The sequence below is a fragment of the Chenopodium album genome, chromosome 14, assembly GCF_948465745.1.
Source record: "Chenopodium album chromosome 14, dcCheAlbu1.1, whole genome shotgun sequence".
In the NCBI taxonomy this organism is placed as follows: domain Eukaryota; kingdom Viridiplantae; phylum Streptophyta; class Magnoliopsida; order Caryophyllales; family Amaranthaceae; genus Chenopodium; species Chenopodium album.
In genome coordinates, this window is record NC_137847.1 from 11,295,481 (window position 1) to 11,367,569 (window position 72,089).

The 72,089-nt window shown below is 33.6% G+C and overlaps 4 protein-coding genes across 6 annotated transcripts; 1 reads left to right on the forward strand and 3 right to left on the reverse strand.

Annotated features, from left to right (window-relative positions):
- Nucleotides 1-13,304: 13,304 nt before the first annotated feature.
- LOC145578905 (uncharacterized) lies at nt 13,305-14,271 on the reverse strand. Its single transcript, XM_081636200.1, has one exon. It carries the CDS (start codon nt 14,213-14,215, stop codon nt 13,427-13,429), a length of 789 nt encoding a protein of 262 aa, XP_081492326.1. The 5' UTR covers nt 14,216-14,271; the 3' UTR covers nt 13,305-13,426.
- An 11,806-nt stretch (nt 14,272-26,077) lies between these two features.
- Nucleotides 26,078-36,689, reverse strand: LOC145578906 (protein FAR1-RELATED SEQUENCE 5-like). 2 transcript variants are annotated; one of them, XM_081636201.1, is made up of 7 exons: nt 36,507-36,689; nt 34,460-34,549; nt 33,447-33,560; nt 33,140-33,247; nt 28,800-29,824; nt 27,476-28,274; nt 26,078-27,206 (listed from the first exon to the last, which is right to left on the reverse strand). In XM_081636201.1, exons 2-7 carry the CDS (start codon nt 34,533-34,535, stop codon nt 27,028-27,030), a joined length of 2,301 nt encoding a protein of 766 aa, XP_081492327.1. In that variant the 5' UTR covers nt 34,536-34,549; nt 36,507-36,689; the 3' UTR covers nt 26,078-27,027. The 2 variants fall into 2 exon arrangements, with proteins under 2 accessions (XP_081492327.1, XP_081492328.1); XM_081636202.1 differs by lacking the exon at nt 36,507-36,689 and adding an exon at nt 36,366-36,397.
- Nucleotides 36,690-37,562: 873 nt separating this feature from the next.
- On the forward strand, nt 37,563-50,788 carry LOC145578907 (zinc finger CCCH domain-containing protein 64-like). 2 transcript variants are annotated; one of them, XM_081636203.1, is made up of 11 exons: nt 37,566-37,722; nt 37,802-38,075; nt 44,367-44,494; nt 44,641-44,762; nt 44,919-45,036; nt 46,832-47,274; nt 47,474-47,759; nt 48,364-48,457; nt 49,818-49,963; nt 50,119-50,362; nt 50,443-50,788. In XM_081636203.1, exons 1-10 carry the CDS (start codon nt 37,645-37,647, stop codon nt 50,251-50,253), a joined length of 1,824 nt encoding a protein of 607 aa, XP_081492329.1. In that variant the 5' UTR covers nt 37,566-37,644; the 3' UTR covers nt 50,254-50,362; nt 50,443-50,788. The 2 variants fall into 2 exon arrangements, with proteins under 2 accessions (XP_081492330.1, XP_081492329.1); XM_081636204.1 differs by lacking the exons at nt 50,119-50,362; nt 50,443-50,788 and having other exon boundaries at nt 37,563-37,722; nt 48,368-48,457; nt 49,818-49,955.
- Nucleotides 50,789-66,171: 15,383 nt separating this feature from the next.
- Nucleotides 66,172-70,012, reverse strand: LOC145577777 (uncharacterized). The gene is made up of 4 exons (XM_081635227.1): nt 68,318-70,012; nt 67,462-67,750; nt 67,198-67,359; nt 66,172-67,073 (listed from the first exon to the last, which is right to left on the reverse strand). Exons 1-4 carry the CDS (start codon nt 70,010-70,012, stop codon nt 66,172-66,174), a joined length of 3,048 nt encoding a protein of 1,015 aa, XP_081491353.1.
- Between the last annotated feature and the right edge of the window lie 2,077 nt (nt 70,013-72,089).

Sequence of the window (72,089 nt, forward strand, 5' to 3'; positions counted from 1 at the left end):
TATTATTGTTTCATGTGCAAACTATGCCCACAAACTTGCATGGCAATCAATGAAAATTATATGAGCATATTGACATGAGAAATTGGTATAAATGAGGTGGAAGAAATAAAAATTAATTAAAAAATTGATGACCACCATTGCTTTGGGCAATTGATGGCTTTACTACCACCCTTAATTAACATGATAAGGGTCACCGTCGCCTTGAACCATTCACTATCACTATCAAGATAAAGGTCACTGTCGCCTTGAACCCTTCATTATCACTATCAGCGATAAGGTTCAAGACGCCACTTGTTTCATATTACATCTATGTCTATGTCTCTATCCGTTCGTTATAATGTAACTAGTCTACACATTATTTCAGTCTGAGTGCCTAATTTTTATGAAGTTATTTATGTGTACCTTATTAGGGTTTTTTTTTCCCCTTTTCAAGTGCTTCATTTAAATTTGTAAATTAAAATATTTGCATTCAACCATAGTCTTAGTTGGAATTATAATTTGAGATCATCAAACTTTTCTAGAATTTCTTTTTTAAAAAAAAAAATCATTTCTAACATGTTGTTTTGGAAAAGAATTGGACTTTAATTATGTGAACTTTTCAATTTTGTATGCAATTATTTATTTAGTTAATCAATAATGGACAAAGTAATTATAGAAAACAAACAAAAATATCATCTAATGACATCAACATACTGAGGAAATTAAGGTAACCGAATCCCCAAAGTTTTTAAAAATACTCCCGAATTTCAACAACTCAACCATTTGCTTTGAAATTTTTTCTATGGAGGCGGATAAACGATGTTCCGTGCATCCGTTTCTTTTAAAAAAGGCGGAATGAACATTTAGTTGTTCAGTAAAGAACATATAGTTGTTTTGTAAAGAATATATAGCTATTTTATAAAGAACATCACATATACGTGTACTGTAATGAACACATAGTTGTTTTGTAAAAAACATATAGCAAAAAAAAAAAAAAAATCCAACTTTAAGTTCTTTATATATCTAAAGAACATCCGTAATTATTAATAAAGAACATGATAATTAGAAGTGATCAATTTTGGCCCAACCTGATCCGACCCGAAAATAGGGCAAGTTTGGGCAGACCATATTATTAAAGAACATGATAATTAGAAGTGATCAACTTCGGCCCGGCCCGATCCGACCCGAAAATAGGGCGGGTTTAGGCAAACCTAAAAATGCATTTTTAGTTAAAAATCCAAACTCGACCCGAAAAAGCCCGCTACATTTTCCGGGATTGGGCACGAGATATTATGTTAAGCCTCGGCCCGACTCGAATTTTTTATCACCTCTAATGATAGGAAAATTTGCAAATTGCATCCATTTAAAGTTTGTATTTTGCAAATTGCAACCATTTAAAAAAAAATTGCAAATTGCAGCCCAAAAGTTCGTATAAATTGTAAATTACAGCCCGATTCAACTTTTTCATCGGTTTTACATGTCGAAAAATTTTCAATAAATATTTTAGGGGCCATTTTAGTTCTTAAGGGATCGAATTGAGCTCGGAATTAGCAAAAAATTAACCTAAGTGTCTCATTTTTACAGTTTTTCATAGATCGATTCATTTTTGTTACGCAAAACAAGGCACTAATATTATTTTTTTGCTAATTCCGAGCTCAATTGGGCCCCCTAAGAACTAAAATGACCGCTAAAACCTTTACCGAAATTTTTTTGACATGTAAACTGATGAAAAAGTTGAATCGGGCTGCAATTTACAATTTATACAAACTTTTGGGCTGCAATTTGCAATTTTTTTTTTAAATGGCTGCAATTTGCAAAATACGAACTTTAAATGGCTGCAATTTGCAAATTTTCCCTAATGATAATATAATGTAATGAACATTATTTTTATTCAACCACCATGATCTAAGGACAAAATTCAAAGAATATTTCAAAATAAACAATTAACATTATGTCACAAATAAAATTACATTATACTGACAATCAAAGAATATGAAGATAAAGAATACTATTTAACAGCATGTTATGTTCTTTACAATTCGATAAGTTGTTCTTTTCACTTTAACTAAATGTTCTTTACATTTTATACAATGTTTTTTACAATTATATAATATGTTCTTTTCACTTTAACTAAATATTCTTTATATCTCTAAACAATATTCTTTCCGCATTTTTTTTTAGGGATACACCATGCGAATCGTGCATCCGCCTGCAGGAACCACGCATTGTTTTTGCTCTTTCCTAGAGTTTAGTTCTCGTCACCTCAATTGGGCTTATTTTTGTAAAAAGTAAAGATTTTAGCCAAATTCAAGTTTGCCCAACATAATTTTGTCCGGCCTGTTTGGCAACGACCCAATGAATAGTTGTTTGTATGAATTGATTTAACCAATCGTTTATATGTATGAGCTAGTTTGACTTTGTTTGTTTATTTTAATAATCTCTTCGTTTTTAAATACTTACTTCATTTTTATTTTTTTACACTATTTATTTATCCTACTTTTGACTCATATTCGTTATTTATACATAAGAAAAAATATAGTCTTGTCATTACTTGTTGGAATCGTCTCAATAAATAGATTATTAATTTTTTTTCTATTTTTTACACTATTCATTTGTCCTACTTTTGACTCATGTTTGTTATTTATACAAAAGAAAAAATATAGTCTTGTGAGTACTTGTTGGAATCGTCTCAATAAATGGATTATTAATTTTCAATTGTTAGAATTTATATTTATTGATCATTAAAGATATTATTGATAAAAAAAATTATCATCAGCATACGTGCCCAAAGGAAATGGACAAAGTATTTAAAAACGGAGGGAGTACTAGGTTAGAACTCGTGCGATGTACGGTTTATATATAACCTATATAAGAATTATGCATCTTGTACCAAAAAAAAAATAAAAATAAAAATAAAAGAGTAATTTTAAATTTTCATTAAAATTATGAAATAGTATCGGCTCAACTTCACCTAATATATATTTTAATGTAAGAGGTCATTTGGCCTCAAAAAAAAATGTAGGAGGTTTTAGTTGATAGGTTAATGTGGAAGCTTCCAACACTTAAATTTCAAAATTGTTAAGTATGATTAAAGCTGGGCGTGGGCCGGGTCAGCACGCGGGCGGCCCGGGCACGGCACGAGGATGGCCCGGCACGGCACGGCCCGCCGGCAGGCCCGGCCCGGCACGATGGCACGCCCCTCGTGCCTCGTGCGGGCTGCGGTTAAAAAAAACCAAAAAACAGCCCGGCACGGCACGAGCCCGGCCAATAGCCCGCAGGCACGGCCCGCAGGCACGGCCCGCAGGCACGGCCCGCAGGCACGGCCCGCAGGCACGGCCCGCAGGCACGGCCCGCGGGCTAACGGCTATAAGGCTGGTTGTGTTTTCCCTCCAACGGCCATAAACGGCCATAAACGGCTATAAACGGCTATATTTTCACCTATAAATACCACCCTAAACTTCCAATTCTTTCCACAACTCAACTTCTCATCTCATTCTCTTACTCTCTTATTCTCATAATCTCATTATTCTCATATATTATAATTTATAAATTATAATCTCTTAATATTTCTTAATCTCTTATTCTCTTATAAATTTTACATTTTTAATATTATTAGTCTACTACCAAAAAAAAAAAAAAATACTTTGTTATATTTACATTCGGGAAATTATAATTTCGGGAAATTATAAATTCGAGAAATTATAAATTTGGGAAAGCGTTGAAGCGTCGTTGTAAGATCTAACTCAACTTTATTTTAATTTGTTATTGTTATTGTTATTATTATTGTTGTTATTATTATTATTATTATTATTATTATTATTATTATTATTATTATTATTATTATTATTATTGTATACTTGGAACTACTTAATTACATAAAAACTAATTTCTATTTTAATTGTGGGTTATTTGGATTGTTGAAATCTGTCTAAGGCGGGATTTGGGCTCTGGACAACGTCGATCCTAACCATAACCTACCTGGGATCTCATTGATTTAGATAATCTACTATTATTATAATTATTTTTGAAAATTTATTAACTTACTAATTAAGTAATAATTAAGAAAAAAAACTTACTTATACTTGTTAATTGTTATAATTTGTTACTTTGTTAGTGTTATAAACTTATAATTGTTAATTTGTTATAATTGTTAATATTGTTGTTAATTATTATTTATTAGTTAATAATCTTAATTAATCATGGCATCAAACCCGAACCAATCCTCCTCTAAAAAAGCCAAATCTAAACGACCATTGGAAGGCTCTTCTATGCCCCCCCCTACAATGCAAATCCCTACTATGCAAATCCCTACAATGGCCACCACCCACCCCGGGTTTTCTACCGGTTTTCCCACCGGATTAGATCAACAAGGGACATTCCAACCATGGCAAAGCACCCAATCTCCACCTTATTATGCCTCCGCACATGATATGCCTTTTGAATTTAACTATCAAACAACTCAAGCAAGCAACACACAACCTGCCGGCTCTAGTGACCCATCCGTCCAAAATACTATTCCCCCATCTGATAACCCATTCATTGAATGGTACACCGAAGAAGAAATGACCCTTTTGAAAAACCGAAAGAGTAAATGTTGGCAATATTTCTTGTTAAGTAGAGATGGTGAAAAAGCCAAGTGTAAAACTTGTGGTAATATTTATTCGGCTCCAGCCAAAGGCGGTACGGGGCACCTAAACCGACACAGTGAAAAATGTGGTGCCCCAAGTACTGACCCAACTCCACCAAAAATTTCTCAATTCCATCCTTATGGCTTCACTTACAATTATGAGAGAGATAGGGATGAACTTGGGAGAATGATAGTCCAAGCCGAACAACCTTTTCTTTTTGCTGAAAGTGATCCGTTTAACAATTACATTAAACGAGCACTACAACCCCAACACAAAAAAATCTCCCGAAAAACCGTTAAAACAGCTGCCATGAAAACTTACTTAGAATACAAAATGAAATTAATTGAAGAACTTAAAACTCTTACTTCAAGAGTTTCTATAACTTCTGATGCATGGGATGGTGGTTATGGTTTACATTATTTGTGTGTTACTTGTCATTGGGTTGATAGTGAATGGTTATTGCAAAAACGTATTATTTATTTCAAATTGCTTGAATACCCCCATACGGCCTTTAATATTTCTAATTGTATTATGAGTGCTCTTGATGAATATTGTCTTAGGGACAAAATCATGTCCATGACGTTTGATAATGCAACATCCATGACAGCTAGTGCTAATCTAATTAAACCAAACTTGCATAATGTCATAATGGATGGAGATGCATTACATATTAGATGCATTTGTCATGTTTTAAACTTGTGTGTTAAGGATGGACAAGAAGCAATTGGTCCATACTATTCCAAAATTCGAAATGCTGTTTTGTCTATTATGTCTTCTAGCAGTAGGTATCAGGAATGGAGGCGATATCTTAAGCAAAATAAGATAAAGCCTATTAGAATTAAAACGGATTGTCCAACTAGGTGGAACTCCACCTATGACATGTTGAGTCAGGCACTTTCGTATAGAGTTCCATTTTCATTGTTTTACAATAATAAGTATCCACAATTCATGATAGCAGACTCCGATTGGGATAATTGTGAAAAATATATGCAATTTTTACAATTATTATATAGTATGACTCACTGTTTTTCTTCTGTTTATGTTCCTTGCATTCATTCTTTCCTTCAAAATGCATGTTTATTTGCTCAACTTCTTTATGAACATCGATCACAACAAGATTACAATGATTATGTTCCACAAATGGAGGCTAAATGGCGTAAATATTACACTAAGCTTCCTATGGTTTATATGTTTGCTTCTATTTTAGATCCTAGATCAAAGTATGATGGCACATTTATGCTAATTGATATTTACTATGAATGCATGCAACTCGGTGATGGTGTCGAACAATATAAAAATCATGTGAAAGATAAATTTTTTGAGTTATATAGAGTTTATGAATCTAAATATGGAACCGTCACTCATTTTGCCCCTTCTCAAACATCCAAAAGCGTAAGTAAAACGGGCAAAAGTTTGGCGGCCCAAGCTGCTAACATGTTATCTAAGTTTTCAGGTAGTGGATCATCATCAAGGCGAACACAAAGCGATGTTTCGGAGTTGCAAATGTACTTAAACTACGACTTCATGAAAGGCTTGGACGAAGATTCGAGGTTGGGGATGGACATCCTAGATTGGTGGAAATCCCAAAGCACAAAGCATCCAATTTTGGCGGCAATGGCACGTGATATTTTCAGCATCCAAGCCTCCTCCGTTGCCTCGGAACGAGCTTTTAGTGCTTCGGGAAGGGTTCTAGACGATAGAAGAACAAGTTTGAAGCCCGAAACACTAGAAATGTGTGTTTGCTTGAAGGATTGGATGGATGCCCAAGAACGCATCCAAGATCGTACTTTTACGGCCAACGACAACATCGATGGTTCCGATCGTTCTGGTTCAACTAGCTCCTCCGCATTAGCTAGTGAACATGAAGCCGAAGATGAAGACGAAGAAGATAATGAAGACCTTGATTGAAGATTACCAACAACTCGAGAATTAATATTAATTAGCGAAAATTCTAGTATTTCCTATGTACTCTATTAATTAGTGAAAATGTTAGTATATCCTATGTTGGCTATGTACTCTATTAACATTAGCCGTATAATAAAATAACAAAATAAGTTATTCATCAATTATTGTTAGTTGTACACTTGTACTTCATATTATCTTTTACTTAATAAATTTTTATGAATGAATTTTTTCAACTTTTAATTTTATGGAATATGTTATATTGTTATTTAATTTTTGTCTAATACTTATATAGTTATATGAATAATATGATATATAGTAAATTATGAATGAACAATAAATATTAATATAATTTAAACAATATTTAATATAACTTAACTCCATAAAAAATTTAATAATTATTATATTCAAATATTAAATTGTATAATTATTCAATTCAATTTTTTCTTTCATAAAAAAAATTCAAGTTTTTTTAAAGTTTTTTTTAATTTTTTTTTTTAAAAAAAAAAAAGAAAAAAGGGTAAGCCGTGGCCCGTGGGCCGGCACGGCCCGCCTCCACCGTGGGCCGGCACGGTGGCCGGCACGACGGGCGGCCCGGCACGGCACGACCGGCACGGTGGGCCGTGCCGTGCCGTGGACAGGGATGCTTGAAGGCAGGCCCGGCACGGCACGGCCCGCCTCCACCGTGGGCCGTGCCAGGCCCGGCACGACACTGTACCAGGCCCGCCTAGGCACGGCCCACGGCAGGCCCGGCACGGCACGTGCCCAGCACTAAGTATGATAGCTCCACCAAAAAAAAAAAAAAAAAAAAAAAAAAAAAAAAAAATCCTTGCATTTAGGCGGGAAATTTTTTATTAAAGAAGCGACATGTAGACAATGGTGACATCAGCATACTCTATTTTAGTAATAGTTAATAGATATTTGGTTAAAGCAAAATTTATTGTGGATTACTCCGTATTAGTTAAGCATTTAGGTTACCAATGAGGATATTGCCTAATTTGATCAACTTTACAATAGAAGAGCCATTTCCACTCAACTAGATCAAACCTCTCGTGTCTATCACTATATTTTCAAAAGTAATTTTTTGGACTAAAAACTCACTTTGAATTCCCTCTGAATGCAATTATGTAACCAAATACTCAAAACTCACTTTGAATTCCCTCTCAATGTTAAGTATGTAACCTCTTTCACCTCCAAATTTCACTTTTTACCCTAAACGTCTCCTAACTAACTAGGCATTCTCGTGTCTACTACATACTATAAAATGTATTACCTCTATTTTAAATTGTTGTAAATAAGTTGAAACGAAAGTACTAGTAAATTTACATCGAGAATTATAAATTTGCTTTAAAACTACGGAGTACTTCCTATATTGATACGTGCCATGATTTTACATAGGGGAATTGTGTAACTTTCGAAGATAAGTGGAAGAAAGCAAGAGCTTATCTTAAAAATAAAAGTCACGTGGTTCTCATGCCGAGGTTCGAACTAGTGTTTAAAGAAACAGAAATTCTTTTGAGTCATAACTTTGAAATTTTGGGAAATGTTTGGTCAAGTGTTCCCATCTTCGATCAACTACTTCTTTACAAAAGTTTTTTTTTATACATTCTCGTCAACTCTAGATCTCACTCGAAACTTCACCTTTGAAATTGAAATTAAAATTTAATTTACAAACTGATATTTGGTCTTTAGCGAACGTGAAACGCCGCAATATCATGTGTGATGCACATTACTTCACTCTCATTTGTAATTCTAGTATTCTACATACATGACTCGGTTCATTTTACTAATACTTACGTTAGTAAGTTTACTCGTATTGTTGTTAAAGTTGATGTTTGAATTGCTACTTTTTTATGTTATTACTCTAACACAATCAATGGCTACTTTTTATATTGTTACTCTAACAAGAGAACATAAAATTAAAATACAACTTGAAAGTTGTGTTTTACTTCTTTTTTATGAGTTATAATCAATTCTTGTAGCTACCAGAAAAATCAAGGAAAAGTTGAAATGAGATCCATGCACTGATACATCATACATGCAACTATTTTGCTTTGAAAATGAGAAAAATAAAGAACGGTAAGGAGAAGGACCCTGATCGAACCTTAACTCTCACGATTTTTTTGGTTCGATATTTACAAGTCAGACACTTTGAGAATGAGGGGAAGGGTAAGGGATCCTCACCCTCAGGGGCGAAGTCAGGATTTTCAAGTCCCGAAAGCCAAACTTATTAGACAACAAATTGATGGAAAAAATTAAAGTGTACTAATATTTTATTGTCACCAAAAAAAACATTAGTTAAATCGTACTCGATGATTTTTCATAGTAGCAAAATCATCAATCAAAGATTAAACACTAAAATCTACGACAATCTATTTTTCTATGTATACAACCAAAACACCTCTAAAAAAATCATCCTCTATTTTACTCCTTAGCTGAGTTTTGACGATATTCATTGCAGAAAGACCTTTTTGTTGATTATTAACTTTTTGTAAAAATAATTTGCCTTTGAAGTGGAACCTTCTTGTTGTTGATTATTAACTTTTTTGTAAAAATAATAAAAATCTAGTGTTTTTTATTTCATGATTTAACCTATATCAATATAAAAACTACAATTCTCAAATTAAGTAGGCATATAACCCTAAAATTTGGTCCTAAAGGTCCATTCAATAAATTAAAAATTACCCAAAATTATTAAGTAAATAAACATATTAAGCAAGTAAACAATTAATAAACTTTGGAAAAAAAAAAGTAAACAATTAATCACAATGATGTAAATAGCACAAAGAAATTTATTAATTGAATGATATTACATAATTTTAATAAATTAATCAAAAAGAAGAATTTTAAAAAATACCTGATTTGGTTTGCTAGAAACCCACGTTAAATAAGAAGTTTTAATTAAAAAAATTTGTAGGAGATGGGAGTTGAACCCAGCCCCCTTGGAAAAATAAAATACTACCCAACCAACATGACAAGGTATATTTATTATAATATATGTTTCTTGAATACTATATATACTAATTTTAAGGGGGCCATAAGGTATAATATATAAGTAGCAAATCTGGGCCGGGGAGGCCGGGCCTCCACCAGCCCCCTCCCGTCCCTTCACCCTTGCCCACCCTCAAAGTATATTTAGTGAGGATTAAACCCCTAACCTCGAGATTGGAAGGTGTAATATTTCCCATTAAACTAAGCTTACCTTGATGAAGTGAGGTTGTAGTTACATTGTAAAAGGTTATCATAAAAAGAATAACGTAAAAATAAGTAGAAATTTAAAAAAGGTATCAATAATTTAAAAAACTCAATTTTGCTGACAAGCTAAGGGCGTTGATAAATCATTCAAGTGCATTATTTGTTTTTTTTCATTAATGTAGAGTAAGGATCTGTTCTCTTCACCTTAATTTCAGAGTTAGATAATGTACGAGTAGGACCAATTAGACAATTAATTTCAGAGTTAGATAACTAGATATATGAATGATTAACAAAGTTATATACTCAATTAGACAATTAAGAAGATTTTTTTTGGGGCCGGCCAACAACATTTTGTCTAGTTTACACTAATAAGTGTAATGTTTATTTTTTTAGTACGTGTAGGACCATATCAAAAAGTTTACTATTTCTAAAAATAAAGCTCAATAAATCCCAAGATTCCCAACACTATGAACGAGTTCCTTCCATAGTCCATACTACGACCATACCTAAAATATTGCTACAGAATAAAGATACTCCTCACCAAGAACTACATATAGCATTCAAATTACTTCGTATAAAAAATTATTAATGTAAATTTAAATTAAAGTTATACGGAGTATGTATTTTTTACGTGTTCAACCCATGGACTTGATAGTATCATTGATCAATCTTTCATCATTGTTTAGGCCTATATCATGTTCTAAACCCAATATACCTGGAAGACGAAAATACCACTCCATAATCTAGCTCATCATTCGTCATTATAATGTACGAATTTATCTTAATTTGTCAAGTAAAGTACAACTTTGTCACCTGAAAAATACATCTACAATGTACAAATTTATCCTAATCTCTCTCTACTTTTTCTCTCTAGAAAATACTCTCTCTACTGTCTCTCTCTGAAAGTGCGATTCGCTGACTTAAGCATTGGGAGGCTTTTCCAGGTCATACCCCCAAGGCAGCTAATAAACTTCTCTTTCTTGCAAGCCGAGCCCTCGGATGTCAAGACGGACCCCTCGGACATACCTTTTCAAGGTGGAGCTAAGGAACTTTTGGACTATCGGACATTGACTCTAGGACATTTTGATATACCCGAAATATCCTAACATGCTTAGGAGGAGTCTGTTTCCAAAAACAATCATCATTATTTAAACATCAAGTCTTTCGCAAATAAACAAACTTTGAATCTGATGACAGAGTGATGAATAATGGGCTTAGCTAATAAATGTTGGAAGTTCTTGATATAAAACAAGAGAGTTATGAAAAAACAAAGAAAGAGAGAAAAACTAATGAAAGGATAAAGTCCCACATTGGTTGGGAAAGAGTATTTTGCCTTGTTTTTATATTGTAGTGCTTTAGCACTACTTAGTTGAGTGAGTGGGGGGTGGGTGTTATACCACACACACGCACGCGCGCTGAGCCGGGTTGGGCTCGGGCCTCGGGTCTTGGGGAATGCGATGCGCGAGCGTGGGTCCCGCTTAATTTTTTGGATAAATTTTATTTCCTTTCTTTGTTGACAGAATATTCTTTTTTGACTGTTGGGATTTTCTGACAGTTACGGAATTTAATTAGCCATTAATCCCTTGATTATAGCTGACTGTTCCGAGTTCATCTGGACATTTTTTTGGCTAGGTTCTTCCCTCGTTTTATGCTAGCCGTTTTCATTTGTTGGCTATATATACTCGGTTTTTCCTTCACCAAAAATACACAACAATTCCAATCTTCTCTCTTCTCTAAAATCATCTAAACACGATTTCTGTTCTTCTATTTTCTGGGCAAGTGTTCTGAATTCTAGTCGGGTTTGTGAGTGTACATAAACTCCGGCGCCGTGCTTATCATGGAGGGCGACCGCTTCTAGTCTACTGCACTGGGAGGTAGCGCGAAATCGTCTTTTAGGTCATTGGTTCTCCACGACACGGCTACTGTCAGTTTAGTTCACGTATCATGAGATAAGTAATTTATGTTTTAATGCTTATTAGAATAACAATAAATCATTAAAATTTAGTTTATTATTGCATAGACATACAATGCAACTCTTAGTCTCTTACTAGTTACGTTGATAAACATAATTTGGTAAAGTAGGCATAAAAGACAACATTGACACAATCTAATCTCAATTTTTTTTATCACAAACTCTTTAGGAATCTTCGTTCCAACATGCCAACACTTGAATGTTGAATCAACTTATTCAAGTACTCCTTTTGTAGTACTTAAAAGCTTTTCTAGTCTTATTTTCTCACTTTATTTAAAAATACGAATTAATTTAGTCAGTAGATTGGTTCATTAGGTTGTAGTCAAATAGGATTCACATGAACTATATTAACAAAAGGAAAAAAAAAAAAAAAAATAGTCCAAAATAAAACAAATATTAAAGGACAAAACGATCACTTAATTTACATTTTTGTACTATCAAGATCGATCCATAAGCAGTACAGAACACATACAAGATAACATATACGAGTACATGTACAACCTCGACTTTTGATTTCTCTAATACCTTATTAAATCTACATTAGATTAGATTAGATTCTCAATTAGCATGCTAAATTGGATAAGTAGATTAGATTGACTACTTTAGAAAATCAACTTGTTACCATGCCATACAAAATTACAGACTAGTACTTGACTTATTATATTGTTATTATTGTCTTATTCACATTACGAGTGGCCATAAAGAAATTACTTTTACTCTGAAGTCTGAACATAACCTGAATTGGACCATATATAAAGCACACCTACACAATAACCCATGTAATGTCTCATGTGCCCAATAGACAATATTTAAAAAAGGTAAAAAAAAAAATAAAAAAAATAAAAAACCTGATTAACGCAGTAACTAGTAAAAAAATACAACACCAAAGTAAAATTCCTTAAAAACCTAATAATAGTACAACAACAATAATACAGTTACAAAAAAATGATAGTTTTCAAATGGCTACAATAATATTGTAGCCATTATACTAGATTAAATCTCAGCCATTTATTAGATTTTGACTAATCCAAACCTTTTATTAGGATGACTTTGTAATTTACAAAATAATTCCAAAAAAAAAAAAAAAAAAACTGCAATACACGTTCATTCAGTTTCTATCCTTCAATGTCCTCAAAAAGAAAAAAAAAATATTCTATCCTTCAATTACTGTACTTTAATTTGCTTTGCTCCATTATTTCATTCATTTGCGATTACTATATTATGAAAATAAATTTATAAATCACAAATCCTCGCACATGGGATGACCGCATCGGATGATGGAAGTTGGGTGATTTATTTTAAAGTATGACCAAGGGCAGTGAGGGCGATCGAAGTGAGAAAAGATGGCATATTTCTGAAACCAGGAGTTAATTTGGGTGATGAATTGATGATGACGAATGTTTAATTTGGGTGGGGGAAAATCCAATTACCCTTTGTTAATTCTTAATTACATAATCAGATCACCATGTTTACAACATGCTTATATGGCTCATGGTTGTATGCATATTTGATGGAGATGTAAAACCATAAATGGCGACAAAACATTTTTTGAAGGAGGAAATACAGTTTTTTATTTTTTATTTTTTTAAAATAAATAAAAATTTTAATGTCAAAACACTACATGGACGGACTAGATTGATTCATAAAATTTAAACGGTCAAGATTGAAAACAATTTCAATGGCTACAATTTTATTGTAGCCATTGAAAAGTCATCCTACAAAAAAAACACCCTAAAAGTAAAAATAATGTTTAAGCAGCTGTTGGAGTAGGATTATTCCGGTAACGTAACAGTGATTCTAACCGCTGTAACTTTAGCTGTTGTTTGAATTTATGAATAAAATCATCCGCTTTCGAATCAACTTCTTCTTCCTCAACCCGCTTCGACGACGTCGTTTCCTTCGCCACCTCTTTTTTTACCGCAGTACTTTCATTTTTAACCGCAGTAGCTTCTTTTTTCTCCTCAGTAATAGCTTCTTTTTTCGCCTTCTTTTTCTTAACCTTTACCTCTTTGTCTTTTTCCTTTTCTACTACCTCCTTTTGATTCTCTCTCATCACGTGATCCTGACTCTGGTCACGTGCCTCCTCCACCACCGCCTTCTGCGGGGCAGGAGAGCGAGAAAAGTTAAATGACGTCACACGGTAGAGCAGTGACGGCGCACGTGTCATCGTCACGGTCTGATCCGCCGCATCGGACGACGGAGGTTGCGCTTCGGAGTAAAAATTGGAGAAATTAAACGACGCAACACGGGAGAATAGCGACGGCGCGCGGACAAGCTGCGGCGGTGGCGGAACAAGCGACGCACCTTCGTAGTCGTATCGCTGATTATTCTGGTAATAATCGTACTGATTATGATGATAATCATGTTCACAAGGTTTATTATTGATGTTGCGGTCGTCGGAATCGGAGTCGTGTTTGGTTTGGGAGTGGTGCTTGTTGTTGGCTAAGAAGATGGTGGCGAGGACGATGTTGAGGAGGACGAAGAGAGAGGTTGGGGTTAGCCATGGTGCGATGAGTGCAGGTACTTCAGTTTCCACCATTTTTGTGGGTTTTTTAGAGAGAGAAAGAGGGGGGTTTGAGGAGAGAGAAAGTGGAAATGAGTTGGGGAGATACTGTAATTTGAAAGGGGGTGTTGCATCTATATACTCCGTCTGTAGGGTAGAGTATAGAGACTCGAGAGTGGACTTGTGGAGTGTATATTTGTGGACCATATAAAAAGATATACTTCTTCCGTTTTTAAATATTTATTCAATTTTTCGTAGAGTTTTAGGAAAAATTGGAAAAAGTAATAAAATATGGAGGTAGTGGAATAGGTGGATAAATAAGAAATTGTAAAAACCAAAAGTAATGAGAAAAATTAGAGGAGTGATAACATGAAATTAATAAAATATGATTTATATTGGGTCTATTAGGTGAGAGAAATTAATTAAATATTATAAAAGCTTTCCAAATAAAGAAATAAAGCAAGCATTTGAAAACGACCGAAAATAGAAAGTGAAGCAGGTGTTTAAAAATGAAGAAAATAATAAAATACTTGTATTTATTTTATACAAAGTGTTAGATTATATCTTTTGGTTTATTTTAAACCTAAAGTTGTTTTTTTTTTTACTGATTTAGTTTGATTTTATTTTCTAAATTGAAATTTCAAAGTATCTTCCTTTTTTTTTTTTTTTTTGGTGTGCGCTAAATTGAAGTTTCAAAGTACCTCTTCCATTTGTATTTTGGTTTTTTATTTAGTTGACACCATTTGATTTTTACACTCTTCACAAATTATGCTTTGACATGTAACATCTTGTCATTTGATTTTTACACTCTTCACAAATTATGCTTTGACATGTAACATCTTGTTTGAATTATTTCACAAATTAATTAATTAATTAATTAAAACTTTGATATATACATTTTTCATAATTAAGATAAAGATTTGAAAAAAGTGATTAATTAATTAATTAAAACTTTGATATATACATCTTTATAATACTTGCTCCTTTTTAGTTTTTACTAAATTAAAAGCATATGTTACTTCATAAACCTTACAAACGGATTCCTCTAATATTTCACAAACATATGTGCATATATATACTTCCTCTGTTCTATAAATATTGCAACAATGGACTTTTTGTACTATTCATCATTCTTGTTTGACCATATAATATGATTTATACGTTAAGCAAAATATAGTCATGTGGGATCTAGTTGGATTCGTCTCATAAAATACTTTCACAATATCAACTTTCTATGATTTTTACTCTTACACAATTATAGATATTTAGCATATTAAATGTGCTTTGGGACGCATAATTTCATCCTTGTTACAATATTAATAGAATGGAGGAAGTATATATGCACATATGTTTGTGAAATATTAGAGGAATCCATATCATTTTACAATCAACATAATAAACCCATATGAAATCGATACAAAAGGCATAATAATATTCATTCACCATTTTTCCACACATTTGTAAAACTATGGGAAAACGTATATTTTACATTTGCCACTAAAACCCAAAATTCGATACAAAAAGCTTTTTTTACACTAGATTTCAAAAAAAAAAAAAAATTGACAAAGAGAATATAAAATATGTCATAGCTTAATAATTAATATTTAATAATAATAATAATAATAATAATAAATATTTAATAATAAATAATAGTAATAGTAATAATAATAATAATAATAATAATAATAAATAAGGTCTAATTAGTTTCAATATGATCTTACACTACTAAAATTCGGTCAAATTGCGACCGGTTTTCTACGACCGTCATTAAAACGGTCGCAAAATATGAAATTTGCGACCGTTTTAAACGCGGTCGCTGATTTGCGACCGTTTTAAACGCGGTCGCTGATTTGCGACCGTTTTCATAGCGGTCGCAGATTTGCGACCGTTCTGCGACCGACATTTAGCTACAAAACCGTCGCAATAGTATTTTAACTTTTTTTAAAAATAAAAAAAGCGTGTAAAATAATTCAAAATATAAATAACCCAGTTGCGACCGCTTTTAACGGTCGCAAAAGTCAATAATTGCGACCGATTATGTGCCGGTCGCAAATTTGCGACCGCTTAAGGCGGTCGTAAAAAGATTTTTTTTTTTTTTAATTAAATAGGGGTATAAAAGGATGGTCAGCTAACTTAACCCTAATTCTTTCTTCTCACGCCGCTTCTCTCTTTTCTCTCTCCTCTTTCTCTGCTCTCTATTCAATTCTCACGCTCTACTCTCTGCTTCTCCTCTTTCCTTTCTCTCTTCTCCTCTTTCCTTCTCTCTTCTGCTAGCCCGTCTATCCTCCTCACCCTAATTTTCTTCTTTGCTTGTGTTCTTCATCGATGAGCAACAAACGAATTTTGCGTTATTCATTGAGCTACAAACAATTTATGGTGTTAATGGTCAAATTCGACCATAAAAATTCCAGATCTGGAGTTTTCATGGTCAAATTTGACCATATAAACCCAAAGAGGAAGAAATATTGTAAAAGGTATGTTGTTTTATCTTGAAATTTTGTTTGTTTTTATTTATCTTCGATTTTTGTGGGTTTAATTCGTTTTTTGTTCGTGTTTTTGGTCGAATTCGGTGTAATTTATGTCCATTTAATTTTCTTTGCGATTTAATTTATGTGGGTTTTATTTCATTCGATTTTTTTTATGTGGTTTTGATACTTGTTCGAATTTGAATGTGGGTATAATATTTGTTCGATATTATTTATGTGGGTTTAATTTTTTGTTTGTTTTTGGTTTTTTTCAATTAATGTGGGTTTTAATTCTTTTTTTGTTCGATTTCTTGGCCGAATTTCTTGGAGTTGATTTTTGGTCGATTTTTTGGTTGAATTGTCTTCATTCTGGGTTTGGTGCTTAATGTATGTTGATGTTTTAGGTCGAATTGTTCTTCATTTTTTATCGATTTGGGTTTTGTTAATTTTCATTTTGAATTTGTGTATGATTTTTGGTAATTTTTTTGATTTTTTGTTTCATATTTGCGGTTTTTTGCTTGTAAATTTGATTTATTTTCTGCTGGATTTCATTTTATTAATTGATTTTTGTGGTTTCTGCTTGTAATTTGGATTTTGTGGTTTGTTTTTGCTTGAATTTGATTTATTTTTATTTTTTGTTTGCATTGCTTTATGGATTTTGGTTTCGTTTGTTTCAGATTTTTTTTTTTATTTTTTTTTAAATTTTAGCGACCGCCTTAGGCCGTCGCAAATGACCATTTTTGCGACCGTCACTATACCAGTCGCAAATATTATAAATTACGACCGTTAATGTAACGGTCGTTGAAAATAACGGAAACGGTCGCAAATAAATTGCGACCGTCAACCAGTCGCAATTTTGACTTTTTGCGACCACGTGAATAACGACTATCACATTACGACCGCTGACGGTCGCAATCACTTTTTGCGACCGTTTTTGCTATTTTTACGACCGTTAGAGACGGTCGCAATTTAGCCGAATTTTAGTAGTGTTATAAATTTTAATAAATTCAATATAGTTTAATAACTTTAAGTTTAATAAGATAAAGAGAACACACCCTTGTAAAATTATACTTCCTTCGTTTATTTTTAAAGTGTATCACTTTCCTTTTATAGGTATTTCTTTTATAAATGCATCACTTATATATTTGATAATAACTTTATACTATATTTTATTGGTTATCTCTCTTACTTTAAACCCTACTCAAATTATTTTATCAAATCTTCCTTCAATGGTCCATAGTCTCCATACTTAAAAAATAAAAATATTTACTCTCTGACATACTTTCTCTTTCATGATCCTCATCTTACTCTTATTATAATAAATTATTCATGCACTCACAATATTATAATACTCTCCTAAAAATCCGCGTATCACCAAGTGATGCATTTAAAGAAAATAAAGGGAGTAATACGAAGTAGTGTCTGTTCTGATTTACTGAAAACAACTGAACCAAGCTGAACTGAATTGATTGAAGTTGAACTGAATTGAATAGAGTTGAAATGAATTGTTTATGAGAGAAAGAAATTGAGAACTGAACTGAATTGAATTGATTGGAGCTGAACTGAAAGGAACAGAATTGAACTGGACTAAAAAATTGAATTGATTAGAGCTGAATTAGACTGAATTGAACTGAAATTAAACTAAACAGAACAGACATGTAGTCTAAGTAGATCAAGACGGTAAAGTTCGGACAAGACTAACAAAATAACAAGAGTACTTATAGTATAGTAGTCGTTGGAGAAAGTGGGATAATTTGGGGGTTTTTTTTTTCCTGAAAAAAGTGGTTGGATAGTTACGTTATTGGATTCCCTTTCTTTCTTTGGTTATTTTTGTCATAGTTTTATCCTTAAGCATTAATATATGCGGAGAAGTATATACAAACTTACGAAGGACGGTGAATTTATATGGGTATTTAAAGTTTGTTGGAAATGTCGACTTCAAATCTGAATAGAAAAAGAACGTCGTTTTACACATGTACAAAATTTACCTTTATGCATTTTTGTAGGCCATCATTTTATTACTCGTTTTAGGCGTTATTCTCGTCAGATTATTTTCAATTCAGTTCAGTTTAAGCTCTTAATTTTCTTCTCTTATAAAATATTCATTTCAGTTTAGTTCAGTTCACCGACCTCTAATAAGTTCAGGTCAGTTTAGTCAATGAGAACAGACCTTTTAAACTTAAGTGGGCAAATAAATTATTCTCCTATAACAAACCTCTCGATCTACACGTAACCATTTCAAGTTTTTTTTTCTTCCCTGTTTTAATGGTTCAAATTTTAAAAAGTAGTGTCGTAAAAATTAAGGGTTTTCAAGGCTACAAATGATGATATAAACAAGAAGATTAATCAAATTAAAGGAGATCGGTGTGTTAGTGATAAGCATTACTAAATTGAAAATGAAACTCTGGCTTAATTGTGGTGCTCAATTGCATTCGTCGACACGTTTTCTAACATCACACACCACTCTCACACAGACACTTTGGGTGAGAGATTGGAGTCACGTAAACTTATGCCTAAAGAAGATGAAATGTGTTTAGAGCTATTTGTTTGTTTGTAGTATTTCTGAAATCCTTTCAAGCAATATATATAATTAAAGCATTGAAGATCAAAAGATCAAAGTAACCCCTTTGTAGAAACCTAAAAATGTCTCCCCAAACCGAGGTATATCGGGCGCATCATCAACGTAAGAGTCCCTAGTGAAAAAAAATCAACTCCATAACCCACCCGTAAGCAAACGGGGGTCAAAACCTACCCGTTGAGTGAATTGATCAAGCTAGAAAAACAATAATAGTCCAACCAAGCAACATGACTTTTACTCTCTTTATTCTAACAAGTAGAACAATATCTTTTTTGTAAGATTAGGAGAAAGAGTCCTACTAAATTTGAAAATCATACACGAAATAAGTTAATCTGACGGCCCGGGGGAGTTTGAGGAGAGTTCTCTTTCAACCCCAAAGCCCCTAATTAGCTTGTGGATTTTGATTCTACATTCATAACTCTGTGTGTTTCAATCTATTTATTTATTTTTATTTTATATTTTTTATTGTCAAGCCTGTCTGGTGATAAAAATAATATTTATGCCGACACCAATTATAACTTCACCTTAAATTTTTGTAAGCTTAATTATTATAGGACTATACTTCGTACTAGTTTTCGTATTAATGTAACATTTTATGTTTTAAAATGTTTAATTTGATCAGCTCATAACTGTAATCTCACAAATTAATAATTTTCTCAAATTATCCGCTTATTATTGATATATATTACGTTCTTGGTTTAAGTTGACTGAGTCCATTTGTCACGGCATATTAACTTTAAATTTTTAATTATTAATTTTTTTATTTAAAATTAATAAAAAAATTTATAAAATTTGATTTTCTTAAAGCAGCTGATGAATTAAGCAAGACCCTATAAAATTGAATTTTTCTCTTATATGTTGTGAATAATTTAAAAGATTCTCTCAAATTTTAAATAATTGCAAGATTTGAAACAAGAAGATCAAAAAAGAAATAAGAAATGAAGGAAGTGTTTATATTTTGTATTTTGGACAATCATAGATTAATATTCTACTCGTTAACACATTAGCTATGCTACTACCCCACGTATAGTAAATCATATCGTAGACGTACATGTGAAACATTTCATGAATATCTTGATATTTCATGCAACATTATTTGAGAATATTGTCATGATTAGCATAGTCAAATAGAGTTTTTATCTTTCCTTAGGTACAATAATTAATAAGTAGGACTTTAATTTTTAATTATACCGCATAACACATGACACGATATAGATTAATACTAGTGGGAACAAACTAAGTCAAGTGCAACTTTTGTTGTTAGTACTACCACACATATAAACATATTTTCATCACACGTCATGACATAATTAAGTTAATTTAAATTAATAAGTACTTTGTAGTAGTTTAGCTGTTGCTATAAGATTTTAAAAATATGGTAAATTCATGTCAACTTCATATTTGTGACCTATGCACTACACTAGGATGACAGTCTTGGAGTTTTTTTTTCCAAGTTCAAATCTTTTTTGAACTTTTCATTCTTATCTAAAAATGGATATTTAATAGGTTTAGTTTGTGCTATAATTAATTAACAATTCGTAGGTGGGAATGTGATGGATACACTTATGTCTTATAGTAATGTATTATAGAAGTTATCCATAAATATAATAAGGAATTGCCCATTTAAAGTAAACATGTTCCCCCCCCCAAAAAAAAAAAAAAAAAAAAAAAAAAAAAAAAAATTAATTTTTTACAACAGCAGTAACAAAGCAAAAAAATAAAACTGCTAAAAAACATCAAATACGGCCGCAATGGAGAAACTATTTAGAGTAACCCGACACTGGTTAGCTATTTGGTGGGGGGTATGGACTTCCGTTCTATCAACCTTGAGGATGACGCAATGTTGAAAGGTGCTCCCAATCTTAATAATCTCCTTTAAAGTCCAAAAAAGGTGAATATCCGATGGACTCTTGGTTCTAATAGCCATGACAAGTAATGCAGAGTCAGTTAAAACTTTTATTGGCTGATAGCCATTGTCACTGGCCCTCCTTAAAGCGTTAAGGCAAGCCCAAAACTTAGTTTGCAAAGCTGAAGCAGCAATTCCAGAGAAATCTCCAGCCTCCATTTCACCATGGTTTTATAGCTCGATCATTCATCCGATCCCATAGTGTTTACTAGCCTTATACCATGAGCCATCAACTCGAATAGTACTTAAAGCTAATGAGTCGTTAAAAAGTAAGACATGATCCAGTTGTCCTAAGTAAGCTTGTAAAACCTGGGGGGGGGGGGGGAAGAGGCAAAATCAGTAGGAAGTTCCAAGCCCTATAGCCTAGCATCCGACCTAGTGAAGTCATGTAACTGGAGAAAAGTCTCTTTAAGATTTCCAAAGTAACATCTCAAGTACCCATTTTCTCCTTGAAAAATACGCTTATTCCTGGTAATCCATATAGCCCACAAAGTAGCCACTGGAGCCTGAATGCGATGACTTCGTATTCCATCTCGACTATAAAAAAGCAGAATATGACTTCAGATCCAATCCTAAAGAGAAAGGAGCCGGTAGGTTTTTTGTGGTTCGGAATCTGGCAGTTGTTCCAAGCATACTGAGCTATAGAACAATCAAGAAAAAGGTGAAAACCATCCTCCTCCTTGACATCGCAATAGTCACATAAGGTGTCAGTGATAATCCCTCTTGCTCGAAGATTAGCTCTGACAGGGATTCCATTAACATCAAGCTTCCACATGAAGATACGCCATTTTGGGGGAATATCCAGGTGCCATAAAATACGCCATTTTGGGGGAATATCCAGGTGCCATAAAATCCTGTAAAAATCATAGATTTCTCTTTTATGAGGGGACTCTCTCCCTCCTCCAAAGTTAGCAAGAAAAGCATACCCTGTTTTAACAGTATAGGTTCCTGCTTTATGCCAAGGCCAATATAAGATGTCCTCCTTTTCTTCCTTTGGAAGATCGATAGTTAAAATCTCCTGTGCACTATCCCATTCAAAACGTTTTCTAACAAGTCCCACATTCCAAGAATTAGTAAGAGTGATAAAATCACTTACCTTCCATTAGGCACTTTGTCTGAGGTTCTGGTCCGAATTCACCGAATCATTGTGAGTTGATGTACAAGATTTTGATAATATATATATACATTTATATCTTGTAGTGGTTGGGGAACCCAAGTGAACACTCAAAATTTGTCATTCATAAAATCTTGCATGGATTCAGTCTACAATATCATTATTGTTTACCATGAATTTAGGCATATTTTCCCATCGAGCACTTAAACTGTAAAAAGATAATCGTCAACATAGACTATTATGCCTAGGTGGGATGGTGCCGCCAAGGCAGGTGGTGTCTCGATTTGGTGGCTAGAGGTTGAAGGTTCAACCATATTTTTTGGTGGTTTGAATTTATGAGTAGAGGGTTGGCATTCGGCAATTAATTAGGTAATAACGAGAGGTTCATGTGATAATGAACGGTAAATAACAACATTACTTTTTAAAGTGTAGTTAGATAAGGATATATTCATTTATTTATCGATTAAGAAAGATACAGATATACAATAAGAAGAATAATATAATATATTCAGTTAAACACATGACGTGAAAAAGTAGGAGAAAAAAGGGGCAAAACTATAGAGACTAAAGAGAGTAAGGGTCTGTTCTGATTTACTGAATTGAACTAAACTGAACTGAAATGAGCTGAAATGCATTGTTTATGAGAGAAGGAAATTATAAACTGAATTGAACTGATTGGAGCTGAACTAAACTGAAATTAAGCTGTAGAGAACATGCCCTAAATGGGCAAATAATAATGTGTTATTTGCAATCTAAATTGCATTATTTCATCAAATTCATAACTTACTAACATTCCATAGATGATTTACTTTGTCTTTATATAATATTAAAATGTTTTGTTCTAGCCATATATATATATCTGTTTTTTTATTAACACATAATTCTATAAACAATTTCATGTTACAAATAATGATGAAATGCATCAATGATCAAATTTCTGCGCTGATAAATCCAATCAAATAATGGCATATGTTTGAAAAAACATAGGAATATCTAAAAACAAATAAAGAATAGTTAGGATCTAATCCACACGACACAAATTGTATGTGCCGACAAGCAAAATCAAGTTGACAAGAACAAATTTGGAGGCTTTCTAAACCCATTTTTCATTTCATGTGGTGTCTTGTCTTTGCTTTGCACATATAAGAAATTGCATACCAAGTACCATATAAAGTTCGAGACCATGTGCTTCACAGAGCTAAACCTTTGTTGCATTATTATTTATTAATCACTAGATTTATCTTTGCCTAGTCAAAAGATTATAATTAACATGTCCAAATTGAATTTTATTTGTTTTTGACATGTGCTCAATTCATAGATATAAGGTATTACAAATGAACACAAACTGCAAAATAAGTTCTTTAAATTACTTGCTTTAATTGTTTCATTGTTATAACAGCTACAATTTAGTTTAAACTTAGGGTCTGTTCTCTTCGGCTTATTTTCAATTCAATTCAGTTCTTATCTTAATTTCCTTCTCTTATAAAATATTCAGTTCAGTTCAGTTCAGTTCAGCTCCAATAAGTTTAGTTTAGTTCAATTCAGTTCAGTCAATCAGAACAGGCTCTTAGCTTATTCCTTGCTTGATATTTGCGTTTTAAAACTGAAATATGTATTTGAACATGCATTAGAAATATCAATTTTTACCTTCGTATTCCATTTGTTACTAAACTTGAGGATTGTTCATGAGGACAAGGAAATTATAGTCTTGACTCTTGAGTTGTTGAGCGGAATCGAAGTTGATTTTAAAAAGACACCAAAAGTCGTAAGTTACATATTTAAAGGGTCGAGCACTTACATGTTGTAGCTAATAATTAATAAGTTACTATTTAATAATCCTTTAAGGGTTCTAATAATTAAGTTACTATTTAATTAATAATCCTTTAAGGGTTCTAATGTAAACGGGTGTAATTTAACTGTAAACAATGGATTTAATTAATATTTTACGAACCTACTGCCCTTTTTCCAGTCCAGTGTGAAACCCCCATGACTACCCCCATTAATTTTCTTGTAAAATATTTCGAAAGATGGGCAGGAGTGCAGGACTATACTTTTGTCACATATTCAACAATTTTATATCTAATTTGTGTCTAACTATCTATTAGTTATTATCTAATTCAAGTCAATTACGTGTTGAAAGTCAAGTAAGATATGGTTTACAAAAATCAAGCATAGATTAAACATTCATTAAATTTTATAAACATATGATGACATTATCACTAGATTACGGCTATGTTTTGTACACCTAATGTAATAAAAGTATACTCCCTCCGTCCCTAAATTACATTCCTCCTTTCTATTTAGGGTATTCCAAAATTACATTCCACCTTTCTATTTTTAGTAAGTTTTTTTTTTCTAAATATCCCAAATACACTCTCTTTTTCAGTTGTACTTTTAATGTATAATTAATGTATTTACATTCCACTTTTAATGTTTGGTTGACTAATGTGCTTTTTCAGCCTTTAATTTTTCAGAATCCTTGTGCCAAATTACAATGAATATGATTGGTTAAAAAATTTCAATTGGGAGCATGTGATTGGTCCTTTTTTTTTCAAAGGATTGATGACATGTTATGAGTAATTATTAATCTATCTTTGTTTTATTCAAAAACATTATTTAATGTTTTGTACTTCCCATTGTATTATCTAATTATTATTATTTGTCTTATTCTTTCCTCCTTAATTTCCGTGTAAATTTCCAAACAGGAATGTAATTTAAGGACGGAGGGAGTATGTTTTACTCCCCAGTTTCATGAATTTCTTTTCACTTTTTGTTTAGCGTATACTTTTATGAATCTCTTTTTACTTTTATTTAGGTATCATTTTTCTAATTACTCTATCTCCTATGCCACTTTTTTTTTTTTTTTATTTATTTTATTTTATTATTATTATTATTAATATTATTTTTAATTTCTCTTCATTAGATTGAGCTTTGACACTAAAAAAAAAATTATCAAATGAGATGTTAGATTCGTATTAATATAAGTATCACCTTTTGATATCAACCTTTTATAATTTTATATATTTAGTGATAGGTATTCCCTCATTTTTTTTTAAACAAAAAACAACAATTTTGTTATAGCAAATGCGAAAAAGACTGATGAAATCGATAAATAAAAACACATGTAGAATAAAGAAATGTAGTTCACCAATAATGCATTGGCTACAACCACATGTAATCAAGAGTAATAGTTTATTGATCCTATGGAAAACATATTACGTACTCAAAGACAGGCAAGACTGATCAATAACTTAGGATGATCAATAAACTTGGAAGGATCAAACAATGATCATCTCTCATATTATCAGATTAACTGAACAGATGTTATCTCTGTAACAACTTATATAGATTGATGGCCTAACAGATTTTGACAGCTCTCTGACTTAATTTATGATAGATTTAATACGATAATAAGTGTTATTAACACATTGGTAAAAATGTATAGCACAGTTAGAAAATGAATGGCGAACACAGACAAAATATGTTGATTATTTAAGAACGGAGAGAGTCATTAGTTTCATAACAAAGATAACTAAAAAGTATGATGTTACACCAGTTGAAGTGATAAGAAGTTTTTGAAACTTTATGTGCTTTATAAAGATTTAGTAGTGCACTTGTTTCTTTATCAAATCAAATGAGTTTCTCATGACGGTATGTGGCTTTTTATGCTTTGATAGGCGACAATTTCACAACTTTTGAGTCACTGCAATATGATTTTGCTACACTTGAATCTGCGATGAGTAATTTTAAGACGAGAATATATAAAAAGTTGTAATAATTCTAATGAGAAAGTATACCTTCAATTAATAAAGGGGATTGTGATACATTGCCTTTAGCGACATTTCGATAAAAAAAAAGTTCTATACTAATAAGATTTTAAAAGAAAACTAGATTTTGTGTTTTAATGTCAAATTCATTTGCTACACTAACAGTTCTAAGTAAGCCATACCACAGTTCTTTAACTTACGGAGTAAAACAATACATTCTACTCGTAGCTTATGAATCATAACGACGATCAAATCCGTATTTACAACATATCTAACAGTTATGTACAATCAATGATTCACAATGAAGGTTATCCAGTACTCAAAAAAAGCTATAGCATAATTCTCAAAAGGATAGCTATAAGATGAAAACTTGGACTCAATTTACAACTTATCTGCAGGGCAAGTCCAAAATCTGCTGCAGCTAGCAATCTGAAATCCGACAGTTCACTCATCACAGATCATACGGAGTATATAGCAGTGTATCGATACTATTGCAAGGTTCTGTAAACCTGCACAAAGTCATCTATTTTCCTCAAAATCCAGAAACCAGAACCAGCATCTCTGCATCTGCATATCTTCAAATTGCAATGGCTTTCAAGGTCTCAATATACCAACATAATCGAAGTTGAGTTGTTACAGGCTCTCACAAATCAAATCTTAGTGCAGCAAAATATATTCAATTTGGCACTGATGAGAGGACGATAAACAGCAGCAGCATTTGCCAAATGCCCGGTAACATCTGCTGATCTGCCTAGCTCAGACCAGACAGCAAATTTCAGCAAGATGCTGCACCATACTAAGTTTCAAACAGATCAGCAGCTGAATTGTGTTACAAATGCATCTGCATCTAAGTGCTTAGCAAGCAAAGTCACTATTGTACATAGCTGCATTCACTGCAGCCTTTACCGCTATTTCTCAATTCCTGCACCACCTCAGTAACCAGTCGCTCATATTTTAGTTCTTTGATTATAGAGTTACTGCATTCTCTTCGCCTTCGTAATCGTCAGAAGTGTTGATTTCATATGTTGGAAAATTTTGGCTTGACAGCATTGCGCATATCATTTAACCGTTGTTCACATACTTTCTTAGCATGCTCGTTAAATTGGCATGTGGTCAGGAGATTATAGAAACTACGAGCCATTGTGTGACGCCACGGTGTTTGCAGCTCCTTATCCTCAACAGTTGATGCATCATCATCTGTATGATATTAAACACGTTAAATTATCATAAGTATAAGATTACATGATATAATTACAATTAACTTAAGTAGAACAGAATTGATCTTGAAGTGACATTATGCTCACAAAGATATATGTTGGCAGTACAGCTATTGTAAAGTTACACAGTAACAATTATGTCCTAGATAGAAAGTAACACAAAAGGCATGGAAAAAGACGCATTATATGCATACAAAAAATTTGTTCTGAAGCATTTATGTCATATACATTAAAGTTAATATTTGTTACCTTTGTGTTTAGTCCAAATCTCAGACTTTGCTAACTTAGTCCAACGTTTCATAATGTATTTCTTTGGGATCTCGAAAATGCAGTGCATGTGCATAACTCTCAAAATATGATAGCACAGCAAGCCACATTCTTGATAACTCATGCAGGTACAAGAAAGTTCAAGGAATTCATCATTATATTGAACGTTGTGACTTTGTGTAAAGTCTTCATTAAGTGAAACTTCATACATCTTGGAACATCCTTGATTTACAACTGCTCGTATGTAACTACCCATTGCCATATCAAACTCTTTTTGAAAGTCATCAAATAAATCCAGTGTATATACTTCGGCTGCGTGTTTTAAGAGTTTGCATCGCGATTCACTTGCAGGATGTCTTTCAGTTGTACATTTAAAGTTATCACTTTCTTCAATGTTACGCCAATGTTTCACTGTATCCTCAAAAATGTGGTAAAACTCAAATAAGCTTGTTGTCTGATTAGCTCCAAATGATACAGCCCTGTTTATCACTTCTACTTTTTGTGAAGACAAAATTCGAGCTGAAAAGAAGTCTTTGCTTAGAGTTGTACACCACTTATCCCTCAATTTGTATAGCTGTGAAAACCAAAAACTTTCTTCAAGGCCATATGTGCTGATCATCTCTGTCCAGCACCTCAAAAACTCTTCTTCATTGTCACATCCAGTCAAGCATTTGTTGAAGATGTCCATAAAAGTAGGATTGCTTCTAAGCATATCAAAATTAGAAATAAAATTTGTTTGGAGGTGCCAAATACATAGACGGTGTCTTGAATTTGGGAATACCTAAACAAGAAAAAAAAATTAACTGAAATTAGTTTTCGGAAAATTTATATTCCAAAGCTAAAAGTTTATACATACTACCTCTGTAACTCTGTTTCACAATGATTTAACATTTGCTATTTGCACAAATATCTACTTTATTTCTTTTATGGTAAACCCCTATTACTACCTTACCCTTCTTACCCCACAATATATACACCTTTCCACTCAATTTCTCTTACTTATTCACATTTTTACTGTCTCTCTCCCTCTTTTACTCAATTCACGTTTTACTTACACCCACCCACTTTTTATACACTCGATCTCTCATTGAACTTGATACTTGTGCGAATATTAAATATTAAGAGCATTGTGAAACATGCGTTGCATATGTTAAAAACTGAAAATAAATGCACCCAAGTAACAAAAACTACATAAGTATAGAATAGTCTTTAATATACCGTATTTAAGTTATTTAGTGACATAATCAAAATTTTAAAAGACATACGAAGTATATATTTATAAAAAGAGAGTTTGTAATTTCATTACCTTTGCAATTGCATTAGTCAACTCTATATTTTGGTCGGTGAATATGGACTTTGGTACAAGTCCACTCATAGAATTCTTGAAGGTTTCCAAGAGCCACTCAAATATTTCCGTCTTCTCATCAAAAATAAAGGCACAAGCAAACATGGTGGTTTTCCAATGGTTGTTTATTCCAAAAAATGGGGCACATATCAAATTATATCTATTTATTCTGTATGTTGAGTCAAATATCAATGCATCCCCATACGCTATGTAGTCTTCCAACATCATTGAATCACGCCAAAATATGCTCACTATCTGATTATCATCATTAACTTTTACCCTGTAGAAGAAAGAATTATCATCAGTTGTCCTTCGTTGCATGGCATCTAACACATTTTGCATGTCACTACCCTTTGAATTCTTTATCTTCAGCCTTGAAACAATATGCAGATAATCCGTCTTTGTGTGACCATCAAGTTCTTTCTCCTTATCTGCAATGCACAAGTACTTGCAGCAATCCATTTTCTTACTACCTGAAGTCACCATTGTTTCAATAACTTTGCCTACACATTTTGAGGTAGATAATTTTGACCTTAGACAATGACATTCTTCCTGTTTTACAAAGTCATGGTTATGTATTACGTTATGATCAGCAACAATGAATCTTCCTTCCTTATCCATCTTAAACCGTATAGATGCTTTGCAATCTGTGCGTGTCTCATTGACTACTCTAAGTTTCCTTTTCTTTTGACTGGTAGTTGAAGCAGATCCTTCAGTGGTTGAAATCCCAACAAGGCTCTTCGTTTGCACTTCTTTTTTGCCTTTGTTTCTTAAACCAGCCTTTGAACAAACAAAGTACTTTTCAAAAATGACACTATTACTGCACCTTCTCCTAGATGTCCCCTTCCTAACACTAAACCCAAGAGCTCTTGCATGAGCCTTATACAGATTTAGTGCATCATCGAGATCTAAAACTTCACGTCCAAGCAAACATTCACCAATACTCAGGTCATTATCATATGTGTAATCTTCTTCTTGCTGGTTTTCTGTAAAAGGTGAAATCGAGCTTTGTGTGAATCTAAAACACATATCTGATCATTAACCTAAATTTGATGACGCCAAAGCCTATGTGGTAACGATATTAAATGTGACATAGAGAAGACATTTAAAGTATTTAAGATGACACTGGGAAGATAAAAAGTAACATGAGAAAATATCAAAAGCGATTGCAGATTTGAAACTCTTAAAAGTGAAATGGAATTGAGTAAATATCTATAACATTAAGTTTCTAATTTATAAGGTAAAATAAAAACAATATTTTAAGTGCCAATGCAATTATAACAAGTGACATCATTAATATAAAATGTGACTGGAGAATTAAATCTATAAGTGCCTATTAAGAATCTTCTAATCATTAAAAAAATTCATTATTGACATATATAAAAATGACCTTAAAATATGAAGTACAAAAGGTAAAATTCTAATCCCTAAGTATCTAATAACAAAAGTGATATAATCCCTCCATCCATAAATAAAGCCAACTTCTCCCAAATTCTTGTCCTTAAATATAAGCATCAATTTCTCATTTGGGTGGGGTCTATCATCCACTAATTTTTTAATTACCTTTTAACCAGCAAAACCCCTCTAGTCCCACTATATATTCTCATTCACTTCCACTAAAACAACATCAACAACAAAAACAAAGCCTTAGAATAATTTGGAGTCAGCTTACATAAATTGTTGTAAAGAACCGTTTGCAAAGAAGGAACAAAGAAAGGAAAGTGATAAAATGAAAGTGGACAAAAAACGAGAAAAAAACATAGTGAGAAAAGAAAAACAAGGGTAATATAAAGTGAAATCCCAAAGAGAGGATATCAAAATATAATTTTAGAAAGTCATACTCTGTATAAAAGAGGAGTAAGAGGAAATAAAAGAAAGGAAAATCAAGCAAATAATGTTCGAGAAAACCTCAAAATAGGTAAATAAATAGAGTTTCCAAATCACAATGATTTTAGGTAAAAGATAAAAAAAAAGTACTTAAATTTAAAGTCATGGCATGTCTTTGGCGTGGATTTTCTCCATCCATTCCACCTAATCCAACGCCATATTTTCCTCAACCCCCTCAAAGGCTCATATCACTTTTAATCTCTCCTTCAAATTTTCTTAGGTCTTCCCAGACCCTCACGATCCCATCAATTTGTCACTCTTAAGCCTCTTTAGCGACTAAACCACCTTAGACAATCCTCCCTAATCTTGTTTTCAATAGATGTAACCCTTACTTTCTAATTATCTTGATTCACAATCGATCCTTTCTTGTATGGCCATATATCCACAGCATACATATCCCGACCACATTCACTTTATATTCGTGACAATGCTTCACAGCCCAACAATACCAAATAATAATGCAAGCCTAACTGTCATGCGGTACAATTTTCCCTTCCATATAGGGCTTGTCGGGATCAAGATCACATGACCCTGTAACACTCTTCCACTTTAACCAACCTGCTTTAATTCTACGAGCAACACCTCCATCTAATTCCCCATTATTTTGGAAGATTCTCCTATCCAATGAGATTGTCCCTACATCCCTGTTAACTACGCTAAACTTACATTCTAAATATTCTCTCTTACTTGCTCGGTTTAAAGCCTTTGGATTTTGGCGTTTGTCTCCACAACTCCAACTTACTTTCCACGTCTTCTTTTACCTCATCAATCAACGCAAAATCATCTGCAAACATCATATACCATTGGTATATCATCTTAAATTGAACTCGTCAATTCGTCCATGACTAAGGGATACGTGCAGAGCTGCAGACAATCTGTTTGGGTTCACTCCACTAAAAACAATAAATTATTCCCACTACTTACCTTTTTATTCAACAATGCTCCAATACAATTCCTCTCTAGAAACCATGTGCCTAGAATATATTGGTATAAAGGGAGTAAAATTGTCTCAAATACATGTCTTGTACAAAATGTAACATAGATACAAATTATGTTAGGAAAATTTGATTTAAATAATCCAACTTTTGCGCAATCTTATTTTATTAATCCCACCTTTCGATTATTCACCAATAATAAGCTTTGGGGGTGTTCTATTTTGTTAAGCCAAAGTGACCAGCTTTTTTTTCATTTTCATTTTCAAATTTTAACAAAAACAAAAGAGTACAATCCCAGCCACCCACCTTCCCCCCCTTCCCGTCCAGCTGCCATCCATCTCCTTGGCCCATCCTCCCCTTCTCCGACCTTTACCATCCCCTGCCACTCCTCCCCTTCTCCAGCCACCCCAGGCCCCCACCACCCAACCCCACAAACCCATAACTAAACCCCGTTAGAGTAACTTTTGTATACACCTAGTTTACTGTACATCAGGGATCATTTTTATCAAATTCAGAGTCACTTTTACAATTCATTGGGTAACTTTTATCAATAAAGCATAAGTACTTCGTAACTTTTATTTATGACAGGGTAACTTTTATTAATATTAGGGTAACTTTTGCTCATTTTAGAGTAACTTTATAACGGATGTACAATATTTTACTGTACATCCGACTTATTTAAAAGTTTGTCACCCGTTAGAAGTAAGGGTTTTGAGGTATACCGGCATCAATGGTTTACGGTTTCAAGGTTTTAGGTTCAAGGGTGGGTGTTTCAGCGGCATTCGGGTTCAAGGGCAGGTGTTTCAGCGGATTTCAAGTGTTAGAGTTTCGACTGGGTTTCGAGGGGCTGCCGGCTTTGGTTACTTGTTGCCAGAATTTACGGTGGTTGAAGCCTAGAAGGGAAGAGGAAAGAGAAAGGAAGGGGGAAAGAGAAGGGGAAGGGTGGTCGGAGGGGGGTGGCAGCCGGAAGTTATAGAGGACCGGAGGAGGAAGGATGGAGGAAAGACAAAGGAAGGAAAAAAACTTGATTTTTTTTTTAATGACAATAAATATTTTGACGAATCATCACTTGACACGTGGCAAGGTGACTTGTTATTGTAGGTCACCGGTATGGCCTAATAGAATAGAATAGGGTATAAAGCTTGGGTTAGTACTTAGTAATCGAAAGGTTTGATTAATAAAATCAGATCGTGCAAAGGTTAGATTATTTAAATCATATTTTCCATTATGTTATACATATATAGTTAAACCACCCATCCACTATTTCCTTGGGACCACAATCAATAAGCCACCCATCCACTATTTTTCTTCTGTACTTTTTTTACTCTCTATAATCTCCATGCAAAAAGTAATAGGGAAATGGAAGTATATTTACTAAAAGGTAGCACGACATTTGCATAATTAAAAGGGAATAGAGTTCATAAAATGACACAAGTGTTGCAAAAAGTTCTAAGACAAGGGCTTGAAATTTATTCTGACCATTGTCATTAGCATCAGGTGAATGTTGATTATTTAAAGTCCCAGAATCTCTTTCATCTTCTCCAATCAGACACAACTGGGTATCATCATAACTAAAAGACGTTTCACCTGCAATGAGACAATTGATTGCAAAATTAGAGTCAGATTATGCGATTATGCAGCTCCCAATGAGTGATTCTGTAAAGTAGTAATTAAAAGGAGAAATTATAAATCTTCAATAAGCATACTTGTTCTTAGAGATATATTTCTATAAGCTGTCATAAGCATTGTAAAATGGGACAAATAAGAGCTTGAAATTTATTCTTACCATTGTCATTGCCATCGCATGATTGTTGATCATTGATTATGGTAGGATCTCTTTCATGAGTTTCATATTCTCCAATATGACTCGGCTTGATTTCACAACTAAAAGATGTTTCACCTGCAACAAGATTATTGATTTTCAAAATCATACTCACATACAACCTCTGATCCTTAAGGAAAGCTACGGTTACCTCAAGTGTCAATGGGGATTATGTATAAGAAAATATTAGATATGACTCATATGAGGGTGTTGTGACTCTTGTGTTTTTTTGTAAGATAAAGCAAAAGAGGGAGTGTTGTAAGTAGGATTTGGGTAGAAAAGAATGCCAAAATAGAATAAAAGATAAATGCAACCAATAAGAAGAACAGACAAAAACAGAAAGCAGAATTAACAAAAAGGAATGGAGGTAGTAATTGATAGCTAATATTTGCTTTTATAATCAAATTGCTTTTTTATTTTTCCATTTTGCTGCATAGCTCAGAAGATGGTCATATTTATGTTCACCATTTTCACAATGCTAAAGTTGAAGGGGATGACATGCTATCAAAATGGCAACTTATGGCACAAGCTGGCTAAAAGCCAGACCACAAAGTACAACTAGTTCTGAGTTCGGTAAATATGCAACCAATTATAACTATAACCTCAGTTGGGAATCTGGAGATGGGGTCCCTCACTTCCTCGTTCTTCAAGTGGTAATGCGTTGTAAATTAACATGTAAGTAAACAAGTTTATTAGTAGAAAGACTAGATACTGCCCAATTATGGAAATGAAATAATGAAATTCTTTTCACACCTACCTTCCGCATCTATGTAATTACTCATAAAGTACATACAAAGTATAACTTATGATAGCATAATAATAAGATACATGCCACTTCTCTTAAGTGTACAACCGAACAGCATGTCGTCTAAAGATCAACATAATTTAGATGAGTAGACGCTAAAGAATAACATGAAAAAGTGAACATATTGATCAACATTGTCAAATGAATTAGGGGTTTTAAATTTATACAATACCTTGTGATGGTTCGATTTCCTGGGGCTGTTGTATTTTCCTCTCTATAAGCATTTTCTTTTGGGCCTTCTTTTCCATAGTTTTTTTTAGGACTTGCCAAAAATAAACAAATAAATAAATAAATAATTAAAATATTATAAAAGTAAAGAAGGTAACGTACATGTTCTCCGTATATGTTAAAGTAGTTCAAATGATTGGTGGTAAGAGAATTAATGAACAGGAACATAAACCTATACTCTCAGTCACTTAAACAGAGTTCAGAGATGAGCATTTTCATCCGTGAACAGCTCAAAAGTGTAGCACCTCCACTCAGACCACAATGTATTATCTACCATGATATAGCACGCTGACAGAAGTGCGAGAATAAAAACTACAGTAGCCAATAGATAGTAGTCAACAATCAAGTCGCCACAGACCCACAGTTGCACAATTAAGTCTATTTAACTAGCGTGATCATCTTCAAAGCCTCAAAGGGACAGTTCAAGTAAAGCAGTCTTCTAACTTTTCTTTAGTTGATTTCACTAGGTGCAAAAGAAAAAGTAAGAATTTTGAGTCCAGTGGTAGAGGGATGCTACCAGTTTGTCAGACTTCCAATCTCGAACAGCTTACATAATTCTAAGATATAAAGTATTAAAGTATAGTATTTAACTGGGTATTTGGGATACATAATAGTTGCTAAATCTACATAAAGGTCATAATTTCACGAGGATAAGTTTTTTCCATTTAATCCTTGTTATTGACTTTTAAATTCATAGTTTGAGGGTATGTCATACATAGAGTTGTAGTCACCATGCTGAATGAAATCCTACAACATGTAATAATCAACATATCATGTTATATTCATGCATTAGCTCAAAGGATAGACGTGAAAACAAATCCTTAAGGTCTAGAAAACATCACAATCAGAGCAAAAGTAGATCAAAATAAGAGCTTAAAAAAAAACTACGGAGTACATGGTTTACTCCAAATTTGTAACACTTTTATTTCAGTGCATTGTATGATTTGTACCAACACAAGTCTCAAAAATATTCATTTTGAGTTTTGAATATGAATAAGATTACAACTCTGAAGTAGCTAGCTCAAACCATAATGTCAACGCAAGAAGATTTAATAACCACGCGTTCTTTGTAATTTCTAATAGCAAAGTAGTTGAAGCTAATTCCAGAGCAACTCTTTATCTATACTCCGTAAGTTCTAACCATTAATACTATAGGCCCCTTTACTGAGTTCAATTGACTAATTTACCCCTTACACCCAAACCTCAAGATCTTAAGCCCTCCACAAATAGATCCTACAAGTTTGTCTAAGTTACCTTCCTCAACAATATCACGCGCAAGCAAACACCGCTAAGATTCGAACGTAAAAGGTGGTAACAATTATGAGGTTCTCAAAATTAGCAACATGAAAAGACAGCCATGACACTAACTAGCTGCAAAGTCATTGTCTCTCATTGCAGGAACTAATGCAGAATCCATTTTGAACTTTCGATACACATCGACCCTTTTCTTTTTTTTCTAGTGATTCGTTTATACGACCGGAAATCACTCACTATAACCTCTACTTATGACAGCATAACAGCGTTTTCAACGCCAACCTTTACCGATTATAACTTCTCTGTCCGATAATTAATACAGCACAAGTTTCCTGCTGATCATGTTGAATGTCTGAAATCGAATCCACGATTTTGCATATCAAAATGAGCAATGTAACATCAACCACATTCCAAATACAACTCGATCGTTCCCTAGAAATTTTTCATAGCAATTTATGAAGCAAACAATTCAAATCCTAATTTTTTTTTTACATCAAAAAAAATACTATAAATAACAGCAAAAAAAAAAAAATGGTAATTTTCATGACAATAAATAAATTGCACAATTAACACACTAATCTTATGAACATATTTACCTATATACTACAAATTCAAGTTTTTGATAAATTTAATTACACCTACAATTAAAATATAAAAATTATCAGTCTGCTGGCCAAATTAATCACCCAATTCAATTAAATAAAATTGGACAAAAGATGAATCAGAATATAATTTACCTAATTTTGCAAAATGATGAAGAACAGGTCGATCATTAGAGATGTAAGCATGAATGAGGTTGTATTAGAGATCAAATTGACGAAAAAAAAGAGAGCAGTTTCAAGCCGTCGTTGAAATTCGCAGAAATTTGAAGGATTGTTTGTGGATATTATTGTTGGATTATAGTGGAGAATGAGAGAGAAATTTCAAGGGTTTATTCTGGCCAAATTTTTTTTGTTTCTTGGGTATAGACGTTTTAAGCTTAGGCTATGTTCTCTCCGCCTAAGTAAAAATAATTTTAGTTTTAGTTAAAATAAGTTGAGTTTAGTAAAATTAATTTCATTTCAGTAAAAATAATTTCATTTCAGTAAAAATAAGTTTAGTTTTCTTAGAGAAGAATTATAATAGAAAATTAGTAAAAATAATTTCAGTTTAGCAAAATTAATTTCAATTACAAATGAGCAAGGTAGGTGTTATACGGTGCTCAGGTGAGTTAAAGGTGAGTTAAGTGGTCTGATTTCTAACCACAGGTTCTTAGAGCATCTCCAATGGTAACCTACAAGGGCTTGTTGCTTACCTTGATACATCAAAATTTTGAGCTAATATATTATTAAGCTATAAGGTGCTCCAATGGTGATAAATAGAATGTTGTAACTTGAATAAATAAATAAATAAATAAAATTTTTTTAATTATACACATGTCATAATATAAGAGGATGAAATGTTCTTTGAAAAATCAAGCAACGTAGCTTGTTTGAGCAACGTTACTTGATGTAACTATACCAATATTGTCACTCCAATGGTAAGCTACATGCTTACAATTATATTTAATTTGCAAGCAGGTCGTTTTTGTAAACTATTGGAGATACTCTTAAAGGTAAAAAAAATGGGAGATCCTGGTGAAAAAATGCAAATGTCAAGTCCTTCTCTTATGTTTAAAGTTGAAATAAGGAGAGAACAAATCCTTACAATTATTTTCACTAATTTTTTTTTTAATTTTTTTTTTAAGGTGAATTGAAAATTTCCCAAAGAACATAGCTTAATTGATTTTGAAGTTTTGGTTGATGAACATGTATTTTCTCCTTCCATTTTGCTTTCGGGTATTTCATTATTTTCTCCTTCCTTTGTTACACTGGCACACTCTCTCGTCGCTCTCCAATGGCTTCCCCTCCTCGGATTCTTCTCTCCGGCGATGTCAATGGCCGGCTCTCTCAGCTCTTCAAACGCGTACTCTCGGTATTCTCCTCTTTCTCTCTCCACCATCTTCAACCTTCTATAATCATTCAAATTCAAGCATATTAATTTTTAATTTCAGGTGAACAAATCAGCAGGACCCTTCGATGCTTTGCTATGTGTAGGCCAATTCTTCCCAGAATCAGTTGATCAATTGGAGGAGTTCATGGAATACACAGATGGGCGTCGCGAAATTCCTATACCCACTTATTTTATCGGTGATTACGGCTTTGCTGCGCCTAAGGTTCTTTCTACTGCTGTTAAAGATCCTGGAAATCAAGGGTTTAAGTTGGATGGTTTGAGGGTTTGTCATAATTTGTTTTGGTTGAAAGGCGGCGGCAAATTCACACTTTTCGGTTTGTGTTTCTTTCGATTGTTTGGTTTTGTACTCGTATTAGCTTACTTGCATTCTTGTATTGTGGTAATGTTTGCATTTTTTAATGAGATGAATATGATATGATTGTGGGAGTTTGTTGATTTAGGGAGTTGGGGTTTGTGGTGAGTTGTGGAATTGTGTGAGTTGAATTTGTTAGGTTGGGTAGTATGTTGAAGGAAACGTAAATAGTTGGTTTAAAGCATAGAGATTGGTTTGGTATGAGGTTTTGTATTAATGGGAGTGGTTACAAAAGGTTGCACTTTAAATGAGGAGGTGAACGAGTCGGATCAACAAAGTAGCATAGCGTCACGAGACTCGATTGTTTCTTGTGGGTAATTTGTTGAAGTGATTACATAGGTGCTTGAAAGCTAATAACTGGTCTCAAGGGAATGATACAAGTAAATGGTAAATAAAAGATGCACTCTACTTATAAGATTTACTTATAGTGTCATTAGATTAGCATATGATCATATGTTAATGTCGTTTGAGTAGATTTTGTTCATATATTTATTTTAATACCTTGAAGATAATTTGGGTATAACTCATATAAGCATGACAAACACTAAAAAAAAGTAATGGTTGCTTAGGGGTATTGTAAATTTGGACGCTTAAGAAAGCATATCTATGCCTTGTGCTAGAATGAAGCATTTACTTGTGACTATACATGATGACCATTAACCTCATATTGAATGGCAATAAGTGTTTAAGGAGGGATTTTGGTGATTGTTTATCATTTTTTTATGTTGCAATTGCGTACCTACATATATAGTGGCTAATAGGTATTTTGGTACGTATGGGTAAGTTTGAGACAATTACTCTTTTCTTAGGCTTCTATGTAGTGCTCCATTTATTATCGTGCCCATGATCTTTGCCTCGAGAGCTTTATCCTAGGAACTTTAGTTCCCTAATGTTATGTTCTTTCCACCTAAATTTCACTTAAGTTATCTTATTACGCCTGATCTTATTTTATATGAACTTGTTAAACAATTTTCTTTTCTAGTGGCCAATTCTCTTTCTTCCACCATTGTAGTAGTCAAATCTCTTTCTTTATCTCTCTAATTCCTTAATTATTTTTGTCTAGTTTTGCATAATTAATGGTGAATTGTGGGTGTGGGATTCCATGTGTAAGGAGAACTTCATGGACTCATGAAAATCCAGAAAGAAAGTGGCTTGCAAATTCTACAACCACGAAATTGACCCTCTTCTTCCTCCTTTAGCCATTAACAAAAGTAGAAAGGTGAGTTAATGAGACACATTTAAAAAACCCCAATTTTCATACTATTTACAGCAATAATTTAATGAATTTACACTTACTGTTACTTTAGATTATTGTTGCTTGTGCACTAGAGGAGAGAGAGCCCAAATATGATTGAAGTGCAAAGCCTTCATGGAAGCAAAGGAGAGAGAAAAGATAGGGCATTAACTTTGGAGGGAAATAAGAGGGAAGATAGAAGGAGGGAGTGCAAATATAAACTTATTTGGGTGTAAGTAGATAAAATAAGGGGTCAACGCCTGAAACCCTCAATCAATGCCGGAAAAGGGAAGGGAGGTTTCATCAAACAAAAAAAGTGATCGTGGAGGTTTTTATAAATAAAAATCCTTTTAAAAGGTTTTTCCTTCCAAAATAAGGTATTTAAAAGGTTATATCTAACAAATTTTCCAAGTAACTAATAGATGTTATTTTACATATCACAACACCCACTCTTATTCGGTTCGAACTAATTTTAATTTTTTTTTATTTAATTACCATTAAATATAGCCCGTCCATTATATTTACAATTTTGTCCTTATTTTACTGTTATTATTTAATTTATTTAATTGTCATTCAATTTACAGTTTTGGCCAAACAAGGCCTAGCAATTACTTTTTAAGTGTTTAAGTTATAGTTTTCTGTCATAATACTCTTGTAGTCTTGTATATGTATACCCTATTTTCTTATTCTATTAGACTTGATGTGTTTAAACAATCATTTTGATATTACAACCAAATATTTGGGTAGAATGCATGCAAAAGAGCAGATTAATTTAAAGTTTTGCAGCTATTAAAAAAAAAAAAAATTAAAGTTTGCAGTGTACTATGCAAAAGTAGTTTAACGAAAAATTTAGTTGCTTTTATATCCTCATAAGATATCACAAAAACCAACATACTAACTACTTTTAGTTTCTAACTAAGATATTGACAATGTTAGGATTAATTCCTTCCATATACTTTAATCTTCATATCAAATTAATCGGTAAATCTTAATTGCGTAAGCGTACCCGATTCCATAGTAATTGGTCGAGCCTCTTCTTGATTATGTGTCTTCCAGTAGATACACAGTCTAGGGTTTTCTCTCTATTGATGAGATAAGTGAGAGTCTATTGTATGTACTACTAGGGACCATAATCCTAGATGTCTATTTATATAGACCCCCTTCCTTAATCCGCCCATCATGCATCAGAAAAGGTCAAATGGTCTCTAGACATAAAACTAAATCTATACTCTATAAAAGACGTAACAAGCCCAATAATCAAGAAGTACATACAATAAACTCTCACTTATATCCCATCAATAGAGAGAAAACCCTAGATTATGTATCTAGTAGAAGACGCATAATCAAGAAAGGGCTGGATCAATTATCATGGAATTAGATACGCTTCCGCAATTAAGATTTACCGATTAATTTGATACGAAGATTAAAGTGTATAGAAGGAATTAATCCTAACAAATGGTATCATGAGCCTCCTTCATATTGGATTAGTCGGTTAATTTCATTCCGTTAGTTTTGGTTTAATCAATCGTTTGATTGGATACGAATTATCATAAAGCTATTGGGTCTTGTTATTAATTAATTCATGTGACCGTTATTTCGTGTATTTTGTTGAAATGAAGTACTGTTTGTCTAAATGGAGTATTTTCATTTCGGCTAATTCGTTTTATATGAATTATAATATTGGTTTGTTAATCGTATAAATTATATGCGGCTTATATGATATTACGGTTCATTCGATTGATTACATCCATACCTGTATAGTTTTAATGGACCACTCGTTATAATTTTGTTAATTTGTGTGGGTTTTCAATTTGATCATATTGCTGCCATGGTTGATTGAGGGTGAATTTTGATTAATTATTATGCGTTTTTCGGCTGTGGTGTTTAATTTTGATTAATTAATATGACCATTGATTTTGTTTTACGAATATGGTGTTTACTTTTTATCATATCAATATCAATATGATTTGATTCTTTACGAAGTTCTATATGCTAATGCTTCCATGAATTTTCATATATATATTGCGGTATCAAATTGTATTCTTGAATTGGATGCTAATATATAATGTAGCTTCTTAATCTAATCGTCAAGCGCACATAAATCAAGAGTAACATAATTGCATGATTTATATATATTGAGGTTAAATCAGATTTTAATATTTGACAATAAGGTAATAAAAAGTGCTTCGAATCATTGCTATTTGACTCAGACCTGTTCTAATAAAGTCGAGGCATTTCGAATTAATATTGAGTGTCATATGGATTTATTAATTGAAACATTATGTTGCCAAAGCAACCTCTTTTGTGTAGATTAATCTATTTGAAATATTGAGATGAGTGTGTGTGTTTGATTTTCATGCGATTAATGGTCGGCCCAAAGGAAGGCTATTATTTTGCCGGAAATTAAACATGCTTGTGGTAATAAATATGTAACAATTATAAGGTTTTCCATGTGAATGTTAAGTCAGTCCAAAGAAAGGCTTAATGTTTGACTGGATTTTATTGTTAATATTTGATTACTACACCAAGAGGACCACTTACAAGTTAATTTTTCTGTCCAAAGACTAAAAATTAATGTTGTGCGAGGTCTCTTGTGATGGGATATGTTGTCAATATTTTAATTTGATTATTAAAGTTGAATTTTGGAATTAATTGTGAGCTTGTTTTGTTTGTTTGTGTTCTCTTCACTGTCAACATTAATACTATACCCATGCTTGATGGGACAAACTTTAAGAGTTGGAAAGAGAACATTATGATCGTTCTTGGTTGCATGGATCTAGACCTTGCTCTTTGGGTTGAGCGATCGGCTGCTCATACGGATTCTAGTTCCTCTATTGAAAAGGGGAATATGGAGAAGTGGGAACACTAAAATGCATGAGTCTTATGATCATGAAACGTGCAATTCCGGAATCATTCAGGGGCACTATGTCCGAAGAGGATAATGCCAAATCGTTCCTTACAGAACTTGAAAAGCGTTTTGCTAAAAACGAAAAGGCGGAAATAAGCACTCTCTTGAGTAGTCTTGTTTCTCAAAAGTATAAAGGAACCGGGAACATAAGGGAGTACATTATGGAAATGTCTCATATTGCTTCAAAATTAAAGGCACTAAAGTTAGAGCTGTCTAATGACTTGCTCCTGCATTTAGTTTTGATATCTCTTCCTAAATAGTTTAGTTCATTTAAAGGTCCGTTATAACTGTCAAAAGGAGAAATGGACTCTAAATGAGCTCATTTCTCATTGTGTTCAAGAGGAAGAGAGATTGAAGCAAGAAAAGATAGAAAGTGCTCACTTGGCATCTTCCTCTAAGGATGGCAAGAAAAGAAAGAAGGGTAAGGATGCGGTTTCGCAACCACAAAAGAAGCAACATAAGGAAGATAAGGATGAATCTAAAGGATCTAGATGTTCCTTCTGTGTGGGATGACTCACAAGAAGAAACAATGCACTAAGTGGTTTACAGTCTTGCATACCAAACCCTTTCAAAACTTTCTCGATATAGCCCTTTTGTGACAATCCAAGAGTGCCTAGATGGTGATCTCGATGAATTTGTATCCCTAACACAAAAGAGGCGTCCCCAAGATCTTTCATCTCAAAGTGATTTGATAGAAATCTCTTAGTTTCGTGCAAATAGCCTATATCGTTGCTGGCAAGCAATATTTCATCAACATATAAAACATATAAAACCAGGAAAATATGCTTACTCCCACTAAACTTGTGGTACACACAATCATCAACTGCATTTGTCTCAAAACGATGAGACATAACAACTTGATGGAACTTAAAGTACTATTGACGAGAAGCTTGTTTGAGTCCATATATGGATTTCTTTAATTCGCAAACCATTTTCTTTGAATCTCCCGAGACAAAGTTTTCTGGTTGCTACATATAGATGGTTTCCTCAATGTCACCATTGAGAAATGCTGTCTTAACATCCATCTGATGTAACTCAAGATCATAATATGCTACAAGTGCCATTATAATCGCACCATTTGGCCTTTTTCACAATTCACACATTCCTCTTATACGATCTCTGTTTCAATTTATTTGCAACATTTACTATAAATGGATACTACAAATTATTTGCAACAAATGTTTGTTTCCTTTTTTACTTGTCATTTCTTTCTATCTCTCTCATTACATGCAGCTTTATTTTTCTCTTTCCATTTATCACTCACAAACAAATTTTACCTAGATATTGGTGAATGTCACAAATGGAGGTAGTATTATTTTGGTGTTTTACATGTAAGGAAAAAATATAATCATGTTGATCTTATTTTCATCTTGATTTGTGCTTTTCAAATATCCCTTTTTTTTTTTTTTTTTTTTTTTTTTTTTTGTAATTGTTACCAAAAGCAAATTAAAGATGTTAATGGCCAAAGTTTTGCATTGGCAAGTATGAAACTCTAAATGATTCAATAATTAAAACACGAAAGAAGTATTATATTATATTATATTATCTTTTTGAACCTTAGTAAACCTAATTGGGCCTTGGGCCTTAGAATAAGGTCTTTATATGAACTTATTGTCCCTTATATTATATTATCTTATCTTATCTGAATTTAGACTTGTAATAAGTGAAAAAAGGTGAGGAGAACAAAGCATAAGTCTAACCTGTTTTAGATAGTATATATAATTAGTAGGAAAATAATCTATATGATACTTTTAGTGATTATGATTGGCCTATGTAATTATATCCTTCAGGTTATTTTCATGTCTGTTTATGTGATTAGCAAGAAGGAAAAATAATTTATTTCGACTTTGCTAATTTCTCAAGTTATATTAATCATCTCAGTACTTTTAGATTTTTGAAAGTAATTTAAGATTATAATTACAGAACAGCCTAAGCTGAGTTAGTGACATTTGTATGGTTGCCTGTCTTAACATACATTCTTTGCCTCTGAGTAGCTGAATGCACTCATAGGTCTGCAATTTCAAAATTATATTAACATAGAAGTTGTGGTTCATCTTTGTAAGTTAACATTGCTTTTTTGTAATATGCTAATTTACTTAATTGATATTTAGGGTTGTCTGTGGCATATTTATCTGGTAGGCAATCACCAAGTGGACAACAATTTGGAACATATAGTCAGGATGATGTGGATGCATTGCGGGCATTGGCTGAGGAGCCTGGAATAGTTGATTTGTTTCTGACATATCCTTATTCATTGTTATATTGTTGGTTTTTTTTTGTTTGTTTGTTTGTTTTTTTTTTTTTTTTTTACTTCTTTTCTTTCTTTTGAGTTATACTCATCAGTAGTTCTGGTAGTTCTTTGATCTGAATTTCTTAACTTGTCAAACTAATGAATGGCCTTGTGGGGTTACAAATAGGATTGCAACTAATGATTTATCACCTGGGATATCTGATTCTCTGGGAAGCGATTCCACTGTAGCAGAATTGGTAGCAGAGATTAAGCCTCGGTAAGTTATGATCATATTTTAATGACGGAAGTACATACCAATTCATGTTTTGAAATAGCTTTTTTGGCCTCAGATGAATTAATTTTAATTATCTTTTTTTTTTTTTTTTTTTTTTTTTTTTTTTTTTTTTTTAAATTTTGGCTTTCGACATGATAGCTATCACATTGCAGGTTCAAAGGTTGTCTTTTATGCTCGTGAACCATACTCTAATGTTGATGCTGTGCATGTAACCCGTTTCTTTGGCCTTGCTCCCGTAGGAAATAAAGAGAAACAGGTTCACTTTCTTGCAACTGGTTTCATGTACTTCAAAAGTCATACTCATCACAGTGCTGCCTGATTATACTATTTGTAGAAAGCCTTTTCTGTTCATATCAGTAATCATTCCTAAACGTTGTGTCGTTGAGGTCAAAAACTTTTTTGCTACTTCTAGCTGCTTTGATTTGACAGGATCTTTTGAACTTCAATTTCTTGCTATACTGTGTATTGATTTGACCCAATTCTTTCTCACTAAAGGGCATACTGTACCGACGTATAGAATTCAACGAACGTGTTAACATCTTATTCATTTTCAAATTCATTAGTAGTCCCTCCATCCCATTAACATTTACACTCTATTTATTGAAAGCAGTCCCATATTAGTTTGCACTCAAATGTTATTTTATTTTATTTATTAATTTTTTATTATTATTGTTTCTTTGCAAAAGTGGTCATTTTCTTTCATTTACATTAAAAAAATGACCCACTTTTTTCTTTTACAATATAAAAATGCCTTATTATCTCCTATCTAATTTTCTCAAAAAAATTGTATGATAGTCCACTTCAAAAACTCCTAAAATTTTGTGCTATGTGAATTAGGACTGAAAAAGTATCTAATTATGTCTACCCCTTTGTTAGCACCCTTTTCCATGACATAATTTGTTTACAAAAACTTAGAGTTCGATGTAGGCTTTGGATCAGATGTCCATCCTCAAAAATTCCCCAGCACAACCTCAAGATCCTCATACACAAACCCATCCTAACATATATTATATTCTTTTCACTGCAATTGTAGACTTTCAACATTTTATGGACCTAAACCAAAGAATGGCTCTATGTGACAAACTAAATGAGAAGATTGTTTTTTAGCACCCTTAATTTGTTGGTTTTTGAAGATAGCAATTAGTCAAAAGCCTCACGGTGGACGCAGAATTGTTTTGGACAAAGTTTTGTCATGGCAGGGATGTTTACGATTAGAACATCAAATGATATTTTTATCCAACTACTAGCACTAGCAGTCAATCTCATAATTTATTGTTTTTTAAAAAAATTTAAAGGTTTCAAGAATATTAGCAAAAATGTTGCTCCTTGCATTTCATAACAATCGCAATAGTTTGAGTGGCGCACGTGCCAATGCACAACTTTGACCAGTTATAGTATGACTAAGAAGTTTAAAAGGTTGATATAATGGAAATATACATACAGACTAATCCAAAAATATTTTACTTGGCAGCATATGTTTTTTTTTTTTAATTTATTGGTAAATAATATAGTCAAAGTAAGTACTTGTATATGAATAGGGAAAAAGTCAACTTGTTGCGATTTTTATGAAACCGAGGTATTACAGCTGGAATGAGTGGTTTCAGGTGGTGAGTAATGCATGTTGGTGGTAACACCCTTGTATGAATATTTTATTTTTATTTTTTGGTTTCCTTTCCCCATCAACATTTGAATCGAAGTTTCACTCAACAAATAATCTTAATACACATAAGCATTGGGCTGTGCTGGGTGGGTCCATGGTGTGTGGCATGTGCTTCATTCCCATGTCTCCCAAAAAAGGCTGTTCATTGACCATGCATGTCTGTAAATAAAGGTAGTGTGAGGAGGAATAAGAATGAAAATTTCAAGGTGTATTTGTGTAAGGGCCATGCTGCCATGCTCTGTTATATTAACTCATACTGATTATTCATTGTTTCTTTTGTTGAGTGCTCTTATGTTCCTTCTCTCAATAAATGGCTTTATTTCGACTCCTATATCCTGTTTGGGTTGCCTCACCATTCTAACTCTTGTTTTATATATTGTGTGGTTGTCAGAAATTTATGCATGCAATTTCACCAACTCCAGCATCAACTATGTCAGCAGCTGAAATAAGCACAAAACCTACTAAGACAACTCTATCCCCATACACAGTTGTTGATGCTACACCTAGTACAGAGACTACCAAAAGACCAGGGGATAGTTCTCTTGAAGAACAGTATTGGCGTTATGATGTTAAAAAACAAAGGAAAGGGGATGGAAATGCAGAGAAACTCTGTTTCAAATATTTGTCTTCTGGTTCATGCCCACGAGAAGACAATTGTCATTTTCGGCATGATCCAGAGGCAAGAGAACAATACCGAGGAGGTGTATGTTTTGATTTTCTTAATAAAGGAAAATGCGAGAGGGGCCCAGATTGTCAATTTAAGCATAACTTAGTTGAAGAATGTGAAATTAATTCAAACAAAAGATCCAGATCTAATAGTACAACTACTAACAGGTACGTGTAGCATTTGATTTCGAATTTCTCTTTGTTTATTGAGTTAGTTGTCACTTATCGACAAGCATGTTGCTGTCTTGAAGTCGATTTTTTTAGTTTAGTGCTCCTGGACTTCTTAATTTTCATTCAACTTGTCCTTTTTTCTTGTTGTAGTTCAAACAATGAGCTAATACATGATGTTATTAAAAACACATGTCAGGTCAAAAGAATGCTGGTTTTGCTTGTCAAGCCCCAATGTGGAGTCCCATCTAATTATTACTGTTGGAGAAAACATATACTGTGCATTGGCGAAAGGCCCATTGGTTGATGATCATGTGCTCTTATTACCAGTTGAGCACTCTCCAAGTACTTTATCTCTACCTCCAGATTGTCAAAGAGAACTTTATAAAAATCAGAGCAGTCTTCGGATGTACTGCAAAGCCCAAAGTAAGGAATACATCTTCTTCGAATTAATATCTATTCGAGGAACTCATGCCAATCTCCAGGTGAGGCTATTCTATAGTTTGTTCTTTGCTTAATTTCTATATGCATGAAACACATCCTTTACGGCTCCCAATTGCAATCACATTTTGTTCTTCTGTGTTGTACATCCGTTATGTGTACATTGTGATCTTTTTCAGGCTTCTATAGTGCCTACTTCTGCTTCTTAAATTGCTGGATGTTATATGAACATTAAGGCAGTTGATGGTCAACTTTATGAAGTGAGTAATTGTCTTTGAGATGAAGGAATGTGAAGTCTGACACCATCTTAATGCTTTTGAATGTGTAATGGAGCTGTGCTCTTATCTTGTCTGTCCTACCATGGGAAAGAAAGAAAAAGAAAGAGAATAATACGTTATTTTAGGCTTAGTGACTGATCAAATCCCTTGTGCAGTTACGTGACTATATCTTGATGCTGTTATTTAACAGTGACAGAAACTGAATGCTGGTTTTGCGAGGCAAATGCAATTTGATACAGCAAGTTTTGGGTGTAATCGTTTGTATGACAATATCATTACACAATTTATATATGGATATTGATGGTATAATGTGACTTTCAGTTTAGATCAGTAATTATTAATGTGCTCATTCCCAGTGTCTCTTGTGTAGGCAGTTCCTATTCCGCAGACCAAAGCATCTTCTGTGAAAAATATATTCAATTTAGCTGCTAAAAAGCTGGGTTTTGAGTTTGAGACAATTAAAGGTAAGCTAATCTATGGTTAGCTGATATAGTGGAATGAACTTTTCTTTGGTGCTTTGCCTGTCTATCATGTTGTTCCAGGAGTAGAAAATGAATCAACACAAATGATCTTTGTGTGTTCTGAATCTTTTTGTTTTTGTTTTTGTTTTTGTTTTGGGGATACTTTGTTACATACTGGTGCGAGTGTTCATTTTTTTGCTGGATCCTGGGAAAAAGTGTGGCCATACATGCTAAAATGTCTCAAAAGTAGCCGTTTATAAGTAACGTTGAAAAAATAACTAACGCTGTATGCCTATCTAATAAGTAATTATTGACGATTTTTCGTAATAAATATGGAGTTTTGTGGAAAAGGAAAGACGTGACTAGGAAAACTTAATTAAGCTCTCACATCCCTTTCAGGTTAGCTGAATTTAGATGGAAAAAAAGGTGATAGCATGAAATCTCTTCATTGTATTGTCTACAATGATTCTGTAATTATCCATTAAACAAAGGAATTTTTTTTTTTAAATTTCCACAAGATAAACTAAACAAAGAAATATTAGTTCCCTTCTTTTCTTGTCTTCCTCTCCTCTCTCCTCTCCTTCCTTTTCTTTCCTTTCCTACCAGTAATGTTACTTTTCTTCATCGATTTTTCTATGAACTTATTTGGAAACTTGTTCCTTTGATCAGCATGTAGACCCTTACTTAACACTTACCCAACATCTTCATTATCTTGAACCACCATAGAATAGATTCAAAGAAGAGGGAAAGAGAAATGATTATTATGTGATGTATGTTCATAATTGGGTTTGAAATCAGAATTTGAATGAGAAGTAGCAAACAATTCAACCGGAAATGTGTGTATGTGTATTTGTAATGTAAACATTGGGAAAAAAAAGTTATTATTATCATTATATATATATATATATATTTATCAAAATCCAGATTGTGTTTCATGAGCTGCGTATGCTTTTCAAAGACACTCAACAGTTTTCTTATGTGCCGGATACCCCACAGTTTTCTTATGTGCCCACTCGTACCTGTGTCTGGTTATTTAGCCTGTTGTCATTACAAACCAAACAAGCGGTAAGAGACATGGAGTTCATATCCACGTCTCTCACTTAGGAAAGACTTCCTGAATAGGGAGTCTCCCTTTGAATGAGTCTCAAAGGTGGGCAGTCTTACTATATTGAAACCGTCTCATACTGGGCTCAGCAAAAGCAACGCCTTTCGTCCTGTATTTCAATATTCTGATGTCAATATAAGTGACAGTTAACTTTTGAGTACATTATTACTGTTCTCAGCAGTTAATTTTGATTTACTGGTGGTCTTTCTGTATTAGGCTAATCAATCAGTGTTTTCTTCTTGTTTTTCAATGTTGTAGGTGATGGTACTTCTGAAGCAAGAGAATTGTTGAAAGCTAAATTTGACGGCAAGTCTGGTTTCTTCTATGTGGAGTTACATGATGGCACTATATTGGGACACTCAATCGATGAGAATGAAAATTTTCCTGTTCAATTTGGTCGTGAGGTAATGCTTAATAAGTTTAGAAAAAGTATCTGCTTAATTTCATTATGATATTAATATTAGCTTTTCTGCACTGCAATATTTTGTTTATATATCAGTATATGTGGTTATTTGTGTCGTCTTTGTGGGGGCTAATCCCTGCCGTAATGTTTCTATAGGTTATGGCTGGCCTGCTCAAAATGCCTGATAGGGCTGATTGGAGGAACTGTAAGCTTAGCAAAGATGAAGAGGAGAAATTGGTGGAAGATTTCAAATCTCGGTTCAAGAACTTTGATCCCAATGAAGATTTCTGAATTTGACTCGGAATGTGATCTCAATGAGTGACTGTGGAGGATTAAAAGTCTTAGAAATTCCGCTTTAGATCTCATTGATCTGCAGGATTCGTGCTGCATATCATTGCAGGTACTTCAGATAATCAGATCATTAAAAAGTCCGGCTGTGTACACCAATATATTTATCTCGATTATGTGGATCTTGTGCAGGAGTGGTGTACGGAGTATTATTGTTCACACCTTGACCAAGATAATGCGTACAACTACACACTTGTCACTTGGGAAGTTCTCCTTGTATCTTCATTGGCTCATTGCCATGTACGGATTATATGTTATCAGAGTCGCGTAATGCTTTGAAGTCGCCATGCAATTTATTTTGAGCTGTAATCTTGATGTATTCTCATTCTGAATTTTGTTGCTCGTTCACCAAAATCTAATTATAGAAATATATTGTTGTAGAATTGATTCACTAAAGCTGAGTAATGGATGTAATTTTGGAATGTATCATTGTGTGATTGTGTCCTCTATATAGTAACATACTAGTAATTAGGTTAAATTTGTGTACATAAAGTGTTTGCTCACCCTTGGGTTTTATTGTAAAATAAAGAATTGTGAGTATTTAAATTAACTGAATGATTTTTCCTCAAAAAAAAAAAAAAAAAAAAAAAAAAAAAAAAGAATGATTATTTTATTAGTTATTACTCGTACCATACAAGATGTCTAAAAGAAAAGGTACGAAGTATATATTTACACGTAGTATTCATTGTTGATTGAGACTAAAAATTTCAAAATGAAGTATTTATATAATAATCGAGATGGATATATTTAGGTTTAGGATATGGTGTAAAAATTAGGCGTGTGAGTTACTTCGTACTAAGTAAATAAGAATTTTATGTAACTCTTCATTTTTTTTTTTGGTCTTCTATGTTTTAAACATACTTCAATGTAATATGGTAATTAAAATGAATCTAAAGGCCATATGGCTATGTTTACATTAAAATAAAGGAAAAATTACCCTTTAATAATCTCAAATATGGCCGATTCACTTTTAATAATCCCAACTATTGGGTATGTTTGCCTCTAATGATCCCAATTGATCAATACCAAGTCAATGACTTATTGTAACAGAGAACCAATACACGTGTCAGCACGTGATCGGCCCCTCCTAACCCCCGAACCACCTTAGCCAGCCCACTCCCACCCACCACACCACCTAAACTCCCTTAAAAACAACTTCCACACAAACAAAGAAATCGACCCTCCTTCCTTCCAAACTCCCGAATTCGGCCCCACGGTGGTTTTGAGGGTTTTAGAAGGGAAGGGGGAAGTGTCGAACTTCAGGTTTTTTTTCGTGTTTGTTTTTCCAGTAAGGGGGAGCGAAAGGAGGGAGTGGTTTAGGGGGTCAACAGTGTTGTTTAGGGGATTGGGAGGGTCGGACGTTCGTTTTAGGGGGGTTAGGGAGGTGGCCCACAACGGTTTTCAATGGGGTGGGGGTTAGCCTAGAGTTTACCACTTGGGGGTGGCTGGGAATGGTTTTTTTTTTCTTTAAAAGTTTTTATTTTTATTATTTTTTTAATATTAGATCCATCACGTGCTGATACGTGCCTTTTTTGTTTTAAAAAAAATAAATAAAAAAAATTATCCTTCCAGCAGGTTAACGGTTATTGGGACTATTGGAGGTAATTAGGCAAACATACCCAATAGTTAGAATTATTAGATACTTCATAATAAACATTAGTTGGAATTTTTAAAAGTAAATCGGCCATAGTTGGGATCATTAAAGTATATTTTCCCTAAAAATAAATTGTGAATTTGATAGATTTCGTTTGCCATAGAATATAATCTTAAGATATTCCAAGTGTGACAAACAAAACTTTAAGAGTATTTTATTCTACTCGTAACATATTTGCTTCTAATTAATTAGCAACGAGTAGTAAGATTTTTTTCTTTCTTAAATGGTAATTTACACTAATACATCAAAAAAATATTCTTGATTGTAAAAATCTCTTAATTGTGCAATCACAATTTATTTGACAAGCATAAGTTGTCAAAGATAGTAACAAAAAAGTAAAGATGAAAGAATATGTGATATAAAAGAAGATTTAATTATGAAATAAAAGTAATTTTAAAAAATTGTATTTAGGTGTAGCAACTGTTAAGAATAGACAGGCATATTCAAACACCTCAAAAAATCCTTAATATATGTGCAATATATGTGTAATATTTGTGCAAATGCAATATATGCGTTATTTAGATTATTAATGTAAGTCAGCAACACAAGTACATTGCATTGGTAAAGTCATAGCTAAGACAATTAATTAAGAAATAAATTCAGTTTCGTTGAAAGGAATCCATTCCGCACCATTAATAAATTCCTCACGGTTCACCTTAAGATTTCCCGCCCTTCGACTTATTGAAATTTTGTGTCCGGGACATTTTATTCTTGCCTTAATATTATAGTCTAACCCTATATTCTGACATTTGACGTAATATGTGTTGTTTAAGGAGGTGATGTTGCCTTCCCAAGACAACCAACCTTCGAAATTAATGACATCATCCAAATAGCTTTCCATCATTATTGTTGTAGAATAAGACTTCCATGGTCAACCTAGGTATCCTCCTTCCTTATTTTCAAGTAAATTGACATCCGAACTAATAGTGCAATTTTGAATGACTATTCCACTCATGTCATTCATTTCAACCCGTTCTTGTGCATGCAGTTACAACATCTTGTTGACCGGTAGGTTATGGGAGTGTGTAAGAATATGTTACAATTTTGTAGTATTGCGAGAGAATCACCAAAGATAAAATCAATTGTCCTTTATATGTCGCATTCTCGGAAAAATGTCAATTCATCATAAGGGTAGACAAAGTGTCTTGATAGCACTCTAAGCTATATCTATATAACATTGTGTTGTCCGCCACACTCCTAAATGCAACCGCCGGTCCAACTCCCGGACAACATTGTTGATGAAGGATTACATATTGGCCACAAAACCAACACCTTCAACGCCTATAATAATATACAAAATAAGTAATTTTAATTGTTGAAAATGCAAATAATCTTGTCCTACATAGGTAATCAATTCCATTATAATTAGGAAACTAGATTAGTACTCCACGAGCATTGCACGATGGTGATAAATATTTTTTCTTAGTTTTTTTTTTAATATCTTTTAATGTTGTTAACATTTTTAAAATCACTTGGATCAATTTTTTTTTTATAGTTTTATAAGATAAATTAATAATTATTATAAACATGTGCATATATAGTTCTTTTTCTTAATGGTTATTATTTAATGATGTAACATAATATCTAGGATATTATTGAAAACATACTAAAGTGGTAGTTAGACATAATATAGTTAATATTGTATTATACATTGAGCTTATACGTGTAGAGTAAAAGCTACAGAAAACGTGTATAATTTATCAATATCTATATCTATTAAATAATGTTGTATTGGAAATATCGAAAATTATAGAACAAGAGAGAGAGAGAGAGAGAGAGAGAAACTTATATCACATATTAAATCGGAGGAAATTTTTTTAATGAGAGCTTGACACATAGGATAATTTGTGGGATTGATGATGTCAGCGTGACCTATTTAGTAACAGTTAATAGATTAGTTATTAGAGGAAGTAATTAAAAACTTATTCGTTAATTGTATTAATTTACGAGGCAGTCTCGGTGATAAATCACATCATGAATAGTTGTCTCCTTCTTTTTTATTCATTCTCTCATTCCCTGCAACAATGGCAGAAGCCAACAAACACCATCACCAACACCCCCAACACAACAACAAATCCAACACTACTATTTTCGGTGGCAAAAGTTAACAAAAAAAAAAAAAAAAAAAAATCCTAAGAAAGATATAATAGTTAGGGGCATGGTTAACCCAAAGGGTAGGAATTTTGTCATTTTCTTGTGAGTTTTCTCCCTCAATTGATTTCATCGGCCTCCATTATTGCAATTAGTTCATCATGAGTAGGGACACATACTATTGCTGATATAATAACCTCGCTCTTACAAGCAAGAAGGCATCGCTTGCAGCTTCCAAGAGAAAGATGAATTGTTGTCCATCGAAAATCGATAGGAATTCCCCTGAGTGAGAAATTTTCAAGTTTCATTGTTGAAAAGAGGGAGACCGATGCAATAATGAGGGAATTTCGTCGTAGTTGATGAAGTTAATCATCGTTATTGACGTCTTCCACGCCATATTCAATTGTCTCATACTAAAGTGATGAAATGACATAAATAGCCAATTCTTTATGCTGGAAATGACTAGTGTGTTCCCTTAAAATACTTTCAATGTTTCTCATGTTGAGAAACTTGTATTTTTCTCTTAATTTACCACTTTTCCCTCTTTTTCTATTTCTATAAAACAAATTAAAACAAAAATGTGGAAACCATATATTTGTTTCTAGGTTTGTCCTATATATTAGAATAGAATAATAATGTTTCTCTCAAGTGACGCCGTAAGCTGTTATAATATCGGTTAGAAGTTGCATAAAAAAAAAAAAAAACAAAGGATCGGGTTTAACTCAAATTGATCCAAATTTGATTGTGATTAAGTGATGAGTCCTTTTGTTCAATTTTAATCTACATCAATAATCATATATACTAATAGACACACCAGCAATTACCCATGTCATTTTATGGTGTGTCCTTAGAGTTTTTTTATTTTATTTTTTTTAATTTTTAAAAATAACAAATTTATACATACATAATATATTGTCAACTATATATTCCAAGAAGATAATCCGAATATCAAATATTAAAAAATTACTCAAAATAAAAGATTTGATGTATTCTTCCACAAAAAAATTAATAACTAAATGTAGTGTTAATATGAAACAATTATTAAAAATTATCGTGTGTGGCACGGGACCTAACTTAGTATCTATACTAAAGTGGAGTCTTTTTTGGAGGGAATTTTCCCTTTTTTTTTCTTTTTTTTTTGCTGAATAACTAATTTGCCTAAGAACTTCATTATTTATTTATTTATGTATGTATTTATTTCTTTATTTATTATTATTATTATTATTATTATTATTATTATTATTATTATTATTATTATTATTATTATTATTATTATTATTACTACTACTATTATTACTACTACTACTACTACTACTACTACTACTACTACTACTACTACTATAAATTTTGAAAACTAAGCATTGCTCGGAAATTATCCTAATAAATTTGGGGGTCTGGATCTCATTTTGGTGGGTATTGAGTTGATATTGATTATATCTAATGTAATCTCTCACATGTTTAGAAATTTTATATAGGAAAATTTATCAAAAATAATTCAACCTTTGCTCTACCCGCTCAAAACAATACAATCTTTGTAAATTAATTTTAGTATTAATAAAAATCTAACTATTTTAAAAGTCAAAGAATTTTCATCAAAGCATGACATCATTTGGTTAAAAATAACTCGTAGTTTCTTTATTTGATTTATTATTTTAAAATGGTGGCAAAACCATATACTCTGTATTTTAATGCCCCATAACATTTTAGGACATGTTATGTTCACCTTATTTTCACTTTTTCAGGTGTAATAAATTCAATTTATAAAAAATAAGTTCTAAGAAATATCTAAGTACAAATTACAACCAAAATAAGTTTTAATAAGATTAAAATCAGTTGAATTGAACACCACCCTAAAATTAGACATAATTGCACTTGAGTCCAATGATCCTTTGCTTTGAAGCTCTCATCGACATATTTAGATAGCTCAATCTTTTTTATTAATCCATGAAGCGCAATTCATTAATTAAGTAAATACGAAGTATATGTATTTTTGAAAAGTAATTAAGTTAATTTGAAATTAGCAACATGATGCATCCGTGATCACACTAAAAGGTAACGTTTGTTCACGTGAAAGAACTGAGAGATGAGTGAGCAATTGGAAATAATTCAATCAAAAATTATAAAATAATTATGTTGACAAAAAGTGTGGCTCTTTTGATTATAAAAAATTATAAAATTATAAAATCACATGCAGTAGTTTTCGTAGGCAAACTTCAATCGAATGTTCCATTTTATTTTAAAAAGTTAAAAATTGATTCTTGTGAACATCTACTCTCTCAATAACATTGTTCTACAAGATTTAACTTTGGAACTTAAACCATTTGTTGTTTCTTGCCTTTTTTTTCATCCAAGACAATCATGTACGTTAATAATCTCATTATTGTTGAAATGTACTGTATAATGATTCTAAATTGGACAATTAACTAATGAAAACTATGAAAAATCTTAATAGGTGATTTGATCAAAACTGTATAAAATCTAAGCAAAAGATGACCAATAAACCCCCCCCCCCAAAAAAAAAAAAGCGAGTACTACATGTATAAATCTATATAAAGCGGTTTTTGTGTGTAAGGCTGTAATATTGACTGAATAACCTATATAACACGAACCGAATAACCTTTATAACACTAATGAAATAACTCCTATACCACTGATCGAGTATCCCGTATAACACTAAGGGTCTGTTCTCTTTAGCTTATTTTCAGCTCAGTTCAATTCAGCTTCAATCAGTTCAGTTCCTAATTTCTTTCTCTCATAAAATATTTAGTTCAGTTCAGTTCAGCTCCAATCAGTTCAGTTCATTTTATCTTAATTCGGTAAATCAGAACATGCCCTATAATGTAATTTCCATGATGGTTGGTCATACTGTGTAAATAACTATATGTATCCCGTATAATAGAACAAGAAATATATTGATGAAACAAGAATTTCTACTAAGTAAAAATCATTGACAAATTCAATTGAACCTCTTGGCTTTCTCATTCACATATGAAGAATATATATAGTTACAAAGATATTCCTAACCCTAACATAATTAGGAATAAGATAAAATATTAACATATCTAGGAAATCTAAAGATATTATACAATATTTCCTAATTATTATCTTAACATCCCCCCTCAAGATTGAGCGTGTAGATCTCGAATACCCATCTTGTCAAGTAAAAATTCAAATTGCGCCTTTCCTAAGGTTTTTGTAAAAATATCCGCCAATTGGATCTTCGTAGAGACATACGATGGCTTAATTACTCCTTCTTTAATGGCATTCCTAATAAAGTGACAATCTACCTCAATGTGTTTTGTCCTCTCATGCAACACCGGATTGTTAGCAATATGAAGGGCCGATTGACTATCACAATACATGTTCATACCTTCCTTATGTTCTACACCCGAAGATCGAAGTAATTGTTTCAAGTGTTTCAACTCACATGTCAACCCTGTCATTGACCTATACTCGGCCCCAGTGGAACTTGTAGAAACTGTTGGTTGCTTTTTAGTCTTCTAAGACACGGGAGACAACCCGAGCAATATGAACCAACCGGTCAACGATCTGCGAGTCAAGGGACAACTTGCCCAGTCCGAGTCACACCATCCTTCCAACTGGAGACTACTATCATACCTTAGTAGGATGCCTTGACCCGGACATTTCTTCAAATATCTTACTACTCTCAACGCTGCCTCCCAATGTTCCTCTTTCGGACATTGCATAAATTGTGACAAAATATGCACTAAATAAGCTAAATCCGGCCTTGTGACTGTAGGACTTTAGATACTCTAAGCGGAATTTCATGAATCGTATTCATAAGCATCTAATAACCAAGATCATTGCATAACACATAAAGAACATATAATTGTACCTTTGAAGCGTGATTCCACGTGCGATCGAGCAAGAACAATGGGAGATAAAGAACCACAAGCATGATTCCTCTACTTGGTTCACAGGCACAGGTTAAACCTCCACTAATGCTAGTTAGTCGTGATTGAACGCTTCAATCAACCTTCAACGGAGAAGAGAGACACGAACTAACCACAAACCACCGCAATGAACACCATGAGCCACCACGAGGGGGTGTCGGACGTACGAACGTGAGGAGAGAGGGGAGGGCCATGAGTGAGGAGAGAGAAGAGGGAGTTTAGGGTTTTGGGAAAACTGGTTGCCTTGTTTCACAATTCACTGACTGTTAATTGTGACTTAATTCAACCTTAGGCATGGATCTTATTTATAGATCATATCTCTGAATAAGAGTCCATGTCAAGCTCAAAGTCCTAACCCTAATCAAACTACTCTAGCCCAACACTCCATGTGGTATGTCATGATCTCATGAGGCCCATTAATGGGCCTCTTACTTGTTTAACCCAATACCCTTGTTGTGTGACCTCATAGGATCCGTTCTATTGTGCTTTGGACTATTTAACTAGCCCAAAGATCATTTGTCATATCTAGCACCAAACAATGACGACCCAAGAGAATGAACTTATTATCTCCATAATAATGATCCTTGATATATCTAGTAATTGCACTTATCGAAGACATAATTTCTTCAATCTCCCACTTGTCTGAGACAAGTGCGCAATATTCAAATTCCTTAAGTCAATGTGCGTCGATTTGAAATATGATAGCATCTCATGTCGAGAACATATTAATCCATAAATCTTTTCTTGAAATCTGAGTTAGAATTACAAAACAAATGATTACTATGTAATCCATTTGAGCACGGCCATGCATTTTCTGAATTCTTCCTCTTCAAGGGGCCAAGACACATTCATAATTAAATAGGTAGACTCAATCCAATCTTGTGAAACCAAAGCTCTCACTCAACTTTTGAAGTAACCGGGATCCTTTATAATCACCAGTTACGAGCAGACGTTTGAATGTACCATAGTTAAATCAATCATTGAATGGAATCAATGTCAAAGGAATCCACTAATATATCCGGAAGCTCTATACTTGAACTTCAAACTTGGTCTATAGTTCGATCATGCATCGTTCATGCATATCCATGTTATTGACCGAGCATCATCACTATGCCCCTATAGCCCATGAAACTGCGCTATCCAATCAATCTTACATGCTAGTCCATTTATTGAAATCATTTATGTCCATTTTAATGATTTCGAACTAGGAACTTAAATAATATATGGATTTTTTTCACCTGTGGGGTTTCATTCACCAGGTCATCAACCTGATGAGCCCATCAATCCATAATTATTTTTGACATTTTATTTAATATCAAAACCATGATTAAATAAGATTAAAACTTATTTTCAATTGATAAACATAATTCTGCAAGTTAATGTATCACTTATGTAATATGTTTTCTCAAAACATACACAACTTAAATTACATAACTTGCTTCAATCCAAGAACCTTGGTATGACTCTCATACCTTGGTCATGGAAGGGGTTTAGTAAGTGCAGTTCATGAGACATTCTCATAAATATTAACTTTGTAACTTCTAAATTCTATAATAATATTCATCTACATACATTAAGAATCTTCCTTCGTTCTTTCGCAAGGAACTTAGGAATTCTAATTTGTATTCCAACGTTACATTGGATTTCGATTGAAATCTATCATCACTTATTCTTGAAACATGTGAATAAAATAGACGAGTATAGTCCATGACATGCATTATGCATCCTTTGCATATTGCATAAAGATCATCACTCAAAACCTTAATTTCATCAACCTTTCTCAAAGCATTGAATCTTGTTAGGTTATATGCCATGTTATATGGAATTGAAACTCCTTTCAATATAATGTTGAACCTCATAAGAATCTTATCAATATAAGCTTCTTAACTAAGCTCAAACATCCTTCGAGACCTATCTCTATAGATCTTGAATCCCATCTGTACTCATCTTCCTCTTCCAGGTTTTTCATACTTAATGCATTAGCCATCACTTGACTCTTCAAGAAATGAATAATCGTTCTTTGTACAAGACCAAGAAGACTGTATAGCTCCCACTAAACATCTTGTATACACAAGTCCTTTTCTTCATTTTACGAGAATATCAAATGATTTGATTAACTCACAAAATTAAGAACATTAACTCCCTTATGCTAACTTCAACCCATTAAAGGATCTTTTATGCATCTCTAGGATTATTGGATTTTCAAAATCATTTTGATTGTATCATATACAAATCTTCTTTCATGAACAATTTCAAGAAAGTGTTTTGAAATCCATTTACCAAATCTCACAAGGTAGAAATCACTAAAATATCTTTAATAGATCTTTGCAACATGACTAATGTAAAGGTTTCATCACATTCATAGTCATATTATGAATTTGTTGAATTCTTTAACAAGTCTTTGCTTTGTTTAGAAAACATTTTTCTTTCTTGTCTGCTTTGCTTATAATGGGTCTCACCCAATTAGGCAAATTAATCAAGTGTCATACACTTGCTTACAGGTTTAGAATCTATTTCAGATTTCATGGTTTTTAAACCACTTAGAGTTAAAACTTGTCAAATCATCTTTATTACTTGCATAATCATCACGTTCCAACATAAATATTTTATAACTCTTAGTCAATATGAAATCATATTTCTTTGGCTAAGTTTTACACATGCTAGTCATCATAGTGGGTTTTGATGCAATAATTGAACTTATACAATGACTTTGTTTAGCTTTCAATGAGAAACGACAGTAGAGGATGTACACTTGGAATGTACTACCTTCGACACATGGTTATTATTCCCATTAAACTTAATGAGACCATGTGTTGTCATTTGCAACTTGAGGTGAATCATGCTCAACTTGCTGCTTTTATTTGATAACTTCTCAAATTTCTTCAAGATTTTTGAATTAACTTTTCTTGAACTCTTTCAAGGCTCTTGAACTTTTCGAGATTCTTATAATCCCATTTTCCTTTTGAAGAGATACATTTAGGCTAGCATAGGGTGAACCAACCATAGTTTGAACCATGTTTGTTTGTTGCTTTTCTCGAACTCTTTCGAGATTTACACTACTCCCACTTGACCTTTTGGAAATGACATCTTTTCCATAAGGGAATTTACTTGAGCAACAAAAATTTTGTGCTTAGTATGACTTGTGTAGTAGTACCCCGTGCTCTGTATGGGAATCGAACGTGTATCAAACGATTTAATACACCTTATATCCCTTGCTATGTAGAATGACTTTATGAGAACTTTTCTTATCCATATCACATATGAAGTCTTTGCTACTTTTTGATTAGATATATGTAGTTTGTTTAGTTTTGTAGCTCATCTTAAAAGTAAATCCCCTGAATAATGGTTGGAAGATAGGGTATCTTCATCCATTATCAAAATATATCCCATGTAATAGACACTTCATAAGGTTTTCTTTCGGAGTTTGTTGTAAAACGATTTCACAACTCTTGGATGTTTATCAAGGTCTTGGCTTAAATTCTCATTATAACGATCATATCGCAATATTTTGAATATGGTGCCAAGTAAATGTCTTGACTCAAACTTTCACCATTACAATCATATTGTAGTGTATTTATTATCTTGTCAAGTTGATTCTGAACTTCATACTGAACCTTATGAACTTTTCAAAATTTTCACACTTTAGCTTCAACTAAGCACAAGTGATCACATCACAAATGAAGTTTCATCATCCGTCTCTAACATTTGAACCTTTGGTTTTCTTACATCGATATGTATTCGACTTCGAGTTCACATCATCATTTCTCTAAATGGTGTCTTTATCAAAATTTTCAAATTAAAATGATGTTTGCATTTATCAATAGATTCATAATCTAATGATATTGAAAGTCCATCCCTTTGGATCTTCCGCATGCAATGTTCATTTTCATTCGAATTGACATTTTAGAGACAATTTATATATATAGAACTGGTTTATCTATATCTATCATATAGAACTTCTAAACCTATTTAGCTTTTCAAAACACATCGTGACTCAATAAAGCATAGAATAACATTTACTCCATGTTTTTTAATCTTCAATGCTTAGTCATTACTAAGATTGAATGTGTATGTTTTGATAATGACAAGAATAAATAACATTTCTTTAATTCTAGTCAATTACTAGGTAAGGTGAAATATAAGTTCTACTTGTAAAGTTGCAACTTTTGCTTCCAGACTTGTAGATTCTACTTGTGAAGTAGCAACATTTGCTTCTAAACTTGTAGATTTGTTTCTTCCTTAGCCAAACTTCTTCATTTAGTTCAACCACATTCTCAATGAGAGAGAACTAAACAAGACATCGCATGTCTAAGAAGTAGTAATATGCTAAATTAATTTCTATAATATATTTCTTGAATTGGAACATTTCCATTCTTTTACCTTCCAACTGTATGAGGTTGTTTCTAATCAATTGGAATTGGTCTTTTTAATTGGAAACATTTGTTGTTCATAACAACTTTTAGCATATAAGTAGTTTTAGGTTTTAGAACTAGCAACTTGCTTGCATTTCTTGGCCTATAACTTCTTTATGCAATCCTCTTATATTCTTAAACCTTTCCCTTTAAGCCGCTTAGAACATTTCTCTTTGGTTCAAAATGATACTTTGCTTAACTACTTTAAGCACATTTCATAATTTTGCTAAGTCTATTCAATCATTATTCATATTAGAGTTTAATCAACTATTTAACTCTATATGAAATGGATGAAGAATAATATCATTTGATCATAGAGATTTCCAATCATTTTCTTATATTCAATCATATTGAAGATAAGAGATTTTATTAGACTTCTATACTTGTCTTTTGGAGGGTTTGTACCTCTCATCTCATTATATATTTATATCCTTTGAAATACTTTTCAAAATGAAGATGTGTTGGCATTTTACTTAAGCATTTTGAATAAAACCAACTTAGACATGTAACATGGTTTTCTAAAACTTGCCTTTTAGAACCATCTTAGCAAAAATTGGAATATAGGTCTATGGATTATCTTTTAACTTTTTGAGAACGTTTCTCCACTTTATTTTCAATCGAGGAGTTTATATATTAAAATAAAATTAGAACGAAATATTATTTATAAATAAACACAAAATTCAATTATGTTTAATAAAATTTAAAGTAACATAAACGAATTAAATTTGGTAACTTTAAAACACTTATTCAATTTAAGTGATCCCAACTTGAATTAAGTGATTCCAAGACCCTTTATTTCAGTAATAATTGACCGGACTTTAGCCCTACCATCAACCATTACATTTTCAAGGTGAGTAAACTCTTTACTGATTACAACTCTTGTAACTCTTGGTTGAATAATTGACCATCACATGTTTAATTATTACCCTTTGCTTCAAGGTTCTAAACGCTTTAGGTAACCTTGTTGAGTGTAACCAATTAAAATTGTAAAACTTGATTTACCCCAACTCTTCCAAGATATAAAATGACACCCAGTTTTGGCATGACCTATCATAAATATCAAAGGTTTATTGGGTTTTTAATTGGAAAAACAACCTCAATATTACCGGGACCTAGATTCATTATATTTGTGATTATTTTAGTGAACTCTAGCGCATCATCACAAGCATCAATAAAATATAACATGCATAATCTACTAATGCATAAATAAAATGACATAGTATGGCCCCTTAATCCTAAGAAAACTAATAAAGCAAAACTCCCACTTGAACCTTCATGGATCTCATCCATCTAGCTCCTTTGGGCCTTCACTCCATTGACTTCTTGGATGAACTGTAACCTGTAATATTATTCTATTCTATCTACTACTTAAATAAAATAAAATAAAATAAAATACAAAAATACTTAACGGTGCGCAGACCGTATTTAGATTACAAAAATACAAAACGATGCGCAGATCGTATTTAGAATCTATGGGTCATACTAGTCATTATATAGAAACATAATATCATATATTATAAAATTGCCACATAATAAATCACTCACCATGCTTTCCTAAACTACAACATCGAATGTTCATAATTAAGGAAACATGACACCTAAATATCTCATATTTTAATTACTGCAATTAGATAATATCATATATTATTCATGACCATCAATAAAATATCATATATTTTAAATTAGGCTTGAGATAGAATTAAATCTTATTTTAATCTTAAAAGATAAATCATATTTATCCTTAAAGATTATCCTAACTAACTTAGGAGATTCTATCCTAATTACTAGCCAATCACATAATTTTAAATCAATTAAATCCAAAATTAATTATGGGATAATCACATTATTTGAATCATTCTTTATCTTTTTGGAATATGCTCCAAAAATCCTAACAAATCCTATCCAAAATTAACAACTTTGATTATGGATAATTATCAAAATACCAACTTTTGAAATTTGATTTTAGCCCCAAAATAAAATCAGATTTTATTTTGAAAATATTTTAAAACAAAATAATTTTAATAAAAACTATTTTTTTTTTAAAGTCTGCTGCCACATGAGCCAGGAAGAACCAAGCCAACGTAGCAACAGAAACCATGATGTGCGTCAGTCAGGGAGAACAAAGACCCCAACCAACGCACAAATGCAGTCAGGAACAGATCCCAGCCACGGCATCACCAGCACCCTAGCTGAAACTGTTCCAGCCGGAATTCGGCGCTGTTGTCTGGAGGCTATCTTGCGTCGCAGCTAGGCCGGAGCCCAGCCACCTGCGTCCGTTGGCTGCAGCAGGCGGCAATGGAACAGTTCCACTACGCTACTGCCGCCTGTCCGCCGCCTTCGCCCTCCCTGCCCTTCTCTTCGACCACCTGGACTGCCGCCGTGGCCACCTGAGAGTGGTTCGTCCACCCAGCCACGGTTGCCCCCTCCCAAAAATGAAATCTTTTATCTTCTTTTTTTTTTAATCTAATTAAACAACTTTTGTAAAATTAGATTAAATTGGGTCTTTTGAATTAAAACACAATATTTATGCCTAATTCAATTTTGAAATCAAATTCATAATTCAATTTCAATTTTAAGGTTCTTCACAAAATTAATTCAAATTTAATCTAATTAAATTTATGAAGCATAAATATTCGAAATTATCAAAATTAAGCACAAAAATCAAAATTTTTAGGGCTATATTTCAATCAAAATTTTTGAAAATTCTAGGGCTTAATTCGGATTTTGCTAGAAAAATTGAGAAATTTAAATCACATTTAAACATATCCCAAATATTAAATCTCCATTTAATCATAAACATTGAACTATAATTAAATTATTCTCCCTCCTAATTGAATTAAAATTGTGGACATTCAAAGAACTAATAATTCAATATGCGTAAATGCAATAGGCTAATTGATACCATTGTAGGAATTTAGATACTCTAAGCGGAATTTCATGAATCGTATTCATAAGCAACTAATAACCAAGATCATTGTATAACACATAAAGAACATATAATTGCACCTTTGAAGCGTGATTCCACGTGCGATCGAGCAAGAACAATGGGAGATAGAGAGCCCCAAGCATGATTCCTCTACTTGGTCCACGGGCACAGATTAAACCTCTACTAATGCTAGTTAGTCGTGGTTGAATGCTTCAATCAACCTTCAACGGAGAAGAGAGACACGGACTAACCACAAACCACCGCAACGAACACCACGAGCCACCATGAGGGGGCGTCGGCCGTACGAACGTGAGGAGAGAGGGGAGGGTCGTGAGTGAGGAGAGAGAAGAGGGAGTTTAGGGTTTTAGGAAAACTGGTTGCCTTGTTTCACAATTCACTGACTGTTAATTGTGACTTAATTCAACCTTAGGCATGAATCTTATTTATAGATCATATCTCTAAATAAGAGTCCGTGTCAAGCCCAAAGTCCTAACCCTAATCAAACTACTCTAGCCCAACACTCCATGTGGTATGTCATGATCTCATGAAGCCCATTAATGGGCCTCTTACTTGTTTAACCCAATACCCTTATTGTGTGACCTCATAGGATCCATTCTATTAGGCTTTGGACTATTTAACTAGCCCAAAGATCATTTGTCATATCTAGCACCAAACAATGACGACCCAAGAGAATTGAATGAACTTATTATCTCTATAATAGTGATCCTTGATATATCTAGTAATTGCACTTATCGAAGACATAATTCCTTCAGTGACTGCCAAGTATATCAGACGACCAATCAATCGCCTATATCGTTCACCATCTGCGAACTCCTTTCCCTTTGCTAGAGCAAGTTTATGATTTTACACCATCGGAAAGTCTGCCGACTTTGCTCCTAGTAACCCTGTCTCAGAAATAATATCCAAAGCATACTTACGTTGACATACATAGAAACCATGTTTTCTACGGGCCACTTCTAGCCCCAAAAAATACTTCAAGGCACCCAAATCATTCATTTTAAAACATTCACTCAAGTATGCTTTAAAACTCTCCAATGCAAATGTATTATTTCCTACAATTATCATATCATCCACATACATCAAGACACTCAATTGCATTTCACCCTTCGAAAGAGTGAATAAAGAATAGTCGGAGTATGGCTGTTTAAATCCATATTTCTTCAAAGCCGTGGACAATTTTTCAAACCAGCATCTAGGAGCTTGCTTCAATCCGTATAAGGACTTTTTCATCTTGCAGACTTTATTTGAATTGCCTTTTTGGAAACCCGGTGGCACTTTCATATAAATCTCCTCCTCCAAATTGCCGTGCAGGAAAGCATTATGTACATCCATTTGATGAACATCCCAATTTTTAATTGCTGCAACTTCTAAGAAAGTACGTACCGTAGACATTTTTGCCACCGGTGCAAGCATCTCATTGTAATCAATCCCTTCTTCATGATAATTACCGAACACCACAAGCCTTGCTTTTAATCTGAGCAATTTGCCTTCTTCATCTCTCTTCTCAGTATATACCCAGTTGCTACCAAGTGCTTTCTTTCCTTCTGGAAGCTTTTCTAAACTCCATGTTCTTTGATCCTCAAGTGCTTTGATTTCAGACGCCATAGCATCTCTCCATCCCTTATGTTGCATTGCTTCCTTGTATGATCTAGGAATTTGCACCTCTGTCACTGCAGCAATATAATTCTTGTGTTTTTTGGAGAAACGATCATAATTAACAAAATATGTTATTGGATAGGGAGTACCTGAGAACGATGATGTCGTGGATGAAGATGAGACTTTATTTTTCTGAATGGTGTGTGGTGACGCAATCTCGCAATTTCGTTAAAGGAAAGTTCACTCTCTTCCCCCGACCCAATTCCTCTTAACCTGTGCTTATTCTTCCTCCTTCGTCCCCCCTATCCTCAAGTTGCGTAGCCTGCTGTTCGGAGCTGGACAATGGCTGAATACTTGTAGGGGTCTGATGCGGGCTTCCTGTGGTTGTGGTCTGCCTTGCGGGACTGCCTGGGATTGTACTCTGCCCAGCACCCGCTGTAAATGCAGCGCCTAGACCAGATGCAGCAGTTGTGACATCCTGCGGGGTGGCTTCGGACGCTGGTCAGCCCTCGGGCGCTGGTTTTCCAGCGGGCTGACCAGACGCTTCAGTCATGGGATGTTGCGGGGTGACATCCTGCGGGCTGTCATCGAGCGCTGGTTCGTCCTTACCAGCCTGTTCACCTTGATTTTCCTCATACACACCCACTAAGTCTCCTCCATGCCACACATCAAACTCATCCCCTACTACGAATGCATCCGTATTCACACTTGTTGAATTCCCACTATTAGCTTCTACAGACTCCCCAAATGGATACACCCGTTCATGAAATTTCACATCTCGAGACACAAAGTACTCCTTTGTCTCTAAGTCAAATAGTTGCCACCCCTTTTTGCCAAACGGATATCAAAGAAATACACATTTCCTACTCCGAGACTCGAATTTATCTCCCTTACTTCGTTGATTATGAGCATAACACAAAAAAACCAAATACTCTAATAGAGTCATATGATGGAACCTTCCCAAACAACATCTCATACGGAGTTTTATTTTGACTAACCGAACTCGGAGTCCGATTAATCAAATAACAAGCATTCAAAGCACATTCTCCCAAAAATTTTATAGGTAATCGTCCCTGAAACCGCAAAGCTCAAGCAACATTGAGAATATGTTGATGTTTTCTCTCTGCTCTCCCATTTTGTTATGGGGTACCCACACAAGAAGACTAAAAAAAATTCCATTACGAACAAAATAATCTTGTAGATGATTAAATTCGGTACCATTATCACTCCGAACAATCTTGATGAGTCTATCAAATTGACGCTTAATCAAAGCAATAAAATTAACAAACGTAGTTTCAACCTCTGTTTTATTGCTAATTAAATAAATCCATACTCTTCTAGAATAATCATCAACAATTGTTAAAAAATACCTAGCCCCACACGACGAAGGTACCTTGTATGGACCCCATAAATCAATATGAACTAACTCAAATGAACTACTAGCATGATATTCACTATGGGAAAAACTATCTCTAGTTTGTTTTGCACGTGGGCATACATCACAAACATTTTTATTTTTTCTAACTAAGTTACTCAAGGGGGAAGTAACTTTAACACTTTTTCCGACGGATTTCCCATACGTTGATGCCAAAGATCCACCGCACAATCCACTGCTAGCACCTTCACCTGCGGCACACCCCGGAAAAAAATAAAGTCTATCTTGTCTCTCACCCACGCTAATCACCGTCCTCGTCAACTGGTCCTGAATAACACAAATTTTGTTAGTAAATTGAATTGTACATTGTGACTCATCGCTAAGTTGAGTAACAGAAATCAGGTTACAATTCAAATTTGGCACAAATAAAACATTGTCAATCACCAAACCACCCTCCAAGGTGACCGAACCCAATTGATTCGCATTCATCGTTTGACCATCCGGTAAACCAACCGGATAATTTTGTATTGTCTTGACATTTCTCATGAGAGATAAATCATTAGTGACATGATTAGAATCTCCTGTATCCACAATCCATAATACTCTGATATTACCTTCCAACCGTGGCTTAAGAATATCAATGATTTGTTGTGCCTGTTTCGTTGAAACACCTACAAGGCCTTGAGTAGGATTTATTTGTGAGGATGATGTGTTCCCGAAATTGGAATTTGTCCCCCCTTGTACTGCATTCGCACGAGCAGCAGCAGGATAACCACTTGACGAAGAATTTCCACGACCATAGCCACCTTTTCCTCCACGAGTGCTAGAGCCGCCTCGACCATGTCCTTGTCCTCCTTTCCGATTCTCATCCCATCCTTCCGGGAAACCAATGATCTGAAAGCATCCCTTCTTCCAATGCCCCATATGATTACAATGAGTGCAGAAAGGTCGATCACCATCCCCCGATTCTTCTTTAGTATGAGACTCCACCTTAAACGCCATGACGTTTTCTTTCGGTTTCACGTCCCGAGCGCGCAATCTCTCGGTGTTAATCACCGTTTGATATGCATTGTCAACTAGGGGAAATGGTGATTGTGCCAATAATTGAGCGTGAATTGCTTCATAGGGATCATCAAGTCCCATCAAAAAATAATGGAGATAATCCTCCTCACGAATCTCTGTAACCTGCTTTGCAATGTTACACTTACATAAACCACAGGTGCATTGCGGAACACGGCAATATTGCACCAATTCTTTCCAAATTTTTGACCAACGACCGAAATAATCAGTCACGGACTCAGAAGAAGCCTGTTGACATTCTCCCAATGATTGTTTCAACTGGAAAATACGAGTCCCACTCACCACACAATATCGTTGCTTTAGGTGCTTCCACAATTCACTAGCAATATCAGAGTCCTCAATTTGGGAAAGTATGCTATCCTCAAGTGTGTTTGTAATCCACGAAACGAGCATGGAGTTTACAGCAATCCAATGCTTCTTCTTCACCACATCAGTCGGCTCTAATATGGTGTCATCAATGAAACCAAACTTAAACTTTGCAATCATCGAACACCGAACCGCTTTAGCCCACTCATCATAGTTTGGTCCTTTCAATTTTACAGGGGTGATAACCACTCCCGGATGATCGCTCGATCCGAGATAATAGTCTAGGTCAATCGGTGGTGGTGGAGATTGATCGTCATCCTTCGTCATCTCTCACGGCCCTCTGTGTATCCTCACGTAATTTTTTTTTTAACCTAGGTTCTTGATACCATGACAAATTTAACTGAACCTCTTGGCTTTCTCATTCACATATGAAGAATATATATAGTTACAAAGATATTCCTAACCCTAACATAATTAGGAATAAGATAAAATATTAACATATCTAGGAAATCTAAAGATATTATACAATATTTCCTAATTATTATCTTAACAATCATCCATTAAATCATGTCTGATGTTTTCCACCGCCCATGTCTTGTAATTGTGATATTGTGACAACATTTTTTTGGTCCTTGTCCCCGCAACCACAAGATACTACTTACAAAATACTCGTACAATTATATTCCAGTGAAAAAACCATAAACGATCATATATTGATATTTTGGACATTTTTAGTTACGTGCGCCAAGACTTATTATTACATGGCATGATTTGATTGTATGTTATAAGTTTACAAGTTATAGGCAAATTTGTCAAAAAGAAAACCTTTTAAATACACCATTTTGCGAAAAAAAAACCTTTTAAAAGCTTTATCGTTAAAAAAAACCCAAAGTTAATAATTTTTTGTTAATAGAAACCTAGTATCACTAATTCACTTGATTAACATCTAATTTCGTCTAATTACTCTCTAACTCTCACTTAACTATTTATTAATCAACTTAATTTATAAATTTATATAAAAAAAAAAAAACCACCATCCCCACACCACCAGCAAGCCACCACTCTCCCTTTCCCCTTCCCCTGGCAGCACGCAGCATCTCCCTCCCCTGGCGATCTAACTCCATCGCCGGCCGACTCCCTTCCTTTACCCCCGTTGCAACCCTTCATAAACCCCAACAACCTACTTACCCACCACCTTTAAATGGCTGGACCGAAAGTGTAGGGAATGCCTTGGGAATCACAGAGTTTGCCGAGAAGATCGCCGATCCAACCAGTTCGACCGTAGATGAGGAAGTTGGAGGGTTTGTTGTTGGATGAACCGTTTTATTGGAAACCCATTTTTAGAGAGATAAAGTGAGAGAGAGATCTTGGTAAGAAAAAAGAGAGAGAATGAAATGGGTTTGGTGTTCCACGCTGCCGGAGTTAAGGGGGAAAAAGAGGAGGTCGTTTGGCGGTGAGTGGTTTAAATTGGCGGCTCAGTTGGGGGAGGGAGCTGTTGCCCAGGGAGGGGGAAATGGAGGGCGGTGGCTGGCTGGTGGGTGAGGGTGGTGGGTTTTTTTTTTAATTTTTAAATTAATTTAATTATTAAATACTTAAGTAAGCATTATAGAGTAATTAGAGGTTAATCAAGTGAATTAGTGGTACTAGGTTTCTATCAACAAAAAATTATTAACTTCGGGGGTTTTTTTTTTACGATAAAGTTTTTTAAAGGTTTTTTTTTCGCAAAATGGTGTATTTTAAAGATTTTTTTTGACAAATTTGCCTAAGTTATAACCCATGTTATACTTCCTCCGTTACACATTATGTGCAACAAAGTTGCTTGCACAAACTCCAAGAAGAAATTTCTTAAGCAAAGATTATAAAATAAGGGGTATGTGATTAATTGGAAGAGAATGAAACTGAAAAATTAAACACCACCCAACCCAGCCCAACCTGCTGCCACGTCACCATAAACCCACCAGCCACCACGAAGCTTTCCCACATACACCCTGTAATCACCCTCTCACCACTACCAAAAATCTGAATCCCACCATAACCACCCAAAACCCATCCATCCAACTCATGGCCACAACAAACCCAGCCAACACACACCCCATAAACACCATCTCACCACTTGCGAAATCTGAATCCCAACTATAACCACCCAAAACCCATTTGAACCAACTCTCAGCCAACCCTCACCTATCTCGTAACCACCACCAAGATCTGAAACCCACCATTTTTGCTTTAGATCTAAGATTTTTAAGCTCAATCGATCTCAAATTCTCTTTTCTATGGTTTCAATTTCAAGGAAGGGAACAACTTTAACATGGCAAGAGCCGGCATGCGACTCTAACAAGAGGACGGAGCAAGTGTCGTCGACTCAAATGAGCAGGAGCAGCAACTCTAACGAGGAGTTGTGATG

What these genes read in the sequence shown, in the direction of transcription:
- LOC145578905 (XM_081636200.1), bottom strand. Translation starts at nt 14,215, where the DNA reads ATGGTGGAAACTGAAGTACCTGCACTCATCGCACCATGGCTAACCCCA.
- LOC145578906 (XM_081636201.1), bottom strand. Translation starts at nt 34,535, where the DNA reads ATGGAAAAGAAGGCCCAAAAGAAAATGCTTATAGAGAGGAAAATACAA. An exon ending in GGAAATCGAACCATCACAAG is followed by an intron (nt 33,561 to 34,459) that starts GTATTGTATAAA and finishes ATCTTGTTGCAG; the next exon opens with GTGAAACATCTTTTAGTTGT. An exon ending in GATTTGGACTAAACACAAAG is followed by an intron (nt 27,207 to 27,475) that starts GTAACAAATATT and finishes AATATCATACAG; the next exon opens with ATGATGATGCATCAACTGTT.
- LOC145578907 (XM_081636203.1), top strand. Translation starts at nt 37,645, where the DNA reads ATGGCTTCCCCTCCTCGGATTCTTCTCTCCGGCGATGTCAATGGCCGG. An exon ending in GAATAGTTGATTTGTTTCTG is followed by an intron (nt 44,495 to 44,640) that starts ACATATCCTTAT and finishes TTAACTTGTCAA; the next exon opens with ACTAATGAATGGCCTTGTGG. An exon ending in CTGTTCAATTTGGTCGTGAG is followed by an intron (nt 49,964 to 50,118) that starts GTAATGCTTAAT and finishes ATGTTTCTATAG; the next exon opens with GTTATGGCTGGCCTGCTCAA.
- LOC145577777 (XM_081635227.1), bottom strand. Translation starts at nt 70,012, where the DNA reads ATGACGAAGGATGACGATCAATCTCCACCACCACCGATTGACCTAGAC. An exon ending in ATTTATGGGGTCCATACAAG is followed by an intron (nt 67,751 to 68,317) that starts GTACCTTCGTCG and finishes TTTGGCAAAAAG; the next exon opens with GGGTGGCAACTATTTGACTT. An exon ending in TCCCATGACTGAAGCGTCTG is followed by an intron (nt 67,360 to 67,461) that starts GTCAGCCCGCTG and finishes CTGCATTTACAG; the next exon opens with CGGGTGCTGGGCAGAGTACA.